This window comes from Miscanthus floridulus, chromosome 8, assembly GCF_019320115.1.
Source record: "Miscanthus floridulus cultivar M001 chromosome 8, ASM1932011v1, whole genome shotgun sequence".
In the NCBI taxonomy this organism is placed as follows: domain Eukaryota; kingdom Viridiplantae; phylum Streptophyta; class Magnoliopsida; order Poales; family Poaceae; genus Miscanthus; species Miscanthus floridulus.
In genome coordinates, this window is record NC_089587.1 from 3,288,912 (window position 1) to 3,359,774 (window position 70,863).

General features: G+C 45.2%; 3 protein-coding genes and 1 long non-coding RNA gene across 7 annotated transcripts; 2 read left to right on the forward strand and 2 right to left on the reverse strand.

Moving 5' to 3' along the window:
* Nucleotides 1-10,689: 10,689 nt before the first annotated feature.
* LOC136475523 (receptor-like serine/threonine-protein kinase NCRK) lies at nt 10,690-17,536 on the reverse strand. 3 transcript variants are annotated; one of them, XM_066473012.1, is made up of 11 exons: nt 17,184-17,536; nt 15,597-15,662; nt 13,774-13,903; nt 13,519-13,644; nt 13,316-13,435; nt 12,943-13,200; nt 12,563-12,804; nt 12,173-12,472; nt 11,833-12,072; nt 11,488-11,730; nt 10,690-11,409 (listed from the first exon to the last, which is right to left on the reverse strand). In XM_066473012.1, the coding sequence occupies exons 3-11, from the start codon at nt 13,841-13,843 to the stop codon at nt 11,056-11,058; spliced, it is 1,953 nt and encodes a 650-aa protein (XP_066329109.1). In that variant the 5' UTR covers nt 13,844-13,903; nt 15,597-15,662; nt 17,184-17,536; the 3' UTR covers nt 10,690-11,055. The 3 variants fall into 3 exon arrangements, with proteins under 3 accessions (XP_066329109.1, XP_066329107.1, XP_066329108.1); XM_066473010.1 differs by lacking the exon at nt 15,597-15,662; XM_066473011.1 differs by lacking the exons at nt 15,597-15,662; nt 17,184-17,536 and adding an exon at nt 14,298-14,638.
* An 8,507-nt stretch (nt 17,537-26,043) lies between these two features.
* On the reverse strand, nt 26,044-38,202 carry LOC136475522 (uncharacterized). Of its 2 annotated transcripts, XM_066473009.1 has the most exons (16): nt 38,070-38,202; nt 36,374-36,813; nt 35,951-36,000; nt 35,693-35,833; nt 35,169-35,420; nt 34,892-35,029; nt 34,512-34,811; nt 34,240-34,377; nt 32,770-33,679; nt 32,608-32,693; nt 32,185-32,289; nt 30,983-32,098; nt 28,362-30,257; nt 28,065-28,254; nt 27,571-27,662; nt 26,044-27,492 (listed from the first exon to the last, which is right to left on the reverse strand). In XM_066473009.1, exons 2-16 carry the CDS (start codon nt 36,804-36,806, stop codon nt 26,506-26,508), a joined length of 6,834 nt encoding a protein of 2,277 aa, XP_066329106.1. In that variant the 5' UTR covers nt 36,807-36,813; nt 38,070-38,202; the 3' UTR covers nt 26,044-26,505. The 2 variants fall into 2 exon arrangements, with proteins under 2 accessions (XP_066329106.1, XP_066329105.1); XM_066473008.1 differs by having other exon boundaries at nt 26,044-27,662.
* A 14,553-nt stretch (nt 38,203-52,755) lies between these two features.
* On the forward strand, nt 52,756-57,452 carry LOC136475525 (UPF0548 protein At2g17695-like). The gene is made up of 5 exons (XM_066473013.1): nt 52,756-52,893; nt 53,028-53,947; nt 56,443-56,747; nt 56,856-57,048; nt 57,162-57,452. Exons 3-5 carry the CDS (start codon nt 56,473-56,475, stop codon nt 57,354-57,356), a joined length of 663 nt encoding a protein of 220 aa, XP_066329110.1. The 5' UTR covers nt 52,756-52,893; nt 53,028-53,947; nt 56,443-56,472; the 3' UTR covers nt 57,357-57,452.
* A 588-nt stretch (nt 57,453-58,040) lies between these two features.
* On the forward strand, nt 58,041-59,204 carry LOC136475527 (uncharacterized). Its single transcript, XR_010763203.1, has 3 exons — nt 58,041-58,544; nt 58,617-59,090; nt 59,166-59,204. It is a non-coding gene; the product is annotated as an uncharacterized lncRNA (long non-coding RNA).
* The last annotated feature ends 11,659 nt before the right edge of the window (nt 59,205-70,863 follow it).

Consider the following 70,863-nt stretch of genomic DNA (forward strand, 5'->3'; position numbering starts at 1 on the left):
ATAATTCTTAAGAAGTTTTCTTTATAAAGAATGTTGTTAAAAGAGCTTTTATGCAAAAGAACTTTGATCATTGTTAAAGCTATACCTTGAATCTCTGAGCCTGCATTCCTAAATTATCAGTTAATATTTCAGTTAAGACTTGTTGAGTACTTTTGTACTCAGGGTTCGTTGACCCTTGCTGCAGGTGAGCCTCATGAGCAGATCTGTTTTGGATCGTGCTACATGACTATCATTTGTTCTGACGATGAGAAGTAAATGTGTGATCCTTGGGTAGGATGTTTATTTTGTGTGTTATGTATATATTAATTATGCCACTCCACTACTACTATGGTTTGTAATAATTATCGAACTTAGTTTGTAAGGTTTAAAACAACTGGTTTGTAAACTATGTTATCGTAAGACTTTCGCTGTTTTTACTCTGGTGTCGATAATTGAATAAATGTTGTAATACTGCAATGACTCTATAACGTGATCCTGCTCGGAAATCATGGATGATTCGGGGTTCCCCGAGGACACCCGACAGACTTCTTAAGTTATCTGGAACATATGTATTGTTGTTAAAGGTCGTTGGACAGTGACAAGTACATATGGGTCCTATAATTTAGGAGGTTCTACCACATTAGGTGGCACAGAGGCTGATTCTAGAAAGGGAACTCCTTCTGATATGGAAGGCTCTAAGGGTTTTGATGCCAAGGGCTAGGAGAAAAGGGGTGGCAAGAGAAGGAAGCTTGCCCTAGAGGAAATAGACCTCATGAATGGAATGATCAAGGCTATGGAGTCTGTAGGAGATGCCCACAAGACTCCACATCATAATGAGGTGCATCAGGATCTTTATGGTTGTGTTATGGATTGCCCTGGGTACTCACAGGAGGCACTCATATTTATCCTAGTTTACCTACTGAAGAACAAGGCTAGGGGACTTTGCTTTGTTCAGATGACAAAGGCTCATATGATCCTATGGCTTAGGACCTACCTGAGCACAACCTACTTTGCTTAGATGCATATGAGTTGGCCTCTCCACTTTTGTACATAGCCATGCTAACTGTCTTATGCTGTAGGAAGTATTTTGATGTGTAGCACTTACCTCAACTGATGCTACAAAGAACCATTTACCACCTAACCAAGGCTGCACCTAGTCTGGAATAGCATAGGAGCCATGGTGACAGATGTGAGGCTTTGTTGATCTATGTGGTGTAGACATTAACAAAGGGTGATGGATTGTCACTTAGTTGATCTGAGCCCTAAAATACCTTGGATTGTCAGTTCATCTGAGACATTTCAGATGCTGTTATTATTCTTGTAGGAGTTCCTATTTGACCGATGATGCAAACTATAGCAATCTGAGGTGGCTATGGGTATTATTCTTGTTATTGCTTTATTGTCTTCTTGTGTTTTCTCATGTCTTTCATCAAACTGTGGGATACGTCCATTCCCAAGCAACTGTTGTAGGTATGCCTACCGAATGGCTGGGATGGACGTGTCCCATGCTTCCATGGGAGTTATGAACTTGCCTTAGCAATTTGTGTTCTTATTTGCCACCTGGAATGATTGCAGTTTACATTAGCTGAGGCCTACGTTTTTTTATGCTTTTGATGTCAACCATTTTTTTGACTGAGGCTGATACAATTGTGAGATCCTTTTCATGCCTATGAAGATAACAGTGCTAGTTTGAGTAATGGATTATGCACATTGATGACCTTGGACTTATGAGGTACTAGAGCATTGTTTCTTCTATCTTCTGCTTATGCTTCTCATGGCTGTCATCAAACCATGTGAGACATCTATATCCAAGCAACAGCTAGACAATTCTAATGATCTAATGGCTGGGCTAGATGTCTCTCATGGTTTTATGCCTATCATGATCTTGGTTTTCTACTATCTATTTGAGGTTTGTTGATGTCTATGTTTCTTAAGCTCTAAGTTCAAGGTCAAATGAAAAGGCAATTAAATCTAAGGCAAATCGATTGAACTATCCCTCATCTTATCAACATCTTATACTTGCTTTTATGTGTTTTTAAGGGGCAAATGGCTTGGTATGTTGTGTACCGTGGCAGAGTTCCTAGGGTATATGCAACCTAGGCTAGATGCAATGCCTAGATAACTGGTTTTAAAATCAACAACTATAAGAGCTTCCCTAACAAACAAGAGACAGAAGTATCATACTTAGAGTTCATGGTTTGTGAAGATGATAAAGTTTTTGTCAATCCTCCACCAAAGGTGCTCAGGAACAAATCGATGTTATTTGTTGTGGCTGTGGTGCAGTCTTTTCTATTGCTGGTGCTCTTATGGTTCGTTCTTACTCGTTCCTATAACTGTCTGTGATGTTCAAAATGCCATGGCTTGGTATGTTGCCTATCGGGGAAAGAAGCCTAGGGTCTATGCCCTAAAATGCCTCCTTACAGTGCTTCGGGCAACCAATGAAGCCATAAAATACCTTGATTACTAGCTATTGCTTTGGTTCGATCATTTATTTTGATGATGCTTGACTTTTTCATTGCTAAGCATTGTTGTAGGTGCCTCTAATTATTTTATATTGCCTGTGATGGTTTCAAAATGCCATGAAAACATGTGGAGACAATGACCTTATGAGGAACTATGACTTTTGGGCAACCAATCACGCCCTTGTTCATGATTTATTGGGAGTACTATTATCATATTTATGTCATTAGAAGCTCCAAGGTCATTGTCAATGCCAAGCTTGTTGAACCGAGGTAAAATTATCTTTGTTTCCTTCTATTCTTCTTCATTCTATAATAGCTGGTGGTAACCACACCAAACTCATACATGGGTACCCAGACCTGGAGCAATATGGCCAACTAAACAAGACCTAGAATCACTAGTTCATACACCAAAATGGTGCAAACAGGGAACCAAACACGATGCAGGTCATCCGGTATCATGTACTCAGATGCAACCAAACACACCCACTTGCATGCTTCTATCATGGCTGGTGAAAGGATCAAGATGCCCAAGATGGGGGTGAATTGGGCTAATTCTAAATTTCTTTGTAATAATTAAGTCCTACGGTTAACCCAATTAACTCTTATGTCTAGAAAGTGTTTTTATTGATATATCGCACAAAAGTTTAGCAACCTATGTTTCAATCTTACTCTAGCATGGCAATTCTATGAATGTAAATGACAAGAATTGAATTGCTCAAAGTAAATGCTCAAAGTAAAGAGAGGAGGAATGCGGCGATGTTTTGCCAAGATATCGGAGAGTCGTCACTCCCCACTAGTCCTCGTTGGAGCACCCGTGCAAGGGTGTAGCTCCCCCTTGATCCGCCCAAGGATCAAGTGCTCTCTATGGGTTGATTCTTTGACACTCTGTCACGATGAATCACCCACAACCGTGAACAACTTGAGTTGGGTCATCCACAAGCTCCGCCGGATGATCACTAAACTCTCAATCACCACCAAGCCATCTAGGTGATGGCGATCATCAAGAGTAATAAGCATAAATTCTCACTTGACCACGACAAGCCTAATGAGAAGGGTTTATGCACACTATGCTACTCTTGATCTCACTAATGAGGGCTCTCTTTGGGATTCTCAAATCTCAATTACCTCACTAGGACATTGCTCTTCTTGGCACTCTCAAAGGTGTTTCTCAGCTGTTGAAATGAGCAAAAGTACCCCCACACATGAATGGAGGAAGTATTTATAACCGTGGCTGAAAAATGAACCGTTATGTGCCTCTACGGGGTGACCGAACGCTCTGGTCATGTTGACCGGACGCACCGGTCAGTTCTCCCCGAACTCCAGTGTTAAAGTTATGACCGGACGCGTCCAGTCGTAATTTTCCCTCTCTAGAACCTTACTGGAGTCGATCGGACGCTGGGACTCAGTATCCGGTCACTTCACCTCTCAGAGTTTCTAGCACAATAGTGTTGTAGCTTTTGATCTCTTTAAGATCTTTTTTGAGCTTTTCATTGTCATTCTTGAGCTTGACAAACTCATCATAATCATCAGCCTCAACCACTTGCTTGCTCTTGCTACTAGAACTTTACTTAATGCTCTCAATGATTAAATCATCACATGATGTAGCTATATCAATCTTAATAACATTGTTAGTAGCATCATGTGGCTCATTGGATAGAAATTCTTGAGCAATGACAAGATTATTATGATTAATCTTAAGAGTAGTATATTCTTCTTTTAGCTTGTTGTGGCTAGTGATGAGCTCATTGTGTATCCTCTTAAGTTTATCATGTTTATCTTTAAGCTCTTTCTTAGAAGATTTGAGCTCCTTGAGTTTAGATGATATAACACCATTTACTTCTCTAAGCTCAACACTAGCCTTTTCGGCTACATCACATTTAGCTAAAAGAGAATCATTCTTAGATTCTAGCTTGTCATTCTTAGCTCTAGTCTTTCTAATGATTCTAGTATATTTATTTAGCAATTTGACAAGTTCATTATATGAAGGTGATTCAAATTCATCATCATCACTATCACTATCACAATCATCATTGTTAGCATGATCATCACTACTACTATCATGATTATTTGATACCTTTCATTCACCCTTAGCCGTAAGGCATAGGTGTGTAGGGGATGATAGCAGTGGTGTTGGTGAAGATGATGAGGAGTCAATCACAATGGCGGCCACCTTCTCATTATCACTATCATCATCGGATGAACAACTTGATGAATCAATGTCCGTAAGCCAATCACCGACGATGTATGCCTTTCTACTTTTCTTCTTCTTATGGAAGTCCTTCATGCCATCTCTCTTCTTGTATGGATTGTTTTTATTCTTCTCATCTTCTTCTTCATTGCTTGAGTCATCTTTCTTGCCCTTGTACTTGTTTTTCTTGGGCTTTGTGCATTGATGTGCTAGATGACCAAGTTCTCCATAATTGTAGCAATCCATCTCTGAGATTGGCTTTCTTCTAGAGCTTGTGAAGAACTTCTTCTTGCCATCAAACTTGATGCCACTATTGTTGAGCTTCTTTAGCATCTTGGTGGTTCTTTTCACCATGAGAGCAAGGCTTATATCATCAACTTCATCATCACTTGAGCTCTCATATTCAAGTCTTGCTTTGCCCTTCTCTTGGCTAGCCTTGAATGCCAAGTCTTTGTCTTTCTTCTTGTTAGAGGATGAGCTATCTTGAGATGTGATGTGCATATATATCTCATGAGCATTGATCTTTCCTAAGATTTATGTCGGTGTAGCGGTGGAAAGATCACCTTGATGAAGTACGGTCACAATATGCCCATATTTGTCAATGGGGAGGACACTCAAGATCTTTCTTACAACATCAGATGGTTGTATTTGAGTGAGTCCAAGTCCATTGACTTCCTCTATAAGAACATTCAAGCGTGAGTATATTTTATTAGCATATTCTTTGGGAAACATCTCAAAAGAGTTAAGCTTTTTCATGACAAGATGATAGCGTTCCTCATGCTCACTCTTTGTTCCCTCATGGAGCGCATAAATGTCCGACCATAGTACATGGGTGTTTTTGTGGTTCATCACCTAGTTGAACACATCTTTGCAAAGGCCTCTAAAGATGGTGTTTCGAGCCTTTGCATTCCACTTTTTATAATTCACCTCATCGCCTTGTAGGTGTGTAGCATTCCGAGGGTTTTGGAAAGCCTTGTGAGACGGCTCTAAGTATTCCAACATCTAGAGCTTCTAGATACGCCTCCATGCGTATTGTCAATATGGAAAATCATCCCCCTCAAAGATAGGAGGATGTCCATCCCCGTGAGACATCTTTCTCTAGGCGGTTAAGCCTAAATACATGAGCACGAGACTCTAATACCAATTGAAAGGATCAAGATGCCCAAGATGTGGGGTGAATTGGGCTAATTTTAAATTTATTTGCAATAATTAAGTTCTACGGTTAGTCCAATTAACCCTTTGTGCCTAGAAAGTGTTTCTATTAATCTATCGCACAAAAGTTTAGCAACATATATTCCAATCCTACTCTAGCATGGCAATTCTATGAATGTAAATGGCAAGAATTAAATTGCTCAAAGTAAAGAGAGAAGGAGGAACGCGGTGATGTTTTACCAAAATATCGGAGAGTCGCCACTCCCCACTAGTCCTCGTTGGAGCACCCACGCAAGGGTGTAGCCCCCCCTTGATCCGTGCAAGGATCAAGTGCTCTCTACGGGTTAATTCTTTGACACTTCGTCATGGTAAATCATCCACAATCGCTCACAACTTGAGTTGGGTCATCCACAAGCTCCGTCGGATGATCACCAAACTCTCAATCACCACCAAGCCGTCTAGGTGATGGCGGTCACCAAGAGTAATAAGCACAAATTCTCACTTAAGTATGACAAGCCTAATGAGAAGGGTTGATACACACTATGCTACTCTTGATCTCACTAATGAGGGCTCTCTTTGGGAATCTCAAATCTCAATCACCTCACTAGGATCTTGCTCTTCTTGGCACTCTCAAAGGTGTTTCTTAGCTGTCGAAATGAGCAAAAATACCCCCATACACGAATAGAGAAAGTATTTATAACCATAGCTAAAAAATAAACCATTATGTGTCTCTGTGGGATGACCAGATGCTCCGGTCATGTTGACCGGACGCTCCGATCAGTTCTCCCCAAACTCCGGTGTTAAAGTTGTGACCGGACGTGTTCGGTCGTGATTTTTCCTCTCTAGAACCTTACTGGAGTCGACCGAACACTGGGACTCAGTGTTCGGTCACTTCACCTCTCAGCGTCTGGTCGCACCAAACAATTTCACCTTGATCAAATGAACTGATCGGACTCTGCGCCAGCATCCGGTCACCCCAGAGCCATCACTTCCAACTCTCGATCATATGTGAATGAAGTTTGCTCCAATAGATCTAAGGGCTTCTTAGGAGCTACCTAGTGCTAGATTTAGCAAGTGTGCACCACACCTAACTCACTAGACTCACCTAGGTCAAGCTACCCGTCCATACCCCTTTAATAGTACGGCCAAAGGAAAAACAAAGTCCTAAACTACTCTAAGTGTTTCTTCAACTCCAATCGACACTTAAAACTAGTCCATCCTTAACCTTGTCATCCATCCTTTGAAAACCGAAACGATTTCCATCGTAGGGACATGATAGCCCAATCGATCTCCATTACCATGATTAAACTTAATTGCCTCTATAAAACACACGTTAGTCATAGTAATCACGTATTGTCACTAATCACCGAAACCCAACTAGAGACCTAAATGCTTTCAATCTCTCATTTTTTGGTGATTGATGACAATACCGCCTCGAGTATGTGAAAGAGTTGAGGTTTTAAACATACTTGATTCATATAAGCTTTTGACAATAAGAACAAAGAAGTTAGGCAAGCTTATATGTCCCAAGCCAATATGATGTATTTAAAAGATATAAAATAAGCATGAGTACAAGTAATAAAGCTCATTTGCATCGAAGTAAAATGCAGAAGCAAAGCAAATGGGCATAACACTAGTGATATGACATATAAAAGATTCAAAGTAGAGAGCACACATGTCAAATATCACGATCACATAGATATCACTATCACGTAAATATAGTTTGATGCATGAAAGTAAACACACACGAATACAAAATAGTGTATCACATATAAAAAACAAATATAATAGATAAACTAAGCTCCCCTAGATAAGTAGTCGCTCTCCCTAAGTCTAACATACTCGATCCCTCTCCTCCTTTAGCGTCAAACACCAAAATCTAAGGGTCGGTCGACAGGGCTGCAACGGACGAGTCGGACGCTGAGGTACGAGGAGCGAGCTGGAACTATGTGCCATCATCATCTGACCCTGAGCTCTGGGCTGTCTAACCCTGTGTAGCTGGAAGCGATGCTGAAATGGTCTAGGTCAGATCAGGGACTGGAGCGGTCGTAGACTGTGCAGGTATCACTGAAGCAGGCGGCTCTGATGATGCAACAGAAGAAGGGAGCGTCTTTGTAGTCCCGATAATAGATGCAATCGTAGAAGGACCTGGGACATGTAAATATGGCGTAGTAGGCTGTCCTGTCAACTCACTGAAAGTCGCTTCAAGGCTCCTGGAGACGGAGGTATCTGGCACTAGCAGCGAGGAAGTCTGAGCCGGTGTGAAACCCGTCTGAAGAGGTGTGAACTGCGGGGCTAGCACTGGCAAGAAAAACCACTAGGACACCTGCTCTGTAGGTGAAGCAAACTGTGCTGGTGGCTGTCCCTAACTCTAAAGCCCACTAGGCTGTAATGCTGAAGTCATAGAAGTGGTGGCAGGCCGATCAATCTATGGTCCAATTATGATGAAATTTTATATGGTGGGTTAATTATTATATGATTGAACTGTAGTAAAAATTTCATACTCATGGGATCATGTATAGCTTAGTTATAGATTTATTTATATTTAACAAGCATAAACCAAAATAAAATCTATAACTAAGTTATACATGATCCAATGGATATGAAATTTTTACTATAGTTTAAGCATACAATAGTTAGCCCACCATAAAAATTTTATCACAATTGAACCATACAAACTGCAGCTATGAATTATTTCATTTAATTATAGAAATACATAGATCTAAAACTACAATAAAAACTTTATACTAAAGCATATCATATCATATGTTTGCTGTGTAGATCTAGTCACGTGGAGTCCAACAGAATTGGATTTTTTATTTTATAATTTTCTATGATTTACTATAATTTTTCAAAAATTCAGTCGAAATAAATAAAAAAGAAAAAGATAAAATCACTTTTAAAACCGCTTATAACCGGACCAGGGAGGTAAGATGAATAATTTTAAAAGTTGAGGGATATGTTTTATTTGGTTTTAAAGTTCAGAAAGGAAAAATAGATTTTTGTGAAGGTTGATGGAGGTACTATAGACTTTTTCCCATAAAATAATCCCATGCCTTGCTCGCCGCCGTCCTTCGCGGTCGCGCTGGGCCGGCGGGGCGCAGCGTAACGGGTGCTCGGGTGCATGTGCGCGGGGCGGGCGTCATGATCGATGAGATAAAGCCCATTCTCACGCAAGGGCAAGGAATACGCTTGCCGCACGACCATGTAAACTGATTGTCTTTCTTTATGCTAATATAATATATAAAATCAGTTTTATTAGCAAAAAGTCTTCCTATTAAAAAGCAAAAAGAAAAGGGCCTTGGCCATTGTTCTACTACCTCCCTAAAAAAATGCATTCTACCCCTAAAAAAATGTCATTCTAACTTCTTAAACTAAATTATTTTAAATTTAATTAAGTTTATAGAAAAATGTTGCTAGCATTTATGACACAAAATTGATACACTATGAAGATGTTGTGGTTTAAAAAGGCATTAGACGCTCTCTGGGCGGTGATCTTCTGCCTAGATCTTAGGCACACCTAGGTGTTTACGTCGATTTCTACATGCTATAGTGTATGTGTAATTGACTAACTATGAATAAAACACAAACATTTGTATGTCTATTGTTCCTAGGATACCAGAGAGGTTGTTACGAGAAGCGAAATATCAATTAAAAGTATAGCTAATCATGTTCTGTGAAAAATAGAAGTTATAGGACCAGAATGTAAGAAATCAATGTAGAGAATGATAGTAGTGGGATTTTCATAAATCGTTAGAAAAGTGAAGGGGCATAGCATAAAGTTGTTCTATCATATCCATGCCTATCCCATCTATCGTGGGCTCTTTGGCTCCTCTCCCTCACTTAGTCCTCACTCCCTAGTCATTTCCTTCTGCTCCCCTGCAAACAGATGCACATCTCCTCAATGCAAAGAGTAACTATAGCATGTTTATGTTGTAAAGAAGGAGCATCACTCTACTTGTTGCCACAATAGTATCAGACGTCCTGTTCGCTTAGCTTATAAGCCGTACTTTTTCAGTCAACGAACAATATTTTTATCTCACAACAAATCAGCCAACAGTACTTTCAGCCATGGCTTATCAGCCAAGCTAACAGGGCATAGTATAGGTAGCTACGCAGCCTGGCAGGGCACATGCCCCCCTCCCCACTACATTCGTGGAAAACAATTTAAGACGTTCTAATATTGCATTTGAATCTTAATAGAGCATTCAAAGTTATGTTTACCGGGGCATCTCTAAGGGTTCCCTTATCCCATCTTTTAGATTTTATTAAAATTAAGGTTTATGTAACAAAAATGAATCTCCTATAGTCCTTATATCTAACATCGTATATTATTAGTGATATCCAAAATCACGCCCAAACTTGGGAATGCATGTTATCTATCCTACATGTTATTTAAGATAGGAAAATTATTGAGGAAGAGAAATTATTATAAATTTTTCTTGTTAGAATGTTCCTATACAAGAATAGAGAAGAATTAGTTTAGGAGGACTCTAAAAAATGCTCTTAGGTGTCTTGGTTCATACTTATAATTGTGTTTTAGATTATTTGAATCGGTGCCATTACAATTTTCGAGGATTGAAGAAGCACCACTACAATTCACCTATTCGGATACGAGCCACTTTAGGTCTTCCGCTCTCTCAAATATGTCATCATGTACGCTTTAGGCATTGTTGGGCCCATTTACAAACGAAACTTATTTTCGTATTGCCTACAATGTCCCTCTACCCTCCACTCTCACTGTAACCTAGGCATAGGTCTCACGTGTCATCTTCTTCGTCCTCTCTTCCTGTCCACGACACTATCTTACTATACACTTGGGTAAAGTTAATTTTATTTGACTTGGACAAATCTCGTAGTTGTTTTTTTTGGGGGGTTGGGGTTGGGTGGGGGGGTGGACGGAATATAAGATGGGGCACATGCACATCTGCTTTCGTTACAATCGCTGGATATCCAGTGTTTTTGTCGGATATCTCTTTCTCCCTCGTGCGCTGTGGATTCAGTTCGGACATGGAGGACTGCCATCCTATCGGCATTGATCTCGTGTCCAATTTCAATCTATCTATCCTATATTCCTATCCCACGATCTCAATACCATTTCTTTTCCCCTTGTCGATCTAGATGCGTTTTCCTGTACTGTACATTCATGGATGCAGATGCAGGTGTGGAGTGGATTCGTCGAGAGGCATGAACAAGAAGATGAACAGCACCCGCCGCCGCTGCACCAATCAGAACCACCACCATCTCCTCCTCCTGATCCTGCCAATCATCTCGTCATCTGAACGCCGCCGGCTGCGTGAACGCCTCCATCCGGGGCTCCGTCAGGTCCACGTCCACTGCCTCCTCGTCGCCAGGCGGCGGCGCCGGTGACGGTGGCCGCCAGCTGCCCCTCCCGTGGGGGTTCATCAGCACGTTCACCAGCTCGCCCGAAACCACCGCGCCTCTGCCCACAACGTTCACCCTGTCGCCGGGCCACGACGCGCGGCCCGGTGACGACGTCGGCGCGCGGCGCGTTTGCTGTTGCCACTGGACGGTCGTCGTCGGCGAGCACTCCTGCTGCTGCAGCTGCCTCTCGATGTCATCGTCGTCCTTAGGCTCCGGGTCACACCTCCCGACGTGCGGCGACGGCTGCAGAGTTGAGTGCGATGTCAGAACTCAGAACGCCTGCAAGAGATGTACGTGGCTGGGATGAGAGAAGCAGCTGACCGTGAGGTTGAAGGCGGCGGCGATGGGGAGGTTCCGGCGCTTGGCGCCCTGCTGGAGTGGCGCGATGGTGGCGAGGATGTGGACGACCTCCGTCATGGTGGGCCTGGCCTCGGGGTCCCACTGCAGGCACTCCCGCGCCAGGTGCGCCATGATCTGCATCTCCTCCGCCGGGAACTTGCCCTGCAGCGTCGGGTCCGGCAGCTCCGTCACCACCAGCCTGCTGTCCCGCAGCCGCGACGTCGCCTGCACGCCCATTATGTACAATCGCTAAGCTCCTGCTTGTTGTGTTGTGAACCGAACCAGCAACCCGTGCAGTGAGATACGCTACGCCACGCGCCCACGCACCCAGATGACGAGGCTCTCGTCGGCCCTCGTCGATGACGACTTGTGGATGGGCTGCCGGCCGGTGATGAGCTCCAGCACGACGACGCCGAAGCTGAACACGTCCGACTTGAGCGACGCCTTGCCCACGATGGCGTACTCCGGCGCGAAGTACCCGAACGTGCCCAGCATCCGTGCCGGGGAGCTGCTGCAGCTCGTCACGCCGTCGTTCATCAGGCACTTGGCCATGCCAAGGTCAGTGATCTGCACTCGCTCACAAGAATCGAAACCTCAACATAACAGAACTTGCAGCGTTGAACTTGTCATCCAAGTCAATGGATGACTGGAATGCATCACCGCTGACCTTGGCTCTGAACTTGTCATCCAGGAGGATGTTGGTGGACTTGATGTCGCGGTGGAGGATACGCGGCGCAGCCGCCTCGTGCAGGTACTCCAGCCCTCTTGCGGCGCCGAGCGCGATGCTCACCCGGGTCTGCCAGTCCATGGGCTTCCTCCCTTGCTTCAGGTCCAGGCAGTCCCTCAGGTTGCCGTTGGACATGCACTCGAACACCAGCAGCCGCTCCAGCTGCCGGCCCTGGCTCTCCGAGCAGTACCCCAGCAATGGCACCACGTGGCAGTGGTTCAGCCTCGACAGCAGCTCGATCTACGCGTTATCACACGTCAGAAAATGAGAGAGGAACTGCAATGGCTGGCATGATTGCTGCTTTAATTTGGTGTCTGCAGTGTTGCGTACCTCTGACAGAAACTCGAAGTCTTCGTCTGCACCTCCTAGGGGCCTAAGCTTCTTCACGGCAACAACTTTGCCGTCGCCAAGCTGGCCTCGGTACACCTTGCTCGATCCGCCAACTCCAATAAGATGCTCGTCTGAGAATTTCCCGGTTGCTTGCTCCAACTCTGCGTATGAAAACCGAATGATGACACCAGGGAATGTGCCGCTTTCGCCCCCACAGATGAGATTGCACCTACACAGAAATTCTGTAGCAGGAAGTTGAAACAAGAGTCAGGGTGTGGCTATGCACTGTCCTCAAACAAACACATGCAGCTATCTCAGGCAATTCAGTCAAGCACAACATCTCAAATTTCAGACAGGGAAAATGTATAGGTTAAGCTTGCCTTTTAAAACACCAAGCCTCGGTTTTGGTTTCATTTGGGGAAGTGGAGACGATCGATTGCTGACGAGGTTTGATCTGCTGCTCCAACTAGTGTATTTATCGAAGGAGTATATCTGCGATCGTGGAGAGAGAGCATCCTTGCGGCGGAAGTAGTATACAGTGGTGACAAGGAAAGCAGTAGTGGTGAGAATCACACAAACTAGGAGCGTAATCATGACTGTTTTGCTGGAGACATGCCTTTTCCCCTCCTCTGAACTTCCTGAAGTTATAGTGGAGACCATATTCAGCAACCCCAGTTTCACTTGAGCATTTAGTGCATAATGGAGTTCGTGTATCTGAAATTCTGAATAGTTAAACAAGAAACTATCACATACCAGATGTGCAGTTACAGGAAGTGAAGCAACTCCTGGCACGTAGCACAGCATGTTCTTCTTTCTGAAGGTCCTTATCAGACGCACATGTGCAGTTCCATGACCCTGTGCTGCCATTTTCATCTGCCGCAGCAACAAATTCAGGTGGCATACTGGCATTGTGGTGTAATGAGATGTTGAGAAGCTATATGATCGACTGCCCTTACCTCGTTGGCAATGGCAGGATGAAGAACAATTGGACAACAGGCTGCTGTTAGAGTTTGGTCCACCTAGCGGATGAGCTGCGCATACACATGTCCAGTTTGTCGTTTCAGTTTCGCCTGTGCTACCATCTGTACAACAGCTAGTGTATCAGATATTGTTTCTTTTTGTCAACCACTCCATATTTAGTCATTTTTACGAATATTTTGTCACAACAGCTTTGAAAATAGAAGTGCATTCATGATGACTGTAGAACTTACCACATGATGCTGCTTGCATCAGAAGAACACAGCTGAGGGAGGCCAGGAGAAGTTTCATGTGGAGATCCATCAGCTCGCACCCAAGTAGAGAATGGTGGAAACATCAAATAAGTCCCATCTAGTGTAAGATCTGAAAAATAATGATGGAAAATAAGAATTGGCATGTTTGAAACCATTGCCTGCTGACCAAAAAGTAATGGAAAAACACCACCAAAATACATGCGGAGCAGAATGAACAAGTCTCATCACGTTTTGATATTAAACAAGTACATGGTTGACTAACTGTATCAAAATATCTCTAGGGGAATAGATAAACAGAAAATAATGAGTACAAATTTAGAATAACTTGAAAGCTTAGTGCTTGGGATATAGTAATACATTACTGCAACTCAACGTTAACAAAACAACAAATCCTGGAAAATGGATGTCTTCTGCTTTGAATGGATCACGTTGATGCTAATCAAATATTCTTCAAAACATATGACACATGATCTCCAAAAACGGCTAAAAGTACAAGAAAAAACCTAATTAAAAATTGCCTCAGGCAAAAACGACACGTATCCTGGTCTGAAAGTAGAACCAAAGAGGCGGGAAGGATGAAAGGTGGGAAGAGATGGAGTCTAAGAACTGATAGACAAAGAAGGCAGCTTTTTTTCTGTCGAATGAAAGAAGGCGCAATGCAGGCAATTCCAATGAAGTGGCAGAAGCTATCAACAATAGTTTGACAAACGTATGCTTGCTTTCAAAAAGAAGATACTAGCACATTCAGTGCAGTAGGAGACATCTCAACCTACAGCACTATATGTGCAGTAGGGAAAAAGAAGAAGTAGGCCTTGAAAGAGATTGGCTGTACTTAGGTGCAATGTTCTAATTGGGGCATTGAACACTGGATTATAACTTAAAATGATATCTGGCCTGTAATGCCGGGTGTGAGTGAAAGATGCCAACTCTGGAGTTAATCAGGGTCTTCAGAGATCTCAGGCTGGATCAGACTCCTGAAAGCCAGCCTATGCAAGATTGCTGGATGTTCACACCAAACCTTCCAGTAGAAATCTGCAAGCGATAACGATTTGGACTATCGCTATCAAAAAAAAAAAAAGATTTGGACTAATGATCACAATCACAAGATGCAAACTCAAATCAAGCCACTGGATTATGTCGGTCAAGAACGAATGAGCGAGATTTCAAAATGTCGTTTAATCTGATAGTTGCGCCCCGTCTCAAAATGCTCGCCTGTGGATGTGCTCTCTACAACTACCTACTGCAGGCTAGTAGTGGCTAGAGCTTAAAATAAGCTGCTCCCTTGGAAGTGCCTTGGTGGTTGCTCCTAATTTAAAATCCTTTTTGGTTGGCCCGATCCATCTAAAGAATCGTTGAATGCTGAAGTAGTTGCAAGATACACATCAATGCATTGTATCCTAGACATGTAATATATCTTTCTAGATCAAGATCTTAGGCATGTAATATAATAACAACAGTATTCTCTAATCATGGATCGAAATACTTGAATAGATTCTTGGGTTTAGAGTAAATTGACCAAGTAGTTGGGCCTCCATGATCTCTATGCCCAAGATTCTCCCTTTTTTCCTCCAGGAAGGAAGTGGTGTTATATCATGAAGACCCAATCTTCAGACTCAACAAAATGCTAAGCTGCCTTTTTCAGTATTTCTGGCCACCGACATCACAAAGAGTATTAACATAGAGCTCGCAGATTGTTTAATCGGGCCGTGACGGTTAAGCACAAGCAGGTAGGTGAAGATGGGAGCGCCACAGAAAGATAATAATGTAACAACGACGGAAAAGACGTCGGCATATGCCGCTACCTGACAATACTCCTTTTTTTTCAAAGGAGGGAAGCCTTTCTACGCTGCAGGACGGGGACATGCTACCTGACACGTACATGTAGCATCAAATTTTTGGAAAATCTTGAAATCAACAGCAGGATTGATGAGCAGCTACGGCATGCAAGCAAAATTCAGCTATTAAGACATCAAGTATATAGGTTGTAGATGTGGAGGCAGGACAGCACCAAGGTGCGTCTGGCTGGCCCTGCCTGGCTATCCCTTTCTTCTTCATCCAATGTGAACAGAGTTTGGCAAGATATTTTCTTTAAAAAAATACTTGGGAGTTTGGTAGTAAGTTTTTTGGGGATAAAAGAAGAAACTGATGCATGAGTGAGAATGTGAATCGCGTCTCGATGGCAGAGGATTCAATTCACCAATGCATTGATCCGAGTCGATCTTGGACGGTGTGGGACATGTGAAAGGAAGCAAGTGCTGAGGAAAATGCAGATGCAGTCACACGTGTGTGGGTCAGCAGTGACCGCGTTGGAGAGGTAAAAAGAAAGGTATCTAGGACTAGGAGTAGTCCTCTTTTTTCTTCGTTTGTTGAATGAATGAATAAACGAAAGTTACCATACCACATCTCCTCGGCCTCGAAGAGATTAAACTAGTAGTAGCTGCGTGTGAATGCAGAGGACGAATGATTCACGAACGCATGTGAGCATCATTCTGTCAGAGACGACATGAGATGAGAGAAGCAAAAGGCCACCCGGACCGGAAAGGCGTCTCCTTTTTTTTTGCTCACTTGCTCTGCTCTGGTGCTCATTCTGCTTTCACTTGTTCTCCTGCCTATGGTAACTGGCAAGGAGGACGGAGGGTCAATCGGAGGCGTCCATTTCTAAATCTGTGGTGGAGGTGGGATCTGGAAGGGGAATCAAATCACCGGGAGATGGATGAAAGGAATGGATGGGCCTGAATTTGGCCGTCGACTTCGACGACGAGGGGGCAGGCAGGGGGGAGGTGAATGAGAGGCCGACGTGAACACGACACGAGTGATGGCTCCCCTGTGTAGTGGAGTGGGTCCTGCCTCACTGCCTGTGATTGCCAAGATCTTGTTCGTTTGGCTGTGGCTCGTTGTAAATGATCGTAAATTTCTGGCTGAAACAATATTTTTCTTCCACGTAAATCAGCCAGCGGTATTTCTTCGTCAACCAGCGAAGAATGGTTGGGTATGCAGTTGCCGCGTGAATGAATAATGGGGGAATTTCATGTGTGCCATTAAAACAGATCAGTGCCGAAAGCAACAGCAAGGAACAAGGGAAAAAGAACGATTGGTTTGAGGCAGTAGGCAACAACAGACAGAGCACGACACGATTATCCAAGAGGCGAACAGGCAGGTGGTGTTTCCTTTCTTCCACAGATGGGATTGAGTAGTTAGTACTAGTAAAACTGTGAGCAAGGCTGGGATGATGGGAACTGGGAAGCTAGCTCTCACACACAAGACACACAGCCCCGCCGGCCAGTCTCCCTCTCCCACCCAGACGGGGAGCCGGTGAGGCCATGGCCGGCAGATGTGGAGGAGGAATGCGGCGGAGGCCCGAGGGGAGAGGAGGTGCAGGTCGTACTAACCTCGTCAGAGACTGCAGGGAGCGGAGGAGCAGCAAGCAAGCACTCAGTCGTCTTCCTCTTCCATCGATCCCTCCTACCCTCCGCCGTCATCGTCTTCCCTTCCTCACGCGCCCGCCCCGGCCCTGCACTGCCCTCTTTTTTCTCTGTGCAACGGGCTGCGTTTGCCTTGGGGCCTTTCCCTCTTCTTCCTTGTCTTGTTGGAGGAGAGGAGAGGAGAGGAGCGTCGTGGATCCGAGTCCTAGCTACCTAGTAGCCTAGTACTACCGTGTAATAGGGCTTTGAAATTGGATGCACTGCAATAACGAGGGAGGAGGACGGAGGTGGTGATTGGTGAAGCGGCCAGGCCCGTGCACCGCTGCACACTTCATACATACATAAGGCCAAACAACGCAAATGCTGCCAATTGCCACCGCCACCGCCACGGGGAGTCCGTCACCAAACCGCCTCATTTTCTGCACCGCGGCACACATTCTTCCTTCTCACGTGTACTGTACTCCAACCAGTACAGTACATGTACGCCCGGAGCCAGGTACTCGTGCTGCTGCTGCTCTTTATCTTGTGCCAGCTAGCGCTACCAGTACCAGTACCAGTACCAGCAGCAGCCGGTCCCAAACTTGAGACTCCCAATGTACCATACTACTCCCATACCAGTATACCACACAAAATCCAGACCAACATGTTTCCACACACGCACACACAGCAACACCCAGCATATGCATGAATGAACCATTCTGTTGTGAAATGACACATATACGTGAACGGACGTCTACAGACGAATAGACGTCTTTTTACGAGTGATCTCATCCATCAAACACATGATTAGTGGATAGGATTAGACAGTTAATTTTAGTTCCAAAAGGCATGTCTTTTGGGAACAGTCGTGTCCCTTCGTGACACCCCTTCACTTATATAAATATACTTCCGAGATCAATGAAAGCAACAGTTCTTCCAAATCTTGTTCATTTTTATTCACACTTTTAACACATTATCACGCATGCTGTTCTCCCTGAGAGAAAAAAAAGGCCGACAACCAAGAAGCCTGAAGCCGATGTTCTTGATGCCGATGAAGCCCAGATCACATCGTTGTAGAGATTCGCCAAGATCGAAGTCACGGCCATGGCCATGGCTTACTGTCTCGTGATCTTCCACGAAATCATCTTCCGCCATCATATTGCAGCAGGGAAGGCGAAGAACAACATCGGCCTACACTAGTGGAGATCAACGGTGACGCAAGTCATATGTCAAGGCAAATTTGCTTGCCTCTACATTAAATTCATGATCTCCGCATACATGAACAGAAGGTACCAAACCAACCTGTTAATTGTGTTCGTCGTGTTTTCTTCACTTATCGGCATCGTGGTTGTGGCCGTGGATGCTGTGACATTCACGCCTGGATTGGTAGGCGGCTGCCTTGTGTGGCCCGACTCTGGCCGATTGCAAGCCTCATGGTGATGATTGCATCTCGCCGGAGGCGGCGGTTGCGTCTGCACCCACCCTTTTTGGCGTGCGGCACTGCTGCATAATGACTTGAGCAACGACGTCGGCAACCGCAGCGAAGGTGGGGCCTCTGCACTCAGCGCGCGGCAGCCCCCGTGTGCCAGGCCAAACTCCGATGTCTGGTGGCCACGCCCCACTCGCCAGGACGGCAGCAGTGGTCGTGCCCGCGAGCCTGGTACCCTATCGTCGTCGGCAATCGGCACCCGTGGCTGGCGACTCGGCCGCCAGCGACCTTCATGTCGTGGCCTCGCGCCGCGGCTGGTGCCCCCCCGAAGCGGCCCGAAGTTGGCCGCCCACGCGTCCTCCGCTCCTCGCGGCCCCCAGCGTCGGCAACCGGCAGCCCTGCAGGCCACCGCGCCAGCGGCTCATCGGCGATAAGGGCCAACGACGATGGTTGTGCCCCATTCGCCCAAATCGGCAACGGCGGTTCCGCTATGCCCGTGGCCCGTGGTGACAGTCGGCCCAGTCCGAGACCCCTTCCCCGGCGGCAGCGATGGCCGGCTCTTGAAGGCTTCCGTGCCCGCGACCTCGCGTCGAAGGCCCCTGCGGCCACCGCGTATCGGCGTCCGCGCCCCCCGAGCGACTTCCCGCAGTGGCGACGGCCGCATCTCGGCCGCACAATGTTTTCTCTCGATGGAGAAACCGTCCTTGGGGATAAGGCAGTGCAAATTTGCACAAAAATCCTTCATTCTCCTATGAATTACATGATAATCCTAATAGATTATTGATGTATTCCAGATTTATGTTTAATCCCTCATGTTTTAACATACTGCGGTGTACTATATTTACCCCACGTAAATGCTCATTTTACACCTTAGATTTAAAATGCATTATGATGCATAATATTTACCTCCTGCAAATAAGTAATTTTGAGACCCATGTGTCATCAAGAATTGCATCATGACATGTACTGTTGCAGATGAATTTACCACTGTAAATTTGCTTTCGCTTTCTAGACCCTATGTTTTCTAGAATTTTTTTAGTACTGTTCAAAGCGTTTGTTCAAATTAGCAAACCCAATAAACATGTGATATTAACATTGCATGTTCAAAGTATTTGTCCAAATTGGCAAACCTAATAAACATGTAGTATAATCATTACATTGTTCAAAGTGTTTGTCCAAAATGGCAAACCCAATAAACATGTAGTATTACTATCACGACGTTTTCATCGCAACTACTTTGTTATTTGCAATTTTCATTTTATGTTAAGCCCGTTTATGCTTTATTTAAAGCTTATAGCGCTTACATTTTTTAATGCAAAATCAATTAAGTGTATTACCTCATTATTTGTATAACACAAATGTTTCACATTGTATGTTGACCATACACAAGGTAGCGTCATAGTTGCTACTGTGGGATCTACACTAAATTCTTAGTGACTATTCTTAATGTGCGTACCCAATATCATAAATTAGAACATACGGTCTACATCTTTTCACAAGATGACTACCATTAATCAGCATTCCTATTGGCCATACACAAAGTAGCACCATAGTTGCTATTGCGGGATATACACTAAGTCCACAACTTAGTGACTATCCTCAACGTGCGTACTCAATTTGTTTGCGGATTAACTAAGGTCTACATCAATCTTTTGATGATTACCTTAAAATGTGTTTATACAAATTGCATACACCACTTGGCATCTACTGTTTAACAGACTATGTCCATATTATTATAGGTCTATATCTTTATGATGACTACCTCTAATGTGTTAGCATAAATGAGGTTTACACTAATACTGAGATAGATCTTGTCTCCTATTTATTTTTGCATTAATTAATACAGCATCACCATAGCAATTTTAAATTTACCCTTAGCGTAAAATCAGAAAATCTATGGTTTAAACATTGTTAGAATAATAGCTAGCAAAGAGTTTGATCTCTTGTTCTTGATGGTCACCATTATCTAACATAGTCAATGGACGTAATGTTAAACTTGATGTTCTATGGATTCATGGCAATATTTGATGCTCCTCATAAGAGAGCATCACCACTTATGATCAATTTAAATACAAAGTTTTATTTAAATAAAGCACAATATACATCCAGGTCACACGTATGTGTATCTCAATGGGTGCAAATCGAAGCACTATATGGCTAGCTTTCAATGAGTGATACGAACAACACAATGCAGTCATTCTGCCCAATGCCAACTATGATTGGCCACAACTTTATCTCTAGGATCTTAAGTCCACTTAAGAATATAATTATGTTGTTCCAAAATATCCCCCAACATTGCGTTTTCACGAAAGCACACAACTTACCAAATGTATTCTAGATTAATTCCTATATTACTTCAGGTCTAAGTGTATGATAAACTCTTATCGAGAAATCATCATTAGCATTATAGTGATGCTCTATCATCGGAAGTACATTGAATTTTCAAAATCATTACAAGTTCGATGCCATGTAGTAATGCCATCCATAGAACTTTAATGGTAAGCTTTAACACAAAAAGAAGTAGCAGCCCCGTGCATTCTTTAGGGTGAAGGCATTTCCCAAATATGACAGAACCATATTTTGTCCCAATTGTGTATGTTACAGCCACACAACTTGAAAATATCATGCCTTAAAACATTTAATTGATCGATATTACAAATCCATTGAAAATAAATATTCGGCTCAACAATAAAGATACGAAGCACGCTTCTATCTTCAACCTAACACCACTAGGAAGGCTAGTTGTTCACAAGTTTCATGAAAAAAACCAAGTAGCAACTAAACACTTAATTAATAAGTGGGTCTTATGAGCATGGAGAGCACGATCATCGAATTTACTTTGCTTGATCCATTTTGGAGACCAAATTTGTCTTCCATTTACAAAGATACCTAGTATCTTCGTCCCATTTCGGTGTTGTAATATAAAATATTATCATCAATTTTAATTGAATATCACAATAATGTGCCATCACATTTGATATTCTATTAATTAACTTGTATGTAATCTACATATTTGCAAAGAATGTCATTATATTCTTCATGCTATATATAGACCTATACGGGAGTCAATCCAAATGCAAAGAGGAATTTTGCTTAGTGGATAGTTGCATCACAAACTCTATACATAGGGAAGCAAAATATTCCTAAACTCTTACATAGAGACAAGGAAATATTTTGTTAATCGCTTGACGCGATGTCATGATAGTGGGTTTTGGTCGTCCTACTAACATACTCCCTATTGGTACTTAAATAATAATCATAAATTTATTCTTGTATTCTGATTCTAAAATGTACCCAATTAAAATTATAGAGATATCCGTCAATGTGGTTTTCATATGGAAACCCCAAGATGACAACAAAGAGGAGTATTTTTCTCTTAACAACGGATATGGCAATACTTAAACAAAACATCCTCAGTTGGATTTGACTACATATACATAACCTGTATCCAATGTTGCGTATAAATAATTCTCTCTTGATGTCAACAAGACTTGGCACATTTGCCTTAGTTATTCTACTATAGAGTTAACTTGAGAATTATTGTCAATTTTATTGGTCATAGCATCAATATGAGCCACTACATTTTTTGAAGAAATTCAAGAACATACATGTGACTCTATTTATCATTTTATAGACCATAAAGATACTATGTAATGCACATTTATGCATCCATAATATAGTCCCAGGTGTGTCTCTTAGTCATGAGAACCATCACTATACCAAACTCATTGCTGGAAATCTTCAATTTAGAGCAAATTATCCTAGATGCGGGATCAAATCCATTTTATATGGAACAGTTTAGTTTTGGGGTACTATATATCAAGTACCTTATGTCCATACCAATAATGGTTTTATTGAGTCTCTTATTGAGAATCAAATTGTATGACATATTAAAATAGAACTGTAATTTACCAGAACTAAGTTGTTTTCATGCGGCCTTACACACCGCATCATTAATTCAAATTCATCAAGCTGCACTTATACAACTGCCTCCGTTGTAGTGTGTACTTGAAACTTTGATCGCAGCCAAATATTTCCCATCTGCGCATCGAGTATGTTTTCACATACCCATGTCACCACCCTAACATACCAATGGGCATTAGGGATCCCAAGAGGTAACTCTACAGGGGATTTATAAATTGCCCGTATGTTGATCACATTTGAGGATAATTCCAGACATTAGAAGGAGATTTATACCACATTAAGAATGTCAGAAATCAAAAGAGCAATCCTCACATCCACGTACCAAAAAATTCTAAACCTAATCGTTTAGAATGTCTTATATTTGCATCATATTGCAAAGAATCTGCCAGAAACATTTACTGATAATAAGGGTGTCACAAAATCCTCTTATCCTACTTATAATGCGCCTGAAAGAATGGAGGTACCAATTAAAACCATTAAACTTCCACTTCCAAAGAAGAGGGGGAGAAGTACGGCCGCTCCTAAAGATAATGCTCCAAGTAAGCGTCCGAGGATATCGAGGACAATATCCTCCAAATTAGTAAATCCAAGCTAACCTCAAGTTGGTAGACACCCAAAATAGATGAGCATCCAAAACCCGAATCAAAATCCACCCGGATCAACGGTGCACCTAAATTCTGATCCTAGGACATTGGAACACCCTGACTCCATATGGGAAATGACTCGGAGTCCAAAGGGTTAACATTTTCACATGCTATATTGATTTCAAGAACTGAATCAATTATTTAAAGACTACAAATTGTCACGGCATATACTCCTCAAAGATTGTTTTTTTACCTTACTAGATCCAGACCAAAAGTCCTAGGCAGAGTGTCTTCACACTTAAATTTGGTGAAACTAAAATGTGGCAATTAAGGAGATTGCTCTTGTTCAATGATAAGAAGTATTACCATAGTAATATCTTCCCTCATAGAGTTTCTTTTTAGAAGCAAGGTGGTGAACAATAAGAGCTTGTAGCATATGGTTTTACGCAGAGACCCAGACATATAAGTCCCAATAGACTTCATATTCTGAATCTAAATACAAATCGCAACATATATTGTGTATAATTAAGCATGATTGTGTATATTGGTTATTTTGATATCATCATGATACAGAAATAATTATGCAATCATTTGAGATACAATTTCCATCATGTGAATTCGAGATGGAGGATTTGGGTAAGATCAAATATTGCCTAGGCTTACAACTTAAGCACCGTCCTTCAAGAATTTTAGTGCATCAATCAGCCTATATCCAGAAAATATTAGAGAAATCCAATATAGACAAATCATATCATAACAAAACCTCGATGGTTGTTCGTTCTTTAGAAATAGAGAAAGATCCATTTAGACCACGAGATATTGGAGAAAAGATATTGGGACCAAGGTTCCATATTTTAGTGTCATTGGAGCACTTATGTATCTTGCAAATTGCACCAGGCCTGATATCGTATTTGCAGTGAACATACTAGTTAGACATAGTGCAAATCCAACTCACCGTCATTAGACGGGAGCGAAGCATATCCTCAGATATCTTAGTGGCACAAAGGATCTTGGTTTATTCTTTAAGAGAAATTATGATCCTAATATGATTGGATACACGGATGCTGGTTACTTATCTGGTCCCCATTCCAAACTGGATTTGTATTCTTACATGGAGATACAACTATTTCATGAAGTCTTCTAAACAGACTCTGACGGCGACCTCTACTAATTATTATGAAATTATTGCTCTATACGAGACATCACATGAATGTGTATGACTTTGTAGAATGATTAACCACATACAACTGGCATGTGGTATTGGTTCGATTAAATCACCTACAATTATCTATGAAGATAATTCCGCTTGTGTTACACAAATGCAATCGGGTTACATAAAGAGCAATATCACTAAGTATATTGTTCCTAAACTGTTTTATCCCCATGAATTACAAGAAAATAGAGAAATAAACATCTTGCAAATCAAGTCATGTGATAATCTCGCTGACCTATTTACTAAGTCCTTACCAACTTATGTGTTTCAAAAATTGGTACATGGAATTGGCATGCGGCGACTTCGAGATTTGCCAGAATCAGGGGGAGACATCTCCTAAATGTTGACCTGTACCAGCATCATATTATACTCTTTTCTTTCACAAGTTTTACTTATAAGGTTTCTTGTTAAAGTTTTTAATGGGGTAATATTAACATAAGCATGTGTCATATTTCTTATTTTCCCCACCGGAGTTTTTTTGGGAAATATCAAAGACACATATTACCCTCACAACTCATTCATGGTTTTTCCCTGAAAAGATTTTTCATGTGAGTTATCCAAGAGGCAATACCAATAATATGTCGTCACATTTTCTTCTAATTTTTCCACTGGATTTTTACAGGAGTTTTAGCAGCATATCACTTTATATTGCTCCTCATATTTTTTCTGAAAGGTTTTTAGGGGAGTTATCTTTATATCGTATCTCCAATATTTTTTTCTATTGAGGTTTTTAATTGGATACCAATGGCATAGTGGTTTATTTAAATTACAAATAAATATGTTATTTTCTCCTTATTTTTCAATAAGGTTTAAAGGAGTTTTTATGGCATATCATGTATTTCTTAGATTTTTCCCATAAGGTTTTTTAAGAAATTTCAGCTCTGCATTGATCTCAAGGAAGATTCGATCAAGGGAGAGTGTTGTGAAATGACACCTATACGTGAACGGACGTCTACAGACGAACAGGTGTCTCTTCACGAGTGATCTCATCCATCAAGCACATGATTAGTAAATATGATTAGACAGTTAATTTTAGTTCTAAAAGGCGTGTCTTTTGAAAACAGTCGTGTCCCTTCGTGACACCCATTCACTTGTATAAATATATTTCCGAAATCAATGAAAGCAACAGTTCTTCTAAATCTGGTTCATTTATATTCACACTTTTAACACATACTGCTACCCCTGCTAGCAGTGTGCAACCCACACAAACCGTATGCAGAAAAGAAAAAGAATACCGCATGTAGGCAGCCCAGCAGCATTTAGACAAACAAAACTCCCCTGCTCTGCTGCTTACACGACCCTACCTACTAGACACACTTGGCATTCCTCCACATGACCCACTTCACTTGAGTCCAGTTCCCCATCACTCACCATGCATGTGACCCTCCCAGTCCCAGCTACATGCCATGCCAACACATTCGCCAGATCCGATCCGAGGCACAACCACACATAGGGATGAAAACGGATCGGATACGGACGGATATCACCGATATTATATTTATTTTTATATTTCTGTCCGAATTCGGATTCGAATACGGATAGTGTCAACTATATCGGATATGATACGATTGGATATCGACATCATAAATATGCGATTTGAGTATTCGGATACGGATACGGTATCGGATGTTGGATATTCGGACTCGGACACGGACAGATCTCAACCCCTCTAAACGGATTCGGTTTCGAATACGGTCGGAAAATATCCGTACCGTTTTCATCCCTGACCACACATGACATTTCTCAGGTCAAAGGTTCAGCAACACCCATGCAGATAACATATGTACCAATATCCCAACCACAACCAGACCGCGCCAAACAATATAAATAAACACGGTACTTCTGACTAATGATCATTCCAGCCCCGCACCAAGAAAACATACAGTGACTGCGCTCTATGTTAGGATTAGGGTTCATGCTCTCTGTCTCGTGCCATATGCTATCACTATTCACTACTCTGCTGCTGCCGCCACGGCCCCCCAAAATGCCTGATGATGCACACTACCCTCACCGGAGCCAGACATCTCCTGCTTTCAAGGGATGCTGCTGCTAAAGGGGTCCTGTGGGCGACGATATCGCTGCACTATTCCAACCCATGCCTCTACACTACACCAACCAACCCACAAAACCAGAAGTTCACTGCTACTCTAGGCTATACTACTACTCGTCGTCAGATAGGCACACCACCTCTCTGCTGGCGCCCCCGGAGCTTCCCTGGGGAGATGTGCCAGGGGGTCCACCAGTCAGGTCAGCACCTCCCTGTCCCTGGGGGTATGTGCCTGGGTGTCCATGAATGAGGCCAACCCTGAGCGATGCCTCCCACTCGAGCAATGAAGCAGATACCTGATAAGACTGGTTGCCTATGCGGGCTACGGGGTGCCGAACTCCAGCTGCTGCATTCAGTGGACCTGACATGTTATCGGGAGCTGGATTCGGAAACTCTGCTTGCTGTCGAGCTGCCATGGGAACCGGATGTGAGCTTGGTGCGGTTGGCTGAACTGAGCTTGGTGCCATGACTTGGGGAAACCGTTGTAGGAGGCGACGCAGCCCCTCCTGACTCTGATCTGGGGCAGCCTGAGCAGTACCTCCTATGTGAGCTAGAGCTTGCTGAATTCTTGATTCAGTGTTCAGTGGACCACCTCCCACGTGGTGAAAAGCTGGATTCAGACCTGGTGCTTGTTGGCTTGCCATGGCAGCTGGGATTCTACTATTTGACTGCGCAAAGTTTGCCATTGGCTCTGGACCTGAACCTGGTAGCAGCGAGTCTGCTGGAAAAGCTGGATGTGAGTTTGACGCAGATGGCATTGCCTGGTGGACTGAACTTGGTGCCATGGATGTCAATGGGATACCTGCCAGTGCATTGCCAGACGCAGAGCTTTCAAACATACCAGGGGAAGACTGTCTCGATGGTACAAACCCTGGATTGGTGATACTGGGCTGCTGTTCATCTCTGCGAACCATTGTAGGCGGTGCCGGCATCCTGAGTTGCTGAAGATGAGGAGCAGGTCCACGTGATTGTGCTCCAACAGCTCCGTAGATTCCATTTCGTGGAGGCATTGAACCAACAGGTGATGGTGCTGCCCTGGAAAGGTTTCCAGGTAAAACCGGCTGCAGTTGGATAACCCCAGAAGCCGGTGCCCGAGCCACCTGTGAAGGTTGGAGGTAAGGTCCTGTTGTATGAGATGAGATCAAAACTGGTGGTCGAGTGGCTAATGATGAGGCAACCGGTAATAATGTGGTTTGAGCTGCTGTTGTCCCACACGGAGCATGCTGAGAAGACTGGGGTGCCTGCCAAATTGTGGGACTTGCAGATCTCTCTGTAAAATACAAGGAAGAAGCAAACCATGTATCACATGTTCCAAGGAATGAAAAAAATAAATTCAGCAACAATGTCAGATCTAAATACGCAGATCAATGTAAAAAAAATGTAATTCAACTAGCCAATCCAGGCAAAGCATATAGCATTACAGCACAAGAATCAAGACAGGGGGAGGGAAAACTCCACAAACACATGCTATCATTCCACCATACAGAACACCCAGGTATGCAGGTCAAGGGGTCAGGTGACATCAAAATGATTAGTCTTAACCAAACAGTGTTCAATCTGACAAGAAAAATAAAAAAACCAATGCAGGCTATGGAAGATCTGCATTAGGTATAAACCTCACAAGAGCAAAGAATACTGATACATAAACACAAGCACAAAGTTATGCTCGTACCTTGAACTGGAAATTCTTTCATTTTCTGAAAAATTTTAGCTAGTGATTGATGCACAAAAACTTTCGTGCAGATACGATTAAGATCTGTGGTCAACCGATGATACGCAGAATCTTCCTCTTGAAGTAACAACTCATATTTCTCCTTTACCTTCTCTATTTCTTGGTTGCACTCTATTTGAAGTTGTGATTTCTGTCCGCAAGAAATTGTGCAGAGAAGGAAGAAATGAAAAGTCTCACGGTTAGAAAATGCAATCTAATGTAAGGATAAACCATGTACATAGAAGTAAATATGCAAACCTTCTGTTCATGGTTTTTACTGAGCACAGCGTTCCAGTATTTCAGTTTTTCAAGCTCATTTATTAGTGGTTCGGAACTACATAATAGACTTGCAGGTGCCACTGTAGATAGTTGGGCTAGCTGCTCAGGACCCGATGTCGCGTTTGGCTGAAGACCTATTTGAATTCTCTCATCAGGGTGTGTCCTCTCTGGTGGGATATGCTCAGCTGAGGTTGATGGCTGTGTTTCAGGCTGCAAGTTCTGAGCTGGAACGGTGCCAGATATGCCTGCTCCTACTGCTTCCGCAAGTTGATCCTGCAATGGAGATGATGACCGCATTCCGGACTGCAAATCTGGAGTTGACAACATACCACAAGTACCTGCTTCTTCTGCATGAGGATCACATGAAGGTTCCACACTCTGCTGGACAGCTGTGCATTGTGTCATAGGCATGCCAGACAGATCAGTTCTTTCAAGTGGAACATCCTCCTGTATTGTAACTGACGGTTGCAAATCCTGAGATGCTGAGGTGCACAAGAGACCAGCCCTTTCTGCTTCCTCAGACAGAATCAAGGTCGGTGGCTGCAAATCACCAACTGGATGCTGTGAAGTTGCTAAACTATGTTGGACATGGGGACTTGTGATTTCCTGTGCAGGCATACTTGCTTGACCATTCTCAGTTTCAGCTTCCCCAGAAAATGGCAGGGTGGACAGATTGCTGGTGGTACAAGTTAGATATTCTGTTTGGCCTCCCTCTGACAAATCAGTTCCTCTATCTGGCCGACAGCCTGTTTGGCTCCTGTCATCTGGGAACATTCTTTGAAGTGGAACATCCAACAATGACGTGGATGGCCGCATGTCAGGATGCAAATCCTGTTCTGCCTGAGTACCCAACATACCTGGTGATTCTGACACAGCAGGTGTATGCCCTGAAGATGCATCGTTACTTTGGAGGGAAGACGTACTTGATATCTTAGCAGGAGTTCCAACCTCCAAAGGAAGTGACAACATAGCTGAGCTTTGTGGGGCAGCCAAAATTGGTGACTCTGAGTGCGCTTTTTGTGCGTGAACAGTGCCATCATTATCTACATCATGATTTTTACTGCCTCCCTGTGATAAAACTGTTGTAGTTTCTGGCTGATGCCTTGTTTCAGAGCTGTCAGCATCCAGGGTTGAGCTTGATGGTTGAATATCAGGCTGCTGGGCAGCCTCTGTGTCCAGATTACTTGATGGATCTGCTTCTTCTGGTGGATGTCCTGAAATTGGTAACTTCCGTTGAGTGGGTAGACTTGTACTATGTTGTGCAGGCATACTTGACTGATCACGAGTTTCAGCTACCGAAGCTTCTGGCACGACAGCTGGGTTGTTTGGAGCAATATAAGATCGACTTTCTGAATTCAATGGATCTGCAGCGACAGTGTCAATATTTTTTTCTTTAACTCCCGTACTGGAATCATCTAAATGGTCAGAAGTTGTCCCTTCCTGCAACATTCCAGTTGTTGTATCTGGTTTCATCTTACTGGAATCACCTAAATGGTCAGAAGTTGTCCCTTCCTGCAACATTCCAGTTGCTGTATCTGGTTCGTGGTTCATTTTACTAGAATCATCAGGACACACCTTCTGATGTTGAGCACCCAATGTTGGGCATGTTGTTTGCATCTCAGTTTGCAGATCCTGAGCTGCCATTGCAGGTAATGCATCAGATGGTTCTTCTGCAGTTGGATGCTGCAAGGTCGTGACATTTTGTGGAGAAGCCAAAATAGGCAATTCCATGTGGTCCGGATCTGCTGCAACAGTACTATCATATTCTGCATTGATTCCCACAAGAGAAGTTGCACTTCCTGGAAACATACTTGGATTAGCAATAATGTCTCCCTTGGCATGTTCAATACTTCTGCCATCACCAGTTGAAGATTCCTAAAAATAAGGAGGCTATTAGTGATCGGTAGTCAGGCATCACTAAAACACTTTACAGGGACAATCAACACAAACAATAAACAAAGCGCAATGGTTAAAGAAAATACACACAAAAAAAAGCTCTAAGCACTGGTGAAGTATCAACAAAGTACACTTGTACAGCAAAAAGGCTTAAACACTTTGATTATCTTGGTGGTCTGGGAGCTGTAGAAGCATGGCAAGACCTGTGTGTTCAATAGATCTTCTATGAGTTCAGACACGGTTCTCTGAGTTCAGACATGGTTGTGAGGGCAGTAATGGAGCTGTAGAGAAGGGTACCTTATGGTGTGCAGCCAAGGCTAAAGACCTCACTGATTTCTCAGTTCAGTACTTCAGTTGTTAGATCGTTTCTTGTTTTGTTTGGTGGCACAGCTGTGATATGCGAATTGGTGTTTGTGAGTGGTTTGTAAGTGGTGTTGCATTTGGGTATATCCTTCTTCATGAAATGACACACAGATCTCATCAGCATTCAAGGGGAAAAAAGTAGTTGCAAGAAATGGCTTTGATGTGATTTTCCATAGACAAAGATAATCGCTCAAAGAATCTTTTGTGTCGAAAGATAATATAACAGATTTGATAGGCTTCAAACACAAAACAACCTCCAACCAAAGCACAGCAAACAAAAGCCATGGCGTATGACAGATAACAAAAGAAAGAAAGAAAAACTCAGCTGACTAATGCAATACCTGATTGATTGAATCATGACATGTAGGAATAGAACTAGCAGAACAGGCTCTTTGGTAGTCAATTCCATCAGAACTACAGTGATTATTGTTATCTGGAAGATCTACAGATTCTGATGCTGCTCTCCCACCAGACCTCATATGAGCTTCTGTAGGCTCATTTCTCACTGCAAGTGTAGGACAAGCCTCTGGTGAAAATGAACTGCGTACAATAGTAATTTCCATCAATCTGTCATCCAAAAGCTGGTCACCATCCAAGGCCAAATTTTTGTCAACATGATTATCACCATTTTGCTTCTTAAAATGGATGAATTCCTCAACGACAGAATTGGAATCTGGTAGAGTAACGCAGGGATCAGGGAATTGATCTAATTCACCTGATATTACTTCGTGTTTGAGTTTTTCCTTCATCAGTTGCTCTTCAGCCAGTGTTGTAGAATGCAGCGCATCAAGTTTGAAAAACTGGAGCCTCATGTGCGCCAAAAAAGAATGCATAAACATAGTGAACCACTGAATCACTAACTTTATTTGGTCAATTTTCATCTCTTCATCAATGTTACTTGTCCTGATGTGTTGAACAACTGCATGGCATACCTCTTTCAGTTTCTTAACTTGATTGTCTCTCTGTGTTCTTAAATTTAATATCTCAAGTTCTTGCTTCTCAATGATATCCCTCTCTCTTGAGGAAAAAATGATGTTAAATAAGTCTATTCTTTTCATTGCAGCATTACTAGGAGATTCATCACTTAAGAGATGCTGTTCTCTGCCAGCATCTGGAGCAGATACCAATTCGTGCTCATCTGAAACCATCACCTTCTTCTCAGCGGCAGACACGCTATCTTCAGTGCCATTTGTGAAGTTACCATGAAGATCCATTGCCTGCTTCGGCAAATTGTGGTCACTTCTCAAGTTAGCAGATGAGCTCTCATGTGGTGATAATCTATCATTGATTCTTCCACCTGGTTTATGTGCAACCTTTTCTTTTAAGATACCTATTTCTTTATAGAAAAATTCTGCGAGCTCCTCACTGCATTCATATTTCAAGCCATCTGAAGCAAGGGCAAGTGATTCTCGATGATCCAACTTAGTGTATTTCAGAAAAGAAGCAGCACGCCAACACTGAAGCAAGTAATAAAGAAATTTATCGTATTTGGTAAAGCCGATGTAAAAGCAAACAAAGTAACACTAGTTGGTGCCTCTCTTACCAAGGCTATGTTGAACGCATGCAGTATGCACCGTGGCTCCCGCACAACTAGATGATTCTTTAAAAGATATTCAAGGAACTGCTTGGCCAGAAAGTGTACATTATCCTGCAGTTGTTAAGAATGAAAAAGAGTTCAGAACCAGAGGAACAGATACTTCCACAAATAATGAAATCAGAATGACACTAAATGCAACAAGAGGGGCAGAGAGGGAGGAAAAAAGTTAGCAGAAAGACTTTTCATGTTAAAATAGAACAAGCAGTAGTAGATCGTCGCTTCACATATGCATCAAGAATATATAACCATTAAGTGTATCACAGGAAGTCTTAGCAAGTGCATAAGAGCAACTCTGAACTGCAGACACTGTCCTTGTTTCTAGTTTAGAGCAAAAGAAAAAAACAATAGAAGAGCTTAGACTATACATACTGGTAGCTTTAACACCATCATTAGCTTTGACAGCTCATGCTTAATTTCAGCGTGAAGACTTTTGGGTGTGCTCATGTTTTCCACTCCTTCAAAATGAACTTTATTAGAAAAATGTAATATGTACACCTACAGAACAAAAATACTAACTTCAGATTGATTTACCTGTCTCAGGAAGTAGATGAAGGTCAGCACTTGATGGAGTACTAATTTCAGGAAGCAGGTCACGATTAATTACATCCAAACGGAACTTTGAAGAACCTGCAGTTTCACATGTGTTTCTACGCTTCCTTCTGGATGTGTTAGTTTCTTCAGTGGTAACTTCGATTGGTTTATAGTGCTGACAATAAGATTTCCCATCCAGCAAATTTAACCAGAATTTAGGTGGATCTCCATCCAGTGAAGACACCCCCTCCTTCTCTCCTATCAGAGTAATGTTTCTTGAATAAAACTCACCACTCATGCAAGCTTTTGATATGGTTGTACTATTTACTTTGCTGCTATCTTCAACCTCAGTAGACAGTTCAGTTAAGAATTCCAAAATTACTTTATCCATAAAGATTGTGCCCCTTTCATTACTTTTACTTGCGCAGTTATCTTGTTGAAGCTCATCAACTCTGTTGAAGAGGAATGATACACCCCAGCTGACCAAGCAATGGCTTAAACTAGATGTTATGTCTTGGCTGTTGCTATCAATAACCATGCTTTGCTTGGCGAGCACAAGACTCTTCTCCTCCACTGTGAAAGGAGTATATAAGCGGAAAATGCGCACATACTTCAGTTGCGACCCTATCTTGAGCTTTCGAAGAGCCTTCAGATCATTTAGTGGATTCAAGTCACTACCATAAATGATAATGGAATCAATAGATGAAAGATTAATGCTGGGTTGGCATGCACGGCTATCGATCAGAAAAACAAATCTCCCTTTGGTCGTGTCGTTGAACATATTCATTGCTTCTTGCTTCATTGCAAATGCTGAACGGTTTTGAACACGTTCGTATGACTCGGGGCCAAATTTATGGCGCATGAGGTCTTCCAAGATGTTGCCCATTCGGTCTCCAACTGCCCCATCAGACTGCCACAATGCAAAAAAAGAAGAAGAAGAAGAAGAAGAAGAAGTTGAAATAGTGCTGAACTCATAGATTGAAGCATGCCCTTGATGCATGCTAACTGCAGAAGGCTAGCATAAGCAAGAAAAATGTAGAAGGCAAAGTTAATACCAGTAACAGAGAGAATGCCACAGTTCAGAATAAGCTAATTAGAATTATCCACTATCCAGTTCCTAATAAATCGTTTTTACTGGTTAACGTTGGAGTTAGTTAACCAATATAGCTTGAAACCTTTACAACAACAACAACAACAAAGCCTTTAAGTCTCAAACAGGTTGGGGTAGGCTAGAGTTGAAACCCATCAGAAGCAATCAAGGTTCAGGCACGTGAATAGCTGTCTTCCAAGCACTCCTATCTAAGGTTCAGGCACGTGAATAGCTTGAAACCTTTGATGATGATAAAATTGATAAATTGAGTATAACATAGAATACCTAGGAAAGCCAAATATTTGAGTAATTATGTTTGTAATGACTGCTAAACTAAGAATCTAGTGAAGTAAGAGAAAGAAAAGGCGGACATAACTCACTTGAAAAAGAACAATGACCCTTAAGCTCTTGTTTCTGATCTCTTTAAGCATTTTTTCAAGAAGCAATAATTTTCCACTCACACACATTCTATCATCCGTAGATTCAATTATATCAATGAGGCAAGGGTGATTGCAGCACTGTTACATAAAGCCAAGATGAGATCAGAATCCGTGACAACATGAAAAACTTCAAAGAAAATGTGCGTAGTCATGCAAATTGCAAGGGTGCTGTCTACTTAGTATAGAAGAGAACAGATATTTTGAAAACAAACCTTCCAAAGAGACATGACAATGTCACAAAGAGCTCCAACACCGTCAGTTGTCATTTGTGACTGCAGGACAGAGGAATTTGCAAGCAATATAGAAGAATAGAGTTCTAGCTGCACTTGTGAAAGGTAAGCCGGAACCCAATACTCCAAAAACTTTGAAGAACCTGCTTTTCGTTCATATGCAATATGGCGTGTAAACCTTGCTCTCAACATAGCAAGGCTATCAGTCTCAATGTAATCTCCACTGTCTTCTTGTTCCGAGTTAAGGAAGTCTAGCAACTTCTTGTACTCAGGAAGACTATCCTACAAAACAGCAAGAAACATGGAATTATTTGAGCACTGCTATAGAAGCGAAGATGTAGTTTAGAGCTGATGAAAGGCACCTTCAGTGGAGAGCTCAAAAGCACCATCCTAAAATCTGTTGGTAGTTGCTTGAGTTGTTTGAGGTGTTTTGCAACTGAGTCTTGACAATAATCAACAATAACTGACTCCCAAACAATGCCCTCTACACTTTTAATGTCCTGTGCCATAGTAGACAGGAAAATATCAAAATTAAATGAAACACAGAAACCACATTCGGTTTATTTTCTTTCTAGGGTGTAATATGTGCCCTAATCCATAAGGAATATTAATGGGGCCGAAAAGATCATTACCAATTACCTCTACGATAACATCAGGATGAGCTAGGAGAACATGCAACATTGTGTGACTTCCATTCTCATGGAACTCCGAATTTTGAATTAGTTTAAGCACATCCTTCTCCCCATCAAACACAACAATGTTGATAGATGGTGCAAAGCGATTGAACTCAGCCTTCCATAAGGGAAGAGAAGAAGTTGTGACAAGTAGAAAAGAATGGCAAGCATCCGGTAAAACCGACGATATGAAAAAGATGGTCTTCATTACATGCTCCTGTATGGTACATAAGTCAATTAGTCAAACCATGTTTCTTTTATTTTGTATCAAGGGGAAATAAGATCCAAATCTAAATATAACTGCAAAGATGTGCATGCAGAAATAAAACAGCATATTCACATAAAAGAATTTCATCAAACATCTAACAAAATAACAATACCAGTATAATTAGAAACCAACAAAACAGAAAATGCTAGTCTAAGTAGAAGGTCTGCAATAATATGTTATTTATGGATGTAACACTTAATGCTGACTTGAGTAGCTCCTACCTTATCATCAACAAAGACAGCACCTTGAGACTTGTGCCGGAACTCAAGGAGCTTATTTACAGAACACAGATGATCATTATCAAAATCAGGATGGCACCCATCTGGCAATCTCTGAAGTTTCTGAAATTGGCTTTCCTTAACCTGTAAAGAACAAAAAATGTGTGTTTCAGTAGCCAATACAACAAGTGGGGAGTAATGTAAATCAGGTTAAGAGTACATGACTAAAAAAGAAGCAGCACTTTCTGTTTTCAGGCATACCTTCTTTGTTTTTGTGGGAACAGTTGATTGCTTGGATTTAACAACTTCATCTGCAAAATTAGACACAAATCAGATATGGTAACATATTTGCATGAAACTAACGTGCCGTAAATAGCCAAGAGTGGTTATCACATTTCTCTTCCATGCTGAATCTAATGTAGATGTTTTGCACATAAATTTTTGTTGCATCCATGTCCGACACACAAAGTTTTTGGTAAGAATTCCAGATGCTTATTCCTTCCAGCATTTAATTATGTAAATTTTCTAATTCCGTGTGCACCATCAGTTTATTCCCATATAAAACTTCAAATGTTTGTAAGAAATAGACAACCCCTTGATTTTGCTGGTAAACAACAAAAACAATTTGTGCATCATGATGGCAACATGTGACCTAGTGGATAAGGAGATCAGGGCATCAAGTACCTGTGTGTTCCCCTTTTAGGGACGTAAATAGTCCCAAGTAGTGACTTGTCCGCATACACCTTCGTTTAATTGGTGAGCCCCTAGCATTCCCAACCGTGGCGTACTCACTTGTATGCCCTCCTTCATGGTCCTCCGAGCTAGAAGTTCCGTTGGGATCTCTCGACGCCGCACAAGATGGAGCACTGATCTTGCCCGCATTTGAAACTCCACAAGGTGCCTCCTCATTTACCACCTTCCGCTTCTTCTGGGACGGCTCTGGCACCTCACTCCCCAACCTCATGAAAGGATGTGCCCTCCTTCTCGCGCTCGGCAGTTTGGTCATGTGGCCTGACCCCGAGTGAGAGCTACTGATGACGCCCTGGCCATAGTTCCCGCTAGCCATGTTGCCTCCAGCTGCTCCATCCATCGATGATCCTCCTGAAGTGTTGGCCATTTTGCATCTGTAGCAATAGTATAAAACATGGAATAAACTTTTTGTCAATCACAAGGCAGCAGGAAAGGCACATGCACGCACGCACCATAGAGAAAATAGCAGGAGCGCTCCTATATATCATATAAGACGAAGAGGAAGCCCGAGTGTTTCATTGTTTGATTTACAATTTGACCAGAAACACACATAAAGGGCGTACCCAGTGCAGAGAGCTCCCGCTCTGTGCGGGGTCTGGGGAAGGGTGTCAGTGGCAAGCCTTACCCTCGCCTGTGCAATGCGAGGAGACCGCGACTCGGACCCGGGTCCGATCACAGGCGGTAAGACTCTACCGCTTGCACCCACATGGGAAACAAAATACCTTAATCTATCCATGGATGACCACATGCGTGTCTTCACATCGGCAAATTCTGGAGGAGGGTCACTTGTGGTGTCTAGTGGATGCTAGGGGGCTACCAAGCTGGACATGGGTGTTGTCTAAGATGGTTTTGTGGTATTTGTCATTGTGGTCGCCCTTTTTACACTCCCTGGTGCGTGTGTCTTGTGTTCTTGTGGGTGGGTGGGTGGGTGTGTGGGATGGTGTGTGTGTGTGTGTGTGTGTGTGGGGGGGGGGGGGGGGGGGGGGGGGGGAGTTCTGTTGGTGGTGTCGCTAATATCATGCCTTCCTTCATAATGCAACGATGCGCAGGTACCCTGTGTATTCATTCGAGAAAAAGAAATACCGTCTCTGGCTCATGATCACATAGATCAGGTTGCACGGCCAATGCCGCACCACGAGCTGATCTGCTGCCAAGGTCTTTGCTTGTATATGTATCAAGCACGTTTCAAAGCAGCATTGTTTGCCTTCAGCGTGCGCTTTGCAAACTGAGCCTGCTCTGAAAGTGCAGTAGGAACCATTTAAGGGAATTGTGCAAGCAAGGTAAGCTGACTTGGCACCAAATTCTCCTCTAGCTGTCCATTCCCAACGCACTCTACAGTAAACAGAATGAACAATACCCTAAACGACAGGCACTCCGCATTAGCTGTCCATTCCCAACGCACCGTACACACAGTAACCAGAATGAACATTTTTTTCAAAGAGAGTAACCAGAATAAACAATACCCTAAACCATAGGCACTCCGCGTTGCTGCGAAACTAGGGTCTAAATTCCGCACGATACATGAGAATACACACTCCGCCTTCCACTGAAACTAGGGTCTGAATTCCGCACGATGAGAAAGGCGCAGGGGAGGCAGAGAAGAGGAACCGTCGGGTGGGTGGAATCGTACCTCCGGTGGCCGGGCGATGGAGCGCGCGGCGGGGAATGACGCGGCTGCGGAGGAGGAGGAGGAGGCGGAGGTGGCGGCGCTAGGGTTAGGCGCGTGGCGCGATCGGGCGCCGGCGAGCTCGGGCAACCGACGCCTAGGAAAGAACACGGCGAGGCGAGGCGAGGCGGAGGGACGGTGGGCGGTGGCGGGGCCCCTTCTCTACTCCTGTGTTTCCTCTCCTCCCCCCTGCGGCCCTGCCGCCCTCCGTCGCTCTCGCTCACTGTTGAGTGTTGATGATTGATGAGTATGTTGCTCTTTCTTCTCTCGCTCAGAGACTTGTGAACTCGTGTTGGGTGAATCATTTTATAAATAATAGTTAAAAAATATACATATTTATTTCATACTCCCTCCATCCCAAATTGTAAGTCATTCCAAGAATCTTGGAGAGTCAAACTTTTTTAAGTTTGACTAAAATTATAGAGAGAAACACAAAGATTGATGACATCGAATAGGTATAATATGAAAATATAACTAATGAAGAATCTAATGATACTTACTTGGTATGATAAATATTATTATTTTGGTATATAAATTTGGTCAAATTTGAAAAACTTTGACTCTCCAAGATTCTTGGAATGACTTACAATTTGGGATGGAGGGAGTATATGGCAATAGTACCAACATGTGATTTTTTCGATGATAGAAGGGTACATTAACACGTTATAAATATCCATAAATTAATTTTCATCTAAATTGTACCCACACTGTAAATAGCTCCAGATCTCAAAACAAACATGTACGACGCTTTGCACTATGGATAACCGCACAGGCAAACACTTGACAAAAGGCCTGAAAACATATGCCTAACGAACGACGGCCAACATTCATGTAGCCGGAGTTGAAAAACTTCTTCTTTTCTGATATCTTCCTTCTTCTTTCTACCACCGAAGAATGAGGAAGACTGATCTGAAACTTATTCTCCTAGCCCTTCATCGTGGCCAGATCTAACCACAATAAAACGGAGAAGAGACCGGCCGATAAAATTATTCCATGACGACGACACCATCTCTACCTTAATGTCACCGTCCGGAAATAAAAGTCTCCATTTCGTCAAAACCGTTGAGCATGCATGTGAAGAGCTTTAATGTAAATGTTTGATGACTTGTTCATATGTTGTTGACTTGATGTTGTCTTCGTAAAAGATTTCATACAAATATGTTAGCATAAAATGAGCATGCATGTAATACCAGTGCATGTGAAAATGTCTGCTACCCTCGATGGTTAATGTACTATGATAACGCAAACAAAGGAAGACCAAACTCGAGCGACCTATATATGCATCTAATAAGCCTTTCAATGAGCAAAACTACTATAATAGAAGCAATGGAATATATAAATAAATAATAGTGATATTGGTATTATGGGTTACAAAGCTATGTTACTCTCTCGTCATGTGTTTATGACACTCCAAAACATGACGTCTAGCAGCATTAAACAGTAACAATAAATGAAATAATTATTTCCTTACCCACCAAGTTTATTTATTTGTTCCCACTCACCATATAGAGAAGTTCATGCTCTAGCTATCTTTTTGTCATCAATCATGATACAATAAACACCGGTAAAGTTACATTAACAGAAAAGTGCCACTTCTCACTTGATTGAGTGTGGACAATAGGAAAGCCAAAGGGCCTCTAGTCCAACTGGTTAGAGCGTCCCAGTGGCACTCCTCAGGTCCTAGGTTCGACTCCCCGTGGGAGTGAATTTTAGGTTGAGGTTAAAAAAATCCCCTCGTCTGTCCCACGCCAAAGCACAGGTCTAAGAACCGACCCATTCTCACAGAGCGACGATGCTGCTGTGTAAGGGTGGGGTAGGAATTCGGGGGTTTTCTAGGCCTACGTGAGAAGGTCTTCTTCTTAATGCAATGCCTGGGGGTGGTCATACCCTCGCGGGTCCAGTTTTTTTTTGGACAATATGAAACATAATGTCGTAAAGGAAATATGCAACGGATAGAGGAGACTAATTGCTCTGGCAATGACACTCGCCAGAAAACATAGAAGAACCATGCGAGAGTGGTGTTTGGAAAGGTGAATATGGTAGGCGAAAAAGTTGGCAAACTATTCACAAGTGTGGAGTAGACACAATACCATAAATGCTAGGCATTCCACATTCCTCGAAAACTAGAATCAAAATTCCACTCGATGAAAAGGTGCAAGGGAGGAGGAGCCGGCAAATGGGTAGAATCATACCTCCGCGCGAGCGAGCGCGGCGAGGAATGTGGTGTTGCAGTCTGATTTTGTCGATGGGGAGATGCTAGGGCTTATGTGAGATCGGTGTTAGCAATCTTGGCCATCAATGCGCAAGAGTTTCATGATCTCTCATCGAAATGTGAGAAGAATGTGGTGAGAATGAGGGATAGGGATGGTGTGCTGTGGTGGGGCCCTTTTTCCTCTCTTACCATCTATTGCTCTCACCAAGGTGTTTTATGGTGCTATGGATTGCACTTCGTTGATGTCTTAGCAAGGATTGTTTATGCATCTCCCTAATGTGGCTTTCATTGGAAACATGAAACGGGTTAATAACCAACCATGTTTAATTATTGGGTCTCACTCACCATAGAAAAGTTTATGTTTCGACAATCATGCCATCTAAAGAGAGTGTGGTGCACACATAGTGTCTTTTGATTTTGGCAATGAGATCCGTCGGAGGGGAATGATGCAAGCAATGGTACTTGGGAATAAAGTATGGCAAGGAGACAAATAGTGGTTTGGAAGGGGTTGGTGTCTAGGTAGGATTGAGAAATAAATGAATTTATAGAGTGAGGACTTAATGTAATCTAAATGAACCGATAGGTGATGATACAGTATGGAAAATGGAATAAGGTTAACCCTGCAGCATAGTTGCCTAGAAACCTTGGTCTTTCCATGACCAACACCCTTGTTCCTCCTTTCTTTGACCAAAACGTCTTATAATTGAAATGGAGGGAGTACTAACAATGATCCTTTGAGTATTTTGAAGAATTGTTATATTAGCTTGGCTCATATATCTCGCTTTGGATTGATTGAAAATAACATACTTTTGGATTTGCTTCTAGTTATTTCTTTAGGTTTGTTGGTGAGGAGAAATAGATGGAGTTGTTTACTTGGGCCAAATCACTAAGTGTGGAGCACTTTTCATCATCTGTTAAAAAAAGAACCACATGCGAACAAGGTTGTTTACATTTTTTTTGAGCAAATAAGTTTTGTTAGATGAATGTGCGAGTGCGAAAGTGTCGGTGTTTCGAGTAAACACCAACTAGTAAATTTATATTTGTTGCGCATTAGGCCCGGATGGTGTACTAAAGGACACAAGGTTTATACTGGTTCGGACAGAATGTCCCTACGTCCAGTTCGCTGTTGCTCGTGTTATTAGCACTAAAAAAGGTTTATAGTAGGGGGTACAAATGGTCGAGAGAGGGACATATCCTAAGTCTCTGATGGAAAGGTCAAAAGAATGCCAAGAGCTCGGTGGCTGCTTGGCTGTGTTGTGTGATGCGTTGTGTGTGGAATCGATCCGTCCCCTTAGTGGGGTGCCCTGCCCTCCCTTTTATAGACCAAGGGGGAGCAGAGATTATAGATGGGAGAAAAAGGAAAAACCAGAGATAGAGAAGGTCCTTCGAAGGTGTCGGGTCTTCCTTTTCCCTTGAGCCTACCCTAGCACCCTACTGACATGGCAGACAGTGCCAGAGATAACACGCTCACTGATCCTGATAGGGTCATGCTCTGGCTTCGTTCAACAAGTGGTTACATCCTATCCTACTTCGACGGATTGTGCGGCGTGCCAGGGTGCCGAGCCATGACCCTATGGGGAGAAGACAAGAAAGTGACCATATGTCTATTACTATAGATGATGTGAGTTCCCTTCTGGATTGTAGTGGTTGTCGTATGCTTATGTTAGGATCCACGTCTGAAGGCTGATGGTGGTGCCCACAACACTGTAAGACAAAAGTCGATGCCTACAATACTATTTGGGCTCTGTCATGCCTAGAAGGGCTCAAAGCGCTTGTCCCGTCATATCCTAATGGTACTTGCCCGTAGGCGTGTAGGATATGGTCCTTGGTACTGTGGTTGACTCGAGTGTCCTGTCTTACCCTGTGCTCATCATTATGAAGGAGCAGGGCACAGATGTTGGGCGAGGCGGAGCCAGCCCTCGGACGTTGGGTGAGGCGGAGCTAGCCCTCAGACGTTGGGCGAGGCGGAGCCTGGCCACAGATGTCGAGCGAGGCGGAGCCCAACCCTTGGGGGTCGGGCGAGGCAGAGCTAGCCCTAGACATCAGGCGAGGCGGAGCCCTGCCCTCATACATCGGGCGAGGCGGAGCTTGCCTCCAGATGTCGGGTGAGGTAGAGCCTAGCCCTTGGATGTCAGGCGAGGCGAAGCTTGCCCCCAGACGTCGGGCGAGGCAGAGCCCTGCCCTCGGACGTTGGGCGAGGCGAAGCTTGCCCCTAGACACCGAGCGAGGCGGAGCCTGCCCTTGGACATCGGGTGAGGTAGAGCCAGCCTAGAACGTCGTGCAAGGTGGAGCCCTACCCTCGGATGTCAGGCGAGGCAGAGCCCTACCCTCGGACATTGGGCGAGGCAGAGCCTGCCCTCAGACGTCGAGCGAGGCAGAGCCAGACCGGAACATCGGGCGAGGTGGAGCCCACCCTTGGACGTCGAGTAAGGCAGAGCCTGCCCTCAAACATTGGGCAAGGCGGAGCCAGCCCAAGACATCGGGCGAGGCGGACCCAATCCTCAGTCATTCGGGCAAGAAGCGTAGCTGCATTTTTGTCTATTTGGAAGCATCAGCGTTTGATGGTTATTAGCTCCACCTTATTGGGTACCCCAGTATTAGGTCCTCGACAGTAGCCCCCGAGCCCCTAGGTGATTTGGATAGAATTGCTCGGGGGGTGATTTAACTTGCCAGAGGGTGCGCGCGAGCGCACCCAACGGGTATAGTTCCTGAGCCCCTAGGGGATTCGGATAGAATCGCCCGAGGGGTATTTTGATTCGCTAGAGGGTGCGCACGAGGGCACCCGTCGAGTGTAGCCCCCGAGCCCCTAGGTGATTCGGATAGAATCGCTCAGGGGGTAATTCAGACCCTTCATGGGTATGGCTATGAGATTTGGTGTTTGACAACTGGATAGTTCAAAGGGAACCCTGGTATCGCGTTCATGGGGATTCATCCAGGGTCAGCCCAGTTGAGACTCAATGGTGGATTGAGACTCCCTTAAGGCTCATGTGCCTAAGTTTTGGCCGCTCGTAGGCCCATCCCTCGTTGGGACGGCTGTCGAAACTATTGGGCCAGCCCTCGAACTTCTAGGCCCAGGCGGGCTAGAGAAATGCTTTTTGACCCGTATCCCCTCTATGAGAAAAGAGTCCCGGTCTACCCAGAAAGGCAAAATGTCCAGTGTGACTTTGGTGGGAAAGGATAGGGATCGCGGACGCATATCCCGCAACGTGATGTGGCGGTGTATTGTGGTAGGCACGGAGATCTAGGTGGACGGTTGCCCTTCTCACATCTGTCGCCCCTATAAAACCAAGGGGTTCACCCCTAGGGTTTCGTACTTTGCCTCCTCGCCTTTGCATCTACAACCTCCATCAAGCTCAGGCACATCTAGCTTGGTTTTATAGGGGCCTGAGCCTCCCGTACCTGCATTGCAGCCACCGTCAAGCTCGCATCCAACCACCCCTCCCAATCATTCAATGGAGCCATGGTGTAGATCTGATATCACCCTTCAGCGCTTAGAGGGCCTCGTTTGCCGTGGCCTTCTTTGCTTGTGGACCACCGTCGAGGAGTGGTGGCTACCCGACAATGAGGACGCGCCATCGCTGTCACAGAACCGACTAATTTATAAGAGCACAAGTACAAAAACAATCGCCGAAACGATCAAATTCTCGAACTTGAGCCCATATAAACCCGGTAGTCAACCGAAATCTCGAAGGATTTCAAACCAACTTGCATACAACCAAGATCACAGTAATCCAACATAACATATCATACGTTACAACATTTCGCAGATGTTCGCAAATAGATTACATCATCACAGAGTCATTGTTATTACAAAACAAGTCTTGTAAAACATGCGGAAACAAATAGTTTAACTCACACACCGAGTTCAAATACACATACTGGTTGGTTGATCACAGACCGCAAAAGCATTCAGATAAGAGAGAGGAGATCATGCCCATGATCTAGTCCTCATCACCCGCCGGGTGGAGACAATACTTGCAGAATCCCTGATATAGGAGGTCATCTGCAACAAGAGGGAATAAACCCTGAGTACGGAAATGTACTCAGCTAGACTTACCCGTCGGAAACCAAACAAATGACACCAAGGATTATGCATAGCTTAATGTAGTGGAGCTGGCTGACATTTTCTCTTTGCAGAAAAGCATAAGTAATAATGATCAACTCTTAACCTGAACTAGCAGTAACTTTTTAGCCATTAACCTGTCATCTATATTAGCACCTGTACTAAGCAATCATTTTATTAGGGTGCAAACATTAATAACCATATTAGGTATTCATTGTGGCAACCTTATCATCATCCATTTAACCATATCGTTAAATTAATTGAATCTACGTTGCCGCTGCTCAGTCAAGTTCTCACTATCCGGGAGAGACGGCGATTCGAATCGATTCCTATCCAGCTGGAGGGGTATTCCTAAACACAAACCCTGCTTCCCCCGTCAGGGTCGCAAACAAGTCACCTTTGGTACGATTCAGGAGTCGCGAGTCCGAACAGATCGACATTCTCAGAGAACCACTCTGCCAAGGTCGTTCAGGACTTTAACCCGCCTTGGACTTATGCCAATGGCTCTCCGCACATCTTTACTACCTCTAGAATGTCGCCACCGCTCGTGTCCCCGGCCTGAGTCGAGCTACTAGGCTTCGTGGTCGGAACGACTTATCCGGCCAGCTAAGTGTTAGGCTGCGTTCAACATGACATGAGGACGTACAGCGTATCGGTCCTTAAACGACTCAGACGGAGTCACTATGTTCAAACCTACACAAGACCCCGCCCGGTCTTAATTCATTATTCACATTGTTCTTTTCCACGATAGCAAATATAGCCAACCGTGATCCACCTCATCCTAAAGCTCGCAGGTGACAGGAAATCACCTGACTTCTACCGCACTAAGCATGGCTAAGCATTTAACCTGTCCTGAACTTAAATAGGATTCCAGTGCGATATCTGGACAAAGAAGGATATATAATGCAGCAATTGGTTCCAACCAATTCCTATACTTAATGCATTATCAACAATAAAAGATACTCAATGTATCTGTAAAAATATAGGAGGCTTAATATGCTCCGGGGCTTGCCTTTCAGGAACGAGGAATGCTGGTGGTCAGGGCACTCGGGCAATTCCTCCACGGCGACTGCTTCGTCGGCTTCCTACACCTCGGGTTCCTCCTCCTGGTTGGCTCCCTCGAACTCCAGCAATGTCACTCCCTCCGGCACACCTATTGCATGAATGCGCAAGATAAATATCATGGATGCACATGTACGAATGTCGGGGATGCTGGGGGAATGCACATGTTCACTGTAGTTTGCATATTCCAACTTAAGCCCTATTCAAATCACTTTCACTTACCATGTTTATACAACCTAAGGTATAATTGCTCATCTTCCGTTAATGACCTAGCACCTGCACCTAAGCATATTCTCAAGTTAGGCTAACCCCTAAACAATCAACGAGAACCTTGCAACAACATACATTCAAGCATTTGTATTTCAGCACATGAATACTATGTAGCGGTGCAGTAAACTAGTCATAACTGAAGATTTATTACTCCAAATGATATGCAACAAGACAATCTGGAAAGCTTATAAAATTGTCTACAATACATTTTCAGACCTCAAAGCATGATTCAAACCTTTTCCAGGTCGAATTCATCAATCAACAGAAGTCTATCCTCACAAGGCAGAGAATCAGCAAAAACTGCAACCTAACTTTAAACAGCTGTAGTTTCTAAACTACTGGGCCAAATGCCCTCAAATTTTGATAGGAGCTAGACACATAAATTATATACAACTTTTGTATTCATCACAATCACAGAAAACCAAATTATCATGGGGAGCTTTCTAAAGTCCCCAGATCTGTCCAGAGGGACATGATGCAAACAATTAATTATTAACTTATGATATAAACACTTAATTGGACAAAACCACTTTACTGACATATGACACATACCACAAGAACACCAGAAAGTAGGGTGTCCATCACCAAAACATTTCTTTTAATGCATTTCTTAATTTATTTAATTAATTAGGGGAAATAGTAAACATATATGAAAACTGCCCCATTAATTCTACAAAAATTACAGTAGACACTACATGCTCTAAGTAGACTACCATAAAAATTTCACACCATTTGAGTAAGTATAACAACCTACACAAAAATGGTAAGGCAGAATGGCTTAAAATGGCATAATTAGGAAACCTTAGTGAAAAGTGTCAAGCAACAGATTTTATATTTTTCCTAGCATCTATAAGGTATCAAGATACTACATACCAAGTTTCATGGCCATAGGATTCATAATTAATTTACTAAAATTCACCCAAGTATCTACCAATGATAAAAAGAAAATCTATAACTCAAAAACCACACATGCAATGACTCTTAAATTTTAACCAGAGCTTCTACCATACAAGACTAACTTACCCACAAAATTTCATAATTTTTGGATCACAGAAACTCAAGATATGATTTAAACAAGTTTGCATGCATTCAAAAACACTTTTCAAGTTCCTATTTAATTCATCCAAAATTTCTACATAATATGCTCAAGACATATTTTTCTTAAATACTAGACCTAACTGTGAGTCTCACAAAATTGGAACCATCCAATTTGGATCTACATAACAGGAGATACAAAAATATCAAATAAGCAATCAAAACTATATTTTTGAACTATCCTTAAGAATCCCTAGCCACTGACGTGTGGGACCCGGCTGACAGCCGACCCCACCCGTCAGCGATACAGAACAGAGGAGGCGGCTGCGACGCACGGAAGACGGCGTAGCTCGCCGACGGCGAGAGCTCCGGTGACACCAGGGTTACCTACATGATCTACGTGATGCGGTGAATCGATTGGTGCGACTAGCTCGAGCTATGACCTAACGGAGGTGGCTCGTCGCCGATGATGGCGGCACGGCTGAGCTCCGGCGCGAGCTGCCGGCGACGGCAAGCCACGGCTAGCTCAACCGAGCACGGCGTGAGCTACCAGAAGTCGCCACGGTGCTAACACGGCAAAGAAACAGGGACGGGACGATTCCTAGCTACCCCGGCCACGGCGGCCTCATCTCCGGCGAGGTCACGCCCATGGCGGTGACGGCGGAAATGGTCACTGTGACCTTACCAAAGCATGAACGGCGCAGCTAGGAGGTGGAGAAGGTAGAGGAGGACACGGCGGAGCTATGGTGAAGACGGAGTTCGCGTTTTTGCAGTGGTTCGCGAGCTCGGCGACGGCGAAGCTCGATCGGCAGCAATGGCGGGCGCTGAGCTCGGTCGCTGCTTGCGGTGGAGGCGATGCAAATGAAAATTTGAACTGCAAACAGGTCGGGCAGGTGCGTGTGAGTGTGCCCGTCGTGGCTGGCCTTGCCAGGGCATCCGCGGCGCGTGGCAGCAAGCTCAGGCGACCGGCGACGCGCGGCACACACGCGTCGAGCGTTTTCTGAATCGGTGAACACTGTAGCTCGCCATTCAGTGCTCCATTCACCGACTGACAGCGTTAATTGAACGATGATTATCTCCTGAACCGTGTTGATTTAGCTCGTGGTATAATTAACAAAGTTGTTCATCTATATGCGAACTACAATCTTTACAATTGGAGCTCGAGCTGTTAGGGCTTTGTTTGGAATCTACAAGGTGCATAAGTTGGGTACATGAAACTGAAATCCAGTTATAAGACTTAGAAAATTTTCAAGTGTGGAATCAGCCTTCAAAGCTGACATGTGGGCCATGTTAGAGACTGTTCCACACAATTTCATGACTTGACTTCTAAACAAAGTTTGTTCCTTATATAATTCCCTACATCTTTGCTTTAGGTTGCTCAGACATGCAAACATCCTAAGCCACACTTTTTAAACAGTCAAACAAAAAGGTTTAGGGGTCAAATTTGGTCAAACCATGATTTGGAAAACTAATTAGTCAAAGTGACCAACATGAACAATGTTCCAAAAGACATTCTATGTGTAACTAAGTTACTTACAAGCATTTCTAGCCATACCATACATTGGTCACACAAGAATCAATCAAGGTATGTACTGAAACAATGAAAAACACAAGAAATGTTGCAAATGTTTCATAGTCATGTTTCACATGTTTCATGATCTCGTTGCATAGTATTAACTAATCTTGTTTCACTAAGTGAGTGGCACATGTTGCACTTAAGTGTTGCACACTTTACATTTCATAAAAGAACAACACACATGAAATATATAACACGTTGCAATGTTTCGAAATTATGTTTCATGTGCTATAAGTTCACGAATGGATGCATGATGCTCATGTTTATGAAATGCAGTGCAAATGTGGAAGCTAAACACCTAGGGTGTTACAATCGCCGCCCGAAAGGTATGTCGTATCCTTCGCTCACTTCCACGAACGAGGATTCGCCATACCCGTACTACTACAAGGTGGAGCTGCAACATCTTACCCCTAACAGAGTCCAACACATTGCGGTGTTCGTTACCCTATGTGAGGGGTTCCTAGGGATTAGTCCCCACTTCAACCTGTGGCGGTATTTCCTTACTGTCACCCTCTTGAAGAAGCGGGAGAAGAAGCAAGAGCTAAGCGTGCCGGTGGGATGTGCCGGCATTCATGTCCGCAACAACCAGGTAAACGAATACCCATCGATGCATTTGTCGACCTCCAATAAGGGGTGGCATTCGCTTTGGTTTTACATCAAGGATGTCGCAACCGCCCCTTTGCTAGCGTTCTCTGGACACATTGTCGAAGAGGTCCCAGAGCCATGGAGCAAATTTTAGTGGAGTATTCGTTTGATTTACCTTTGTCACAAGATGATTTGCTTGATGTTTCTTGTGACGAAGATGACTTGCATGATGATATTTATGTTATACCCATGCAATCATTGAAGAATGATCATGCTATATGTGTGCTGAAAATGAGAACTTATGCTAAAAATAGACTTGTTATTTATAATGCTAGTGAAGTTGATGAGCTGAAATTGTTGTCTTCTTTAAATACTTTGGGTTACATTGAATTTGATGTTCCATGTAATCTTAGTTCTTTAGAGGAGAAACTTTATATATATGCTGATTTGCCATGGTTCTCTAGACATACATATCATGTTTTTGGTAAATATGACAACCAAGGGCAATATTTGATACAAGTTTACATTTGTACAAATCTGAATTCTCCTTTTGTTGTGCAAATTAATGATCAACTAGAGGACAGTAAAATGAACACTGTTGTTATGCCATATTCCTCTAGTTTTGCTTTTTGAATACAAGTGGAATCTAAAGAAAGGGAACATATATTTTTTTGTTAGTACTAATCTTTTGCAGGATAGTATTGGCAAAGATCGTGTGTATTTCAATCGAGCAGACTACATGTCTATAGGACAAGACATGCTACAAACCTAGACATGTGGTCATATTCTTTCTCACAACATTGTCCATTCCCATTATTTTGGAAACCTCGTTTGTCCTCATGTTGTGCAGGATCGACTTCAAACAAAATCGACGCCGAGGACGGCTTTTCGTCAAGAAAGGGAGGATGATGAGGACATGACCTCCATACATATGACCATGATTGGAGAACCATATGGATACCAAGGAGATCAGCGAGGGTGTCCTAAGCATGAAGGAGGCCCGAAGCTCATCCGGTTCGAGTCACCAAGGTGGAGGCCCAAATCAAGTTTAAGTCCATCTCGGCCTCCAGGACCAATCTGCCTTAAACTGGTCACCCAGGACACATCCAGACTCCGTTTTCGATGATCCATATATGGATGGAAAGCTAATTGGATAAGGAAGCCAACCCAATTGGTCTCACGTCAAAAACCCTTCGGAATCAACAGGAATCGTCGAAACAAGTCAGCGTCCAGAATTTGTCAAGGTGCCGCGACACTCTCTTTTGGTCCGTTGGACCGTGTATCGTGTTTGGGCTCATTAGGGGGCGCGTCCAGGGGGTGATGCCCAAGACTATAAATACCAGCCGTTGCTCTCCTTAGGGTTTGAGTTTTGTTTAGTTCTTGATTTTCTCGTGAAACAGACATCGTTTTGCTGCAACTGTGCCGCCAAGGCTGCTTGCTGTGAACCATGGCTCCAGTTCTTGATCTTGTTCACATGTGGCGATTAGTCCTTTCGAATAAAGACTTAAACTCCTTATTTTCATAAGCCTTATATTTATTTGCAATTTTAGATTGCGTTCATCCCGTTCTTGCTTGTGTTCTCGATTCGCTTGCAGGAAAGCCTTCTCGGCGAGGACAATCGCGTTCGCATGGTTGATAACCAATAGAGCAGTGGTGTAATGGTTGTGGGGGTCCAAATCAGTCTTGGTTCGAAGCCTAGATCGTAAACGTCGAGTCTCCACCAATCGACGCTATCATACCTTTCGGAAGATCGGGCCTAGTCTACATCACTTACCCTGTAGTCGTACTACTCAGCAATGGCACCGCACGTCACTCACCTTGAACGCGTGGAATTTGGTCGATTCATTCGTAGTGATCCCACACAGGAACCCTAGTGAACCGCGTCAGGACCACAGACCGCTCCGCCTTTATAAGCAGAGTCTGGCTTAGCCATTGGTACCACCACTCAGCGCGCTTTAGCTCGCTTAGGTTTTCCCTTTGAGCAAGCTTTTTGCTCAGCCCTTCTTTGTAGCTACCGCCAGAAATGGCAGGAGCCTGGGTTAGTAGTTACTGCCTGAACGTTGAGGGTTTTCCTAGAATCCTGTATGCCACCCTGCAAAAGCTCGGAGTCAAAGATCGTCCTGAGTATGAGGGCCGTGAGTATGAGAAGCATGGCACCGATCGGTGTGAGTTTACCGTCTACATTGGGAAGAGTGAAGAGTTCTCCGACATCATCGAAGCCTAGAGTGTGACTACAACCGGGTTTAGCTTCACCGACACCTACCAGGTTGTGGCCCGCAAAGCCTTGTGATACCTTTGCCAACTCTATAAAGAGCCCATTGCCCGTACCCCCATGAGATTCTTTCCACCCTTGGATAGGAATCGGCGGGCATGGAAGGCTTGCATGGAGGCTTTGCAAGGACGGGATGCGCAAGAAGATAGTCCTACCATGGTGCACTTGACCGCGTATCTGCTTGCTCTGGATGAGTAGTATGATCGGTAAGCCTTGGAGTTGAGGGCGTGCCTCTGGTGCGCCGAAGAAGCTGAGATCTTCACTCGGATGCTCCAGGTGTAGCTCGTCGAAGTGCATGCCAATGCTGCAGCTGCTAAGAGCCAGGAGACTGCCATGTCAGAAGCTCTGAAGGAGGCTGAAGATCGGCATGTTCATCAGCTGGGTGAGGCCTATCTGTTCACTAGGACCAAGCGGAGGACGCTGGTTGATGAAAGGCATGATGCCCCGATCTTTGAGGGGATCTCTATCCATCCGCCTAAAAGAAGGAGAACCGGTGATGCAGAACCGTTAGCACCTCCACATTCGGAAGTGTTAAGAAGCAGAACCCTTGGTTTCTCTTACTCAGCCATTGTCACGAGAAGATGCAGATCCATAGACAGGGTGGTAGAAGAATCCACCAAGCACAGGAATAAAGATGCGTGGTTCCAAGGTAGATTAGTTTTCTTAGGATGCTGTATCCGTAGTAGTAGTGCTTTTCGTCGCTGTCCTCCTGTATTGTACTCTTGCCGTTGTTGTCGTCCGTAGTTGTTGGATACATGTTGTAGTTTCGCCTAAGGGGAGTGGATCCTAATTCATTTTTTTTTGTAAACCCTCGCGTTAGGAGAAGTACTTGTGTTGTAGTTTTTGCTATTTCCACCTATAATGTAATCATATCCAATGTTGTGCTTTAAATCTAAGTGGGTTAGTTGCTTGAGGCCAACTCCATCAAATACTTCTTTCCACTGATATGTCATTGATTTGCTGACCTAAAATAGGCACCATGTAATGACAGTCAACCTCTATGTTCGTTTAGAGTATTAAGACCAACCTTCCATACCAACACGATGAGAAAATATATTAGACATATGGGCCATATTTCTCAAAAAAATTTCTATACCAAGCACATCACCCGCAGCGAAGCGTGGACAACGGTTGCCAGTATTTAGGCCCCGTTTGGCAGGGCTTCTCCACCGGCTTCAGGAGCCGTTTGGAGCCGTTTTCTACCAAACGGGGTAAAGTAAAATAACTTCACTTGTGAAGCCCCTAAAAACATGCTCTCACCGTAATTTGGGGTGGGATAAACAAAAAAAAAATGGCTTCTCCCGGCTTCTCCTTCAGACCCCTAAAAACATGCTCTCACAGGGAAACCATTTTGCCAAACGGTTTACCAAAACCGCTTTAGCTCCACCGATAAAACTGTTCGTGAAGCTAAAACAAAAATAAAATAGCTTCACTAGTGAAGTAAAGCCCTGTCAAACGGGCCTCGGTAAGAGTAGCCCCATTTCGGACGCTGCTAAAGTCGCCGACCACGCCTGACGAGCGGGCCCTGCCCATTTCGGAAACGCGCGCGCCGCGCACGCGGTTTAGAGAAGAAACCGCCGTCTGTCTAGTCCGTCTCCCACGTTACAGCTCCATGCCTCCATTTCCCCCTCTCTGCTCGAAGCTGGTACAGGTCTGCTGCCTGCCGGTGTATGGCGTGAGGACCTTCATTCGAAGCAAACTTTAAATCCGATGGTGAGAAGCTTGATTTGGGCAGCAATTGATTGTGATGAACTCGAACCTAGAATTCTAGTTGCGCATTTTGATTTGGGCTGCCAGGATCTCGATTCGGGCTGCAAGAAGTTTAATTTTGCCTTTTTATATTGCAGGCCTGTCGAGCCGACATCACTATGGTGCTCGCGGCCATGCTCGTCGTCCCTCACAGCCCGCATGGGACATGGTGCGGCCGGTGCTGGTTCCGCCTCCGGGAGCTCCGCGGCCATGGTGGAGGCACGCTCCTGCGACGGGTCCACGCGCATCGCCGCAGTCGGAGACGGTGGCATGCTCGGGAGGCCCCTCGGCGGCTGCCACCACGCACGTCAACAAGCGCGAGCTCCTGCTCGTCGCCAGCGTCGAGGACCAGCTGCTCGAGTTGATCTGCGCATGTCGTTAGGATCCACCCGGGGGCCACCAAGATCGTCGTCCGAGACCTCTCCACCGGCGGCGTCCACAGCGACAAACAACAACGAAGGGGCCGCCACCTTCGAGCTTCCGTCTCCCGTCCTGCACGCTTCGAGATCGACCGGTGGCCACACAACAGCGAAGCGGATGTTTCCTCAAAAAACAACGAAGCCGATGGGGTGACGGTGGTTCTGTTTTCTCGTGGCACTGGCACGCGATGCGGATGGATAAAGTAGAGAGGGCCCATCTGTGAAATATCTCCACTCTCGTTCGCGTGCACCCGACGCAGATGCTCCCTCTGACGCGTTCTCTCTCTCACGCTCTCGCTTACACGCACGCTCGCGCCCTACAGCTGCCCCGCGGGCCGTGACCTGGGCACGGACGTCGAGGCCCACAGTGCAGCGAAGTGGAGGCCGCGGCGCCGGTGACCCCGAAGGTCGCCCACGCCGCCCCCGTGAGGAGCTGCGCCACCGTCGCCGTCTTCACCGGGCCGGATCTGTGGCGAGGAGCCGGGCCGTGCTGCTTCCTCACGGCACGGACGCCATTCGAGGAGGAGCCGTACCAGGCTCCAGACTCCGGGGTCGTTGGTGTCCCGCGCAAGCCGGGTTAGGCCTCAAAACCAGACCAGGTAACCAATCAGCCCCTTCCTGGAGCCTGGACAAAAGCTGTGCGTAGGTAAACCAAACATACTCACAGAGGAGGAGAGGTGATTTATTTAACTCGATCCGAAAACTTTCTTTTCAATCTTTAGTTTAGTGTTTGACTACAGCAGGATCTCAAAACCTATATTTTGCATTTCTGTATGCTCGAAACTAATTATGCTTTTATACAATTTTTTTTTGTTCGGTGCTAAGATAATCGATGCTAGCCTTTATTGTGCTTCCCATCTTCTAGAATGGAGAAACATCATGAACATATTTTAAAAATTGTTTCCTTACTTTTATCAGGATACATCTTGAAGACAACGTGTAAGCTAAATGTTCAATACAGATATGTAAATGAAGCTAAGTAGCTACATTTGTCCTAAATTAACTCTGTCTAGTACCTTCTAATAAATCTCATACACGGTAATAAGAAACTATTTCTCTAGTTTTCTAAAATAAATTAGAAGCCAATAAAACTATAAATAAAACCGTAAAAATAGACTTTACGGCTTTGGTTCTAAGCCTACAGCTAAAAGAAACCCTCCTAAGATGTCTGATGACCATACACTGCGCCATTCCAAATCGTCCCATTGGTCCACGTGCCCCTCCAACTGTGGCCTACTGCCGCGACACGATTGGAAGAGGCCGCCTCTCTCGACGGCGACGATGCAGCACTGGTCGTGCCCGGGCGGCATAGGCGACCAGGCTCCTTCCTCGTTCGCTTCTTCTACCATCTAGGTCTCTCTAACCTCCAACATGGCTAGCCGTGGGAGTTTGCAATCTCCTTACTTGCCCTTCTTCCTATTTATCTGTACCATAACGTTGTGAGTTTGTTCTAGCTCTGCGTGTTGTAGGCCAAACAAAAAGAAACTGTGTCAATGTTTAGATTACTGAACTTGTGTCTGGGAATTCATGGGTGGTAGCACTAAGAGCATCCGCCTTGGTCCTTGCCGCACGTCATCCTTGGTCAAGCGGCCGTGGTCTAGCTAGTTGGTATCTGACGTTGCTCTTTGTCTATGCATGCTGTCATGGGTTCATGTGATTGCTTGTGGGTGTTGATTTACCTCTGATTGTGGCTGTACTTTGTGCTCTGTGCTGCTATTGTTCTATGCTGCAAGATTGCTGCTGCTTGTACTGCTCGTAGTTTAGGTGTTTGAGGAAACGCCCGTTCAAGCTAAAATGCCAGTTCAACGTGTCTGTTCTGTTTTTTTGCAATTAGGCTATGGTGTGCTAGTTTTATGGTCATTTGGAAGCGGAAAACAAAGTTAGTATGGGAATTAATGTTGATTTAGAGAATAGGTCCGTATGATTACTTACTCAAGTTACTCTAGATTTTTTGTAATTTTGATGTCTTGCTTTTATCAATTTTGGTCGGCCAAGCCAGGTGATCTTGCAGTTGCACACATACAGGACATAGAAAGAATGAGCATGTAACTGAACATGATTATTTTGCGCATGTGTAAAAATCACACTTAAGTAATGGTGGCTTAGTCATGTAATGATTGTTGGATTCATCATCATCAAATGCAAGATTATGTAATATATGCTTGTAATATATCTTGTTGAAAATAGACATTTTAAATCATTCAAATTAGAGAAGTTCAAGAATAAAACCTGTTGCAAATATTAAGCGTTTTACCATAACCGTTATAAATAATTTTAATACCAATAGAACGTGGATTGATAGGATAGAGGACTGAGATTTGGCTGGCTTGCTGGAAGGTTGAGTAATATGGATGTAATTTTTTTTTGGAGTGGATAGCCAAATGAAGACATGGAGAGTAGAATTTGGAGGGTCTCCTAAAGATGTTCTGATAACAGATAGGGTGATTTCAGTAGGCACCCATGAGTTCAAAATTCCCCGTTTTTTATCCGCTCGGCTTGCATTCAGTCAGTTTGAGAAGGAATAAGATACAACCATACTGGTCATCAATCTCGAAATCCCTGAAACTCGTTAACAAGTAACCCCATATGTGGTTTTAAGTCAAACCATAGCAGTACAAACTAGACACCTTATCCTTGAGCCGCAACTATGTAATAGTGCACTTGTGCCTATGAATGATGTAGATGTGTCTAGCTCTTGTTTATCTCATCTGTACTCTGAAATGACCTCTACCTCTTTTTGACTTTTGATTCACCATGTGTTATCCATATCGGTGAACTAAAGCATATGACAATAGTAGATTAGCTAAGTTGTATAATTAATGCCCCATCATGTGTGCAAGTCTGGTTTTAGCATCTCAACTTAGAATTAACCCTTATTTGTTTTATATTCCTGCTTGCCAAGACCCATGTGTTGTGTTGAAGAGAGCAACATTGGCTTTTAGATATTTATGTTATGGACAATCATTATGTATCTTTCAAGACCTGCAATCATATCACATTCTCGCAGCTAAAATAGAGTATGATTCAGTAGCCGCCCCTATGTGATGTGACCGATTTCAACATATCGATTAACCATTCTAAACATTTCTTTCAGGATAAGGAGGCATCTCTCGTGCAAGAATCCATGTCATGGGGAGGTCTGTTCTTGAGCATGGGCCGTCCCACGCAGGAGCAACAGAAGTCTTGCCTTGCAGCTGCTGGTGGCTTCAACTACGACATAACTCTTCATGGTGCCACACACCCAAAGTCAGCGTCTACCTTGACCTCTAGAGAAGCTGGAGGCGAAACATGCGACAAGGCTCTTACCGAGCGTGGCTTCTTTGTGAACCGATCACGTGTCTTGATTGGCTCAGGTTCTAATGCATTTGTCCATGCCAAATCTGCACTCCTCTCATGGAGGTAAAAGGAGCCTGAACCAGAGTTTTCATGGCCCCTTCCCACTACATATTCAAATACCATGTCCCTGCTTTTGCCTCCTGACTGAGCGTTCTCGGAACTGGTTTTCAGGCACTTGGCATTAGGGTGGGCGAATGTGGAAACAGGCACCCCGGTGAAGGTAGGAACGAGGTTCTGCATCTGCTACAAGGAGCTGATTCCCTGGGTGATGCTGCCGCTTCAGATAGCGTATGTGACCGATGGCGATTCAGATAAATCCAAGATGTTTGCATTCGGCAGCGGCACTCTACAGGGCCATCTGCTGGTTGGTACACACAAAACATACTCAGAGGATAGATATGTTGGTATGGTTTTGCTATGTGCTAGAACTGGTAAGTGAGAACTCATTCTTTGACCATATGTATGTGGAGTGTGCAGGCTGGGGAGGAGCGGTTCTCGGTGCTGGTGGACGAGGAGGAGCGGGTGTGGTACGAGGTGGTTTCTTTCTCAAAGCCGGCGCATGTCTTGGCGACATTGTGCTACCCATATGTGCAGCTGAGGCAGAAGCATTTCGCACAGCAATCGGGGCAGGCGCTCCTCAGGCATGTGGCCACTTGCTTGACCAAGCAGTAGAGCTTTGATGGAGATCGAAGAAAGAATGTATAGAAAATGCCATATGTATTCCCCGTGTGAATTCCATTCCGACTTGGCTTGGTTTGGCGTTGCTGTGATGAGAAATGTTGGAGCATCATAACCACATCGGACCACACTCGCTCCCTTGGTCCACGTGCACCGAGAACCGCTCCTCCCCAGCCTGCACACTCTACACACGTATCATCAAAGACTGAGTTCTCACTTCTCAGTTCTAGCATGTAGCAAAACCATGACAACATATCTATCATCTGAGTCTGTTTTATGTGTATCAACCAGTAGATGGCTCTATAGAGTGCGGCTGTCGAACATAAACATCTTGGATCTGTCTGAATCGCCATCGGTCACATACGCTATCTGAAGCGGCAGCATCACCCAGGGAATTAGCTCCTTGTAGCAGATGCAGAACCTCGTTCTTACCTTCACCGGGGTGATCGTTTCCACATTCGCCCACCTTAGTGCCAAGTGCCTGAAAACCAGTTCCGTGCGGGAGGTTTGGAGGCCCACTCTACTGCGTGTTGCGGTGAGCGAAGGGGGCAGCAAGGTGGCGGTGACGAAGCCTTCCCTCTCGGGGGTGGTGCCCCCCGGGGTGGCTGCTGATAACGTGACAGCGGCGACGACGTTGTTGGCGGCGATCCTGGTGCCGATGGCGGAGGTTGCGTCGGAGGTAACTCTCGCGGCCCCTCCTCCGTCGGTCGCGGTGGAGGAGACGAGGGGGGCGAGCTCCCTACCTCACCGGGTGGAGGGCTGCACGACCTATCCTTGCTGTCGGAGCCGAAGGCGCTGGAGAGAAGCGTGGCCGGGACGGAGTTGGGACGCCCGGCGGCGTCCCATGCGAACGAGGTGGTGGAGATTCCGTCTGACGACGAGGCGGATACCGTGGCGGAACCGCCGGTGTCGCCACGGGAGCTGGCGGTGGTCTAGTCGGAGACTGGGCCCTCCGGCAGTTTATCGGAGGGTGACTTGGAGTGGCCCTTCCCTGAGAGCCCGTCGAAGGCGAGGTTCGTCCTTCGGGATTCCCGGGAGCGCCAGCTCTGGGACATTTTTGAGGGGCAAGGGCATGCCGCGGTGTTCGAACTCACCAAGCTGTCCGCGAAGCTTGAGAGTGCCCGGAAGCAGGCTCAGTTTGCCCGGCAGCTGGTTGAGGTCGACCTGCAGCTCGCCGTGGAGGTGAGTTTTTGGTACTTATCCTTGCCCTTTGAATCTTTCGTCAGTTGTTTTTAGCATGCCTGTTTTTCATAGGAAATAAGGAAGGTGTCGTCCCGCAAGTCTTACTTCCTCCGGGCGGAACACGCCCGGACGGCCGAGCTTGAGCGTCGGGTGGAGTCCGCTTGCCGCGAGTCCTAGGTCCGGGCGGCCGAGGCGGCCGCGGCGCGAGCGGAGGAGCAGCGTGTGGCGGAGCAGGCGACTGCTGCCGAGCAAGGGCTCGAGGCGGCGAAGGTCCGCCATCAGGAGATTGAGGCGGGGCTGCGGGCGTCCCTGGCAAACACCGAGGCGGCGCTTCAAGAGGCCTTCGCGGCCCTTGAGCCGGAGCGGGCCGTCCTGGAGAGGGCACAGAAGGCCCTGGAGCGGAGCAGAGGGCCCGGTCGAAGGCGGATCAGGAGGTGCTCGCGCTCCGGGGCTAGGTGATGGGGATGGAGGACGCGAGTGCCCGACTGCGCGAGCTGGTGGCTCAGCAGGCAGAGGATCTTTCTACCCTTGAGGCCTCTCGCATCAGTGCGTACCTTTTTGTTTTCTCGTGGTGCTGATTTTTCCCTCAGCCTATTTCTAAGCTTGTCGCCCTTCTTCCAGAGCTGGGTGAAAAGGTGAAGGCGTTGGAGCGAGACCTGGAGGTGACCAAGGTGAACTTCAGTCGGAATGCCGAGGAGCTGGCCAAGTCCCGTGAAGAGCGACGTGCTCTCGAAGGGGAGCTTGGCCAGATCCGCAACGCTGCCCAGCTCGTCGTCTCGGAAGTCTTCGGGTCGGCGCCAAGTACCAGCGCGCCCGCGGTCCAGCTGGCGGAGGTCCTAGACGCAGTCAAGGACTTTGTCAGGAGTGGGCTGTTTTATGGAGCGTCGGGGGTGCTGACCTTGGTGGCGACGTACCACCTGAATCTGGACTTCACCACTATCTGCGGCGGGTATGCTGAAGGCCTGAGTATGGGGGACATCCAATCGATCAGGGAGAGCTTGCTGCCGCATGCGCGGTCGGTGTCAGAGCAAGTCTCTGCCGAGTGGGTGATGGAAGTTCGCCGTGAAGACATGGCCCGAAGCATGCATAGGGAGGACGCTTCCGAGCCTACGGATAGCATGGAGCCTGGTTCAGGGGGGGACGTCGCCTCAGCCTCAATCGAGCCAAACGTCGTGCCATCGGGGAGTGAGCAGCCTGCGCCTTCGTCGGTCGCGCCGCCAGCAGATGCCGCCAGGCCGGTTTAATGGCTTGGAGAATATAAGTAGTTAGTAAATGTAAAAAGTTTAAGTTCGTGGGGGAGCCTCTATGTAAAACATTCGTGTGTGTTTTAATGACTACAATCAGTTTTTATTTTTGTGATGGAGTTGCTCCGTTCGGGGAAGCTTTCCCTTTCGTTCCTTAGTTTTCCCTTAGCATAATTTTTCTTTTTATTTCTTTCTTTCTCGTACCTGCCCGTTTGTCCCATAGGTTGCAACCTTGTGAGCCCGGGGCGTGGCCCGCGAGGCTCGGCTGCTCGTAACCATAGGAAAAGGCGGGGTGCGATCGGTCGGAATGTTTCAAAGCAGAGCTACATAAGGAAAATCGAAAGAACGAACTGCCCTTCTGTTCGGGTAGGATGGAGTTTTCTCCATATGAAAGTAAAAGAGTACTCAAAGTAAAAACAAAACAGAGGGGTACTAGAGCCCCCTAGTGGAGCCCCAGCACCCTGAGCCAAAAAGTGTTCGGGTCGAGGTGCTCTTATAGGAGCGTACGCTAAGTAAATAATGGTAAGACTGAAACTTTAGGGAAAGAAAAAAATGACATAGCTATTCTAAGCATTTGGAGAGAACGTTGTCATTGTTGTCTTTTAGTCGGTGGGCGTCTGGTCGGATCACTTCAGCCTTCAGTCGTCTGGATCCTCGCCCGCTGTGCCCCCTTCTTCAATTGCTGCTTCTTTGCCTTTTTCTTTCCTTGGCCTGCCAGTCTACCTCAGCAGGCGCTTGAGGAGCTGGCAGTCCTTGTAGAGATGATTGACGGGATAGTTGTGGTTGGTGCATGGGCTCTCCATGAGCTCGTGAAAGTGGTCCGGAGGGTTTTGCTAGGGCTGAGTGCCCGCGTAATCCGCCGCGGCGACCAACGCGGAGTTGGCCGGTCAGCGGCGATCCTTTCTGTTCTTTTTTCCCTCTACGTGGAGGGGCCCTCGTCTTGATCCTGGTGTTTGGCCTTACCCTTACTGTGGCCCCCGTTGAAGCGCGGTGAGAACGACGCTTGCTGGGGGAGTTGGGCAAAGGTTGGTGGTCCCAGGCCACTAGTGCTGGGACTCCGGTCGCCGCTGCACGTGCCTTGGTTTGGTTCGAGCCGCGCATAGATAGGCGATTGGTGCGGAGTGGTCGTCAGGTTAAGACAAGGTGCCATTGTGGCCTCGTGTGCCGTGCTCAGCGGCTGTTGTGGTGACAGGGTTTAGCGCTGAAAGGTCCTTGTTTGGTTTTGGTAATTGAGTGACAACTTAGGTGGACTAATTGTGTTTATGTGAGATACGCAGGTGATTAGTCCACAGGTATATGTGTATGAGCAACATATGCCATGGAGGTGAAAATGGCTTGGAGATGTTGCAAAGCTCACACATGTGATGATGAAGGAGCTTAAATGCACATGAGACATGACATTGAGTCATGTGATCAAGGTGGAGAAGATCAAGACAAGACTTGGCTTGATGGACCGGTTGCAAGCGTGAAGGGCAAGTCGAAGGCTTTGGAGTGATGGACCGCGTGGCGGTGAAGCTTGAGCAAGACTTGGCGCCGATGGACGATGGCAACGGTGAAGAGCAAGTAGAGTCAAGATCGATGAACCAATATGATCATGTGATGATATGAAGTGGATCATATCATTGTTGATCGTGTTGGTGCATGTGTTGCATCGACATTGGAGGAGATGGAATGGAATGCGCAAGGCAAAGGTATAACCTAGGACATTTCATTTCACCGGTCATAGGTGTGTAGAGAAGTTTATGACCGGGTTTAGGATAGATGGCCGTACTATCAAGAGGGGCAAACTTGTTTGCATATCGGTCATCTAGTGCCACTCGAGTGATCTAACTTTGCATTGTCGCTAGGATTCGGCGCTTTCGGGAAAATGGAATGCCTATTGTCTATTGCGCCGGATGCAAGTTCTTGGTGGTTAGCTCATTGGAGCAAGGGTGAAGAAGTTAGAAGTGAAAACGAGTTGGTCGTGAAGATGCCAGCGTCGGTCAACTGACCGGACGCTGGATCTGAATGCACCGGACGCTGGAAGGCTGCGTCCGGTCAGGCTGACGTTCGGTGACGCAGAAGCTGGAGTGTGACCGGACGCTGGCTGCGTCCGATCGCGTTCGACCGGACGCGTCTGGTCATGCTCGGGAGCTTACTGGAAACGACCGGACGCTGAGGGTCCAGCGTCCGGTCAGTTGAAGCTGGAGCGTCCGGTCAGGTCAAGTGACCGTTGGAATCGGGACACGTGGTCGTCTGTGAGCGACCGGACGCTGAGGTCCAGCATCCGGTCAACACGACCGGAGCGTCCGGTCGGCCCGACCGTTGCCCAGTGAAGGGGTAACGGCTAGTTTAGCCCTTGGGGCTATAAATAGAAGTGGCCCTCGGCCATGGCTGGTGTGGAGCACCTCAAGGGACTTAGTGTCCATGCTTGTGAGTGCTTGGGAGCCCTCCATCACACACATACTTGATAGTGATCATTCGATTGTGTGAGTGAGCGATTCTAGTGCGATTGCATCGTGAGGTTGCATCGAGTGGCACTAGGTGGTCGAGTTGCAAGCCGGTGGTGCTTGTTACTCTTGGAGGTTGCCACCTCCTAGACGGCTTGGTGGTGGTCTCCGTCGAAGCGCGCAAGAAGCTTGTGCGGCGCTCCGGAGAAGTGCTTGTGAGGGGCATTGTGCTCACCCCGCGGGAGCCGCGAAGAGCAACTCTAGTAAAGCGTGTCATTAAGCTACCCTCACTCAAGGGGTAGGTTCTTGCGGCGCCCGACGTGCGGGCTTAGCGGGTGATGCTAATTAGCCGCCGAACCACCAAGTGAGCGGTCGACACAACGGGGACTAGCGTGTTGGCAAACACGTGAACCTCGGGAGAAAAATCATCGTGTCAACCTTGTTCTTCCCGTTGGTTTGCATCCCCATTACACAAGCTTGCAATTACTTTTATACATATTAAGCTTGTGTAGTTGCTCTTGTAATTAGATAGCTTGTGTAGCTTGCTAATTACCTTCTTGCTTGTGTAGCATAGAAGTAGCTCCCTTGCGTGGCTAATTTGGTTTTAGTAACCTTGTTAGTCACATTGCTTAGTTTGTGTAACTAAGTATTTGCGCTCTCTAATTAGGCATTGGTTGCCTTGTTATTGAGCATTGCTAGTGAGCTTAGTTAGCTTTGTGCTTTTGCTTACTAGCATGTGTAGGAGCTCCCTTGTTGCTTAAAGTACTAGTGGCATAGGTTTGTGTGACCTTGCTCCTAGAATTGTTTAGGAGTGCTCTAGCTAGCCCAGCACCTTTGTTGCATAATTGTTATCTTTGCGAGGTGCTAGTGAACATATATAGTGGGGTATAGTCTTGGCTAGACCGATAGTTTTAATTCCGCATTTGTATCGGTTAGCCGACGCGATTAAGTTTTAGAAAAGACTATTCACCCCCCCTCTAGTCGCCATCTCGACCCTTCAAGCGCCCCATCTGTTGCGTTCCTGTTCCTCGAACGGGGAGTGAGGTCGTGAGTCGGTGTCGCGATATGGAGCACTCCGCTTGCTGAACGGCGGCGGTCTCCACCAGTGCTCGGAGGTTCCGGTGGATCGCCTGCTCGCGAGGGTCGTTCGGCTCGGACAGGCTGTGCAGGAGCATTGCCGCGACGGCAATGTTCTGACTGGCCCGAGCAAAATACGGGGGATCGGTCCCCCTAACCAGGGTGTTGCGCTGGTCCTGACGGGTGCGACCCCGAGCGTCGCTCGCTAGTCTATGCGCACGGGCACAGTGTGGTGCGCCAAGTGCGCTGGCGCAGTCGGTGGCTGATGCGGCCACTGTCGTCGTAGATCCTCCCGTGCTCTCGTGTGGGCTCGGGGGCCTCCGTATGAGGGCCCGAAGGGGCGTGAATCCGTTAGGACTTCGTTGCCCCTAGCGGCTGTTCCGTAGCGTCCATCATGGTGCACTCTCGGGACGGACGGTGGCTGGGTGCCACGTCGCCTATGCTGGAGCCGTCACTCCCGATGTCGTCATCCATGATGTCGAGGAAACAGGTGGGACCGTAGCTCGCCATCCCCACGAACTCAGACGTGAGAGGAGGCGCCGCCATAATCTTTCGGAGCCCTCGGGCGTATGCGTCCACTAGAGACATGAGGCCGTAGGGGAACCGGTCGTACGGTGGCCGCGAAGGGGACAACGGCAGCCCTCCAGGTATTTAGCGAAAGATAGAATGTAGTAAGTAAAGAATGGCATGTATATTACTCACAGCGGGGTTTGAGCAGAGAGTTTGCTCGGAATGAAGCGCAGATGCCGCGCCGTCTGAAAGCTCTAGTTTGGTTTTTGTTAATTGATGAAACCCTAAGTGCTAACCTAGTTTATCAAGATGATTATGAGATAGGTAGCACTACTCCAAGTGATGAAGCAATGGCGAAGATTATGACAATGGTGATGGCATGGTGATGGTCAAATGCTTAAACTTGGAAAAGAAGAAAGAAAAACAAAAGGCTCAAGGCAAAGGTATAAAATATAGGAGCCATTTTGTTTTAGAGATCAAGACACTTAGTAAGTGTGATCACATTTAGGATAGATAGCCGTACTATTAAGAGGAGTAAAACTCGTATCGGAATGCGGTTATCAAAGTGCCACTAGATGCTCTAACTCATTGCATATGCATTTAGGATCTAGTGGAGTGCTAACACCCTTGAAAATGTTTGTGAAAATATGCTAACACTTATGCACAAGGTGATACACTTGGTGGTGTTGGCACATCTACAAAGGAGGTGGTGTTTGCAGAGTTGAGATGGGTTTGGGTCCCTCTCGGGATTCGGCACTTTCGGAAAAATGGAATGCCTATTTTCTATTGCGCCAGATGCAAATTCTTGTGGTTGGCACATTGGAGCAAGGGTGAAGAAGTTAGAAGTGAAAATGAGTTGATCACGAAGACGCTGGCGTCAGTCAACTGACCGGACGCTGGGTCTGAAAGCACCAGACCCTAGCAGCGTGCGTCTGGTCAAACTGATGGGTCTGCACAGTACCGAGGGTATTGCATCGGACGCTGGTCTGTGTCCGGTCAAGGCGAACCGGGCGTGTCCGATCGAAGAAATACGCCTCGGGGAGCTTACTGGAAATGACCGGATGCTGAGGATTCTGCGTCCGGTCAGTTTTGCCAGAGCGTTCGGTCAGTTAATAGTCGTTGTGATCTGGTGGCTCAAGTTTAACTCAGAATGACACGTGGTTTACATCTGTGGACCGGACGCCGTGTCCAGGGTCCGGTCAGTATGACCGGAGCGTCCGGTCAGAGCGCGTGTTGCCCAGTGAAGGGGTACAACGGCTCTATTTCGTGGGGGCTTCTATTTAAGCCCCATGGCCGGCTCAAGCTCACCCTCTTGCACATTTTCATTGTCATAGCAACCTTGTGAGCTTAGCCAAAGTCCTTCCACCCATCTCCATCATTGATTCATCATCTTTGTGAGATTGGGAGAGAATCCAAGTGCATTGCTTGAGTGATTGCATCTAGGGGCACTTGGTATTCATGTTGCGCTATGGATTTCGCTTGTTACTCTTGGTGGTTGCCACCACCTAGACGGTTGGAGCAGCGGTGGAGGATTGGCACGAGTTGGTGATTGTTCGTGGCCATCTCCAGTGATTGTGAGGGGAGTTGTACCTTCCCCGGTAGAGCGTCGAAAGGTAACTCTAGTAAATTGCTCATGTCATTGAGTTACCTCACTTGTGGATCGGTTCTTGCAGTGTCCTATCGTGTGGACGAGGTTTGTGAAACACCTCTTAGCCGCCGAACCACCAAGTGTTGGTCGACACAACGGGGACGTAGCGTGTTGGCAAGCACGTGAACCTCAGGAGAAAATCGTTTGTCTCTTGTCTTTGGCATTCTCCCGGTGATTGGCTATATATATTCATCTTGTGATTGGTTCATCCTCTATACGTCGGTATAATCACCCTACTCACTTATTTACATTCTTACAAACTAGTTGATACAAGCTCTTTATGTAATTAGAATTGAGAGCTTGCTTTATTATTTACATTCATCTAGTTGAGCTCTTTAGAGTAGCAAGATTGAGAGCTCTTAGTGAGTAATTACATTGGAAGTTGTGTGCCTAAGTAATCATTGCAACTAGAATTGTTGGATAGGTGGCTTACAACCCTTATAGAGCTAGAGCAAGTTTGCATTACGCTATTTGTCATACTAATCAAATTACTCTAGTTGATTTGTAGATTTTTAAATAGGCTATTCACCCCCTCTAGCCATATTAGGACCTTTCACCATCGAAGTCGCGCGTCCCGGAGTCGATGGAGGACGTCTCTCCGACAGGTGTTGGGTCGTGAGTCTCCTCGCGGAGGTGGAGTACGCCGAGCCAGTCGGCGACGAAGTCCAGGCTTCCGAAGAGGAAGGCCTATGATGGCTTAAAAACGGGTGGAACCCGCATCCCCGCAGGCGAGAGTGCGGGATACTCCAGCAAGTCGAAGCAAATCGTTTCGTCCGAGCCCGTCACGGCAGGGGTGGCAAAAAAATGGGCCATCCGATGACCAAAAAGTATTGAACGTACAGTGTCTTCCCCACGAACGGCGCCAACTGTCGGTATAAAAAGTGACCAACTAGTGAATATTTATAGTTTTATTGTACGTTGTGATCGGAGGTGGCCTAGGACTCAATAACACAGGATTTATACTGGTTCAGGCAACATGCCCTACGTCCAGTTTGGGTCGGTCGGTGACTTTATTCCTGAGCCCAGGTGCTTGAAGTCTGTAGTGGGGTTACAAACGAGAAGAAGAAAGGTGGGGTGTACGAGAGGCCCGGTCGGGTCCGACCGGAAGGGCCGAGGGCGACCGGAACTCCGCTATGAGCTAGGTGTTCAAGCGTGTGCTTGAAGGGTTGTGAGCTATCGATCTAGTGAATCTCAACTTGCAGGAAGTCGACTTTCTTTGTTGGAGGGAGCGCATCCCCTTTTATAGATAAAGGGGATGACTTTTACAGGTGAGAGGGAGAGAGTACGGATGTTTCTAAGCCTTGTTGCCCACGTCGACAAGGGTAGCGATGATGGTAGGCGCCCACAATACTGTTGATGTCACTGTAGAATGTCAGGTGCACATGGGAGGTTGTGTTGGCTTCTTCAGGAAGGGTGGATGTCGGTACTTGCAAAATACTATTGTTATGTGAGGAGCCCTTACCACGTGTATCAGGTATGGTGAATCCTGGCGCCCACTATCGATGCCCAGAGGTATGATGGGCTTTTTGTCGTATGGGAGCCTAATGGCGCCTATAATACTGTAGACATAAATGTCGGCGCCTACAATACTGTTTGTGTCAGGGCGGTTGTGGAGCACTGTTGCCGCAGGCATAGAGGCTATGGTCCCGGTATCATGGTTTGACTTGTGCGCTGCCTTCTTCATTCGCCCCTGGTCCCTTTCGAGTGGACGTCCCTGGTCGGATGGCCCCAGTCGGCCCTGGCCGCGCCAGTCGGAGAAGAGCGGTAAGCAGGCTTCCTGTCCCCGGTCGGAGTCGCGGGGTCGGAGTAGGAAGCAGTGTTTTGGGCCAGGCCTTCCAATCGGAGAGACCGCCTGGAGGCGGCTGGTGCTCGAAGTGAGCACTCTGGTCGGAGAGGTGGGCTGAAGAAGTTGTCGAGCGAGCGCTCGTCCATTTGGGTAGACCTTTCGGCCAGCGATCGGACTGCCCTTTCAGCCCATTGTGTTTTAGACTCTTGGGCTGACCCATGAACTACGTGCTGTTTTCCTAGGCCGAGCCCTGGCGTGGAAGCCAGTCCACGAGAGACCTTGGGTTTATGAACCCGACAGGAAGGGTGCTAGATGCGAAGACAGTGACTCAGCTAAATAGTGTTCGAGTGAGTTTCGTGAATAGAAAAGAAAACGGAGGTTCTTTAGCAAAAGCGCCAGCTCACGCGCGGGTTCAGCTGTGGGCCGCGTCCGCGCGCCGTTGCATGGACCACGCCAGTGTGCGCACGCGTGAGGGAGTGGGCCGAGCCGTGTGTAGCGGGCCGCGTGGGGGGAATCGGTTTTTCAATTTTCTAGTGAATTACAAATGTTTATTCAATTTAGTTTTTTAGCTGAACTTTGAGAAATTATAGTAAATTCTGTAGATGTCCAAAAATAGAGAAAAAATTGTTAGGTTCACAAAAATGTTATCTCCCTGTTGGTATAGTTGGTTCACAGTTAGATGTTACAATGATAGGTTCATAAATTCAAATTGGAAAGCTTAATATTTGTAGGAATTTTTGTGGCCAACCGGTGATAGTTCTAGCTATGAAACTTTTACAGTAGGCTCATTAGATTATTATGTACTTGCTATAAATTTTGTAGCCCTAGAGTAGGTTGATAAATGGAGTAGTTATTATCATTGCGTTATCATATATAGAGTAAATTGGTATTAGGTGTAAGAATACCTTTAGTTGCTATGTTAATGTAGGTCATGCTTCGTACTTGTTAATGGTAATAGTAGGTAACTTAGCACCTTAGTCGGTAGGACTCACTTAGTAGCTTGATAGATGTATTTTACTTTAAGAGCTGCTGTTGTCGTATTACTAAGTGTTGCATCATCATTTCATGCATGTAGATCATGAGTTGGTAGAATTCGTGCCCGTGGACGAACAAGATTGTGAAGAAGTCATCGAGGAGTACGAGGAGGAGATCCTCATGCAGGAAGGGGCCCCGGAGCCTTTTGGTGCTGACTTTGCTGACCCATCGCCTGCCTAAGGCAAGCCCCGGTGCATAACCCATATTTTATGATCACTGAATATATATATGATGTGTATTTACGTTACATGCATTCTATGGAAACTACATGCATAATTATATCTACCTATGAGTCCTACTAGTATAGGTCGAGTAGCTGCTATGCTTAGGATATCGGTAGCGTGAGTAACCTGTCGTTACTTATAAATAGATGATAAATATGATCACTCATGATAAAATGGTAGAAAGGAAAAGTGATGATCGGGTAGGGATATGGTTTGGATACTAGTGGGTGTAAGAGGCTGTGTCCTATGGCTAACAGGGCATAGCTTGGTTACACTTTTTTTCTGTCTGTGTCGGTTAAGGACCGGTCGTTGCATATGGCTCTAGGCAAGTCACAGACTTATTATCCCGAGCACATACTTGGGTATGGGCGTAGGGAAGGCTTGTTGCTGTCTTGTCGTGGATCCGGCTCTTTTCGGACCGACTGATTGGAGGCGGGGATGGTGGAGGTCCTTGCACCGCACTGAGTTCGGGACTCAGGAGTAGGGGCTTGGAGTCCATGTTTGGACAGGGACCTGGACACCCAGGACATGAGGGTGATGGGTTAGTCTTGCTTGTGCCTGGAGTATAAGCGAAGCATGTGTTTTTGGGGTACCCAGCTGGGGGCATTGATTCGCAAATCGCCGACGTTCCGGTACGGCTTGTCTACGGTTTAGCATCGTTGTAAGAACTGAAAGATGGAAGGTGATGAAATAGACTGATTGCTCAACTCTTGCTTGAAAGTAGAACATGTGCTTACATAGAATGACTAGATAATAAATTAATATGGCTATTAATAATAACATAAATAAGGACTCACTATTAGTATTGCTTTCTGCAAAAAGAAAGCCAGCAAACCATAAAGCTCATCATATTTCTTGGAGTCAGGAAATTATTTCCACTAGTCAAATAAGTCTTGCGAGTACATTGTGTACTCAGGGTTTATTTACCCCTGTTGCAGGTAACATATGAGGAGTACCTTTGTGTGGAGGATTCATCTAGTGGGCATAGACGGATCCTTGTTCTTTATTGCTAGATGTTTATTTTCAATTCCGCTGTTTAATATTCCGCACTCTGACATTTGGTAATGTAATAAAGAATTTCTAAGAACTCTGGATGTATGAAATGTATTAAGTATTGTAACTCGTTCTCATTATTGGATTCTTGGGGGAAAATGTGGATCTTTTAGGTTCTCCCTTGGGGTGTGCCCGACGGATACCGCCCGTTGTAGCATGCTTTCGGGGTGCTTAGTGTCTGGTGAAAGACGAGCGCCTCTGTAACTATGTTATTTCGGGCGGTTCTGCCACACTAGTGCCGGTAATATGAGCAACAGCAGACTGGACGTAGGGAGATTTCGCTCGAGCCAGTATAAATCCTTGTGTCCTCCACGCACACCATCCGGACCAGACGCGCAGATACAAATTTACTAGCCGGTTATCCGAAACACCGACACTAGAAGAGGGAGGAGATGCTCTTGAAGCTCACAAGATCAACACTTAGGGCTCTCTAGATCTCTCTTAGGGTTAGCAGTTAGCACCAAGCTTGAGAGAGAGAGAGAGAGCTTGTTCTTCTTTTGTTTCACAAGATGAGCTATGAGTCCAGATGGCAACGGGTACGTACCCGCTGGGTACAACTAACCCATACCCGTGCCCGCGAAGAAAAAATACGCCCGCTAAAAAACCCATGCCCGCTGACGGGTACATATTTGTGCCCATACCCGTGCCCGTGCGGGTAACGGGTACCCGTGGGTTGCCCGTGCCCGAGAAGATGCAGGCCTCATGCCTCAACAGACAACAGGCAAAGTCTTTCAGCAAACCATAGATGCACATTGATTATAAACAGCAATAGAAGTACCAACAAATAGTATCAAGACATTTGCACATGCATACAACATAATTCATGAAATTATAGTTCATTTCAATAGCCGAATATCACAGGAATTGCATAAAAGGTCCTAAGTGATCAGCAGGTTAAGACCATACAAAAGGCAGCACTCAGCAGGGCTGCATGGGACATTACAAGTTCATAGATATTCCCAAACCAAAAGGCAGCACTCAGCAGGGCTGCATGGACATTACAAGTTCATACAAGTTCACAATTAACAAACGTCAACCAACAGGAGGCACATGAAATCAATTGATCCTTGTTCAGACTTGTCACTTGTCCACAAAAGGTCATCGGTCACCAGTTAGCTCTTGCTTCAATCTGGGACAGCAATATCAAATAGAGAGCTCCTACAAAGGCATAAATAACAACCTAGTTAGTAGTTACTCAATTATCTAATCAAAAGAAAAATACAATAATTATATATGTGTTACACATTACCTGAAGGCCCTCCTGGATATCTTGGAGACAAGACCAAAAGGTAGCAGGCTGCTTGTTCTTCTCA

What these genes read in the sequence shown, in the direction of transcription:
- LOC136475523 (XM_066473010.1), bottom strand. Translation starts at nt 13,843, where the DNA reads ATGGATCTCCACATGAAACTTCTCCTGGCCTCCCTCAGCTGTGTTCTT. An exon ending in GATGCAAGCAGCATCATGTG is followed by an intron (nt 13,645 to 13,773) that starts GTAAGTTCTACA and finishes GCTGTTGTACAG; the next exon opens with ATGGTAGCACAGGCGAAACT. An exon ending in CCGCCGCCTTCAACCTCACG is followed by an intron (nt 11,410 to 11,487) that starts GTCAGCTGCTTC and finishes TCAACTCTGCAG; the next exon opens with CCGTCGCCGCACGTCGGGAG.
- LOC136475525 (XM_066473013.1), top strand. Translation starts at nt 56,473, where the DNA reads ATGTCATGGGGAGGTCTGTTCTTGAGCATGGGCCGTCCCACGCAGGAG. An exon ending in TCTGCACTCCTCTCATGGAG is followed by an intron (nt 56,748 to 56,855) that starts GTAAAAGGAGCC and finishes ACTGGTTTTCAG; the next exon opens with GCACTTGGCATTAGGGTGGG. An exon ending in CTCTACAGGGCCATCTGCTG is followed by an intron (nt 57,049 to 57,161) that starts GTTGGTACACAC and finishes TGGAGTGTGCAG; the next exon opens with GCTGGGGAGGAGCGGTTCTC.
- LOC136475522 (XM_066473008.1), bottom strand. Translation starts at nt 36,806, where the DNA reads ATGGCCAACACTTCAGGAGGATCATCGATGGATGGAGCAGCTGGAGGC. An exon ending in TTCCCACAAAAACAAAGAAG is followed by an intron (nt 35,834 to 35,950) that starts GTATGCCTGAAA and finishes TGTTCTTTACAG; the next exon opens with GTTAAGGAAAGCCAATTTCA. An exon ending in GTAAAAACCATGAACAGAAG is followed by an intron (nt 28,255 to 28,361) that starts GTTTGCATATTT and finishes TCTTGCGGACAG; the next exon opens with AAATCACAACTTCAAATAGA.